The sequence below is a fragment of the Arachis stenosperma genome, chromosome 10, assembly GCF_014773155.1.
Source record: "Arachis stenosperma cultivar V10309 chromosome 10, arast.V10309.gnm1.PFL2, whole genome shotgun sequence".
Lineage (NCBI taxonomy): Eukaryota > Viridiplantae > Streptophyta > Magnoliopsida > Fabales > Fabaceae > Arachis > Arachis stenosperma.
The window spans coordinates 66,817,978-66,890,066 of record NC_080386.1 but is presented as its reverse complement, the minus strand read 5'-3'; the positions used below and the strand labels follow the sequence as shown (position 1 = coordinate 66,890,066).

At 38.0% G+C, this 72,089-nt stretch overlaps 1 protein-coding gene across 1 annotated transcript; it reads right to left on the bottom strand.

Annotated features, from left to right (window-relative positions):
* Positions 1 to 17,333: 17,333 nt before the first annotated feature.
* On the bottom strand, positions 17,334 to 43,032 carry LOC130957190 (uncharacterized). The gene is made up of 3 exons (XM_057884057.1): positions 42,035 to 43,032; positions 41,203 to 41,830; positions 17,334 to 17,360 (listed from the first exon to the last, which is right to left on the bottom strand). Exons 1-3 carry the CDS (start codon positions 43,030 to 43,032, stop codon positions 17,334 to 17,336), a joined length of 1,653 nt encoding a protein of 550 aa, XP_057740040.1.
* Positions 43,033 to 72,089: the final 29,057 nt, after the last annotated feature.

Genomic DNA, 72,089 nt, shown 5'->3' with positions numbered 1-72,089 from the left:
CTAGACTCTCAAAAGTATACTTAACCGACACTACATTCTCCTGCCAACAAAGAGGAAAAGAAGGCTCCCCACTCTCATCTAGAAAGAAAGGTCGGACATCTCCAGCAGCCCGGACCTTGAAATAGTAGTTCTTGAAATCATGAAACGACTCATCATACAAGGTACAAAACTTCTTCCCCTGGTTAGCCCTAAAAGAGACCCAAGACACCTTCCCAGCACCCGACCCCGGCTTCGTCAACGCGAACAGATAGGAAAAAAGAGAAACAGAAGGGGAGACGCCCAAAAACTGACACAAAAGTTGAAACAGCTTTAAAAACGCCCAAGAATTTGGATGGAGTTGCGTAGGGGCAAGGTTACAAGACCAAAGGACCTCGGACTCCAAGTCGGTAAAAGGAAGTCGTACACCCAGCTTAGAGAAAAAACAATCGTAAGCATAAAAGAATAGCTTCTCGGAACTTTCTAAAGGCGGGAAGCACACTCTCTCCTCGGACTCTGGGGCTACTAGCTCATAATCCCGTTCAGACTCCCTGTTCTCACAAATACTACACTCCCTACGGAACCTAACTAGATACTCAGAATCTACAACAGAAGGGACCCTTAGAGGAACAGGATCTACCCAACCAAGACCACTCGGAATCTTGGTCGACATTGCTTGAAACACCTTTCGAGACATAAAAAATCTTGCCTACAAAGAAGAATACAACAGCAAGCCAAAAATCACATAAATAGGCAGACAGCAAAAAACCCATTCAGCAGAAGCAAGAAAACAAAAGTTCTTTTAGAAGAAAAATGCAGTAAACCCGAAAACAAAGTACCAAGAGAAAAGAGCCCCCCCCCCACATACAAACAACCAAAGCAATGGCGGCGCCTCTTTTCGGGGCAACCCCAGCATATGTGCACAGCAAAAGTAAAGACAAGAAACAAACCTGGGAGAAAGGAAGAAGACAACGAGCTCCGATGCAAGAAGAACGAAAACAGCGGCGCAGAAGAAACCCCGAAAAACAACGCACAGAAAGAATCAGAGAAGAAGAACAGAGAGAAAGAAGGAAGATGCTCGAAAGAGAGGCGGCGAAAAACCCAGGAAAAGGGAAAGGGAACAGAATAAACAAAGAAAATGAGGAAAGGGGCAAATAAATAATGCCTTCACAGAGCCCGAACGGAAATCAAGGAGAAACGGTAAAAAGCAATAAAATGCTGAAACGGCCATTTTCAAATTTTGAAAAGAACGACTATGCCCGAGCTCGACCTCTCAAAAGGACGAACTCGGACAGGGGCACTGTTCATACCCTGACCGAGCTCTCCAAACTCGGGAAGTTCGCAGAAGGTCCGACCTCGTCCCAAAGGCCCACGCCTGAGGTCGGACCTCGGACAAATAAAGAAGAAGGCCCATCAAAAGGAACGAAGCCCAAAACCTAAAGGCCGAAAAAGGCCTAGGAAAGGCGGTTCCACAAAAGATAGAGATAAGACTCCCAAAGATAAGATAAGATAAGAATATCTTATCCAGGGAAGATCACGGCCAACTACTATAAATACACTGGAGCACCCAGGTATAACATACATTCTACATTCTACACATATCTGCTTGGACCCATGCTAACTTAAGCATCGGAGTGTCATTGCAGGTACAACCACCCGCCGCTCAGCGCATCAAGCTCGGGTCACGGAACCCTCACCTCGGGTCTCACCAAGACGACCGAGCTCCACGTTTCAGGTAACCCTCGGAACACCCATCATATTACTGTTCATTTGTTCAACGAGTAAATATCATACAATATTAAAAAAATATGTAAATATATTTTTTTTGTTCAGGGAAGGGGAATATTCACCGCCTGGCTTAATTTTATTTGACTTTAGCACAAGTATTGCATCACTTTCTGTCCAACCTCACTAGATGTTATTGATGCTTTGCCACCACAGCGTTATCAACATCCTCCCACATCAATGCCCGCCTTGTCCTTCTCCCCGTTATAAATTTTTCGGGTGCCACTTTCTTCTATAGATTCCAAAATAATGAACTTGTGAATAATATTGTGCTATTCAAGGTGGGTAACTATATATTCGTCAAACTGCAAGTATATCAGCAGCAATCTGTGTCATGGAACAAGAGTTAGAAGTTGGAAATGAGATATTTTAGTCTTTTTTCCTAATGTCACCGGAATCGGAAAGGTGGCTAATCTACGACATTTAGTGAAAGTTAATTTTATTACATACCTAAATTGTTCAATGCTAAAAGTGTGACTAAGTTTCTACACTACCTTATACTCATGGCAATAGTAACAACATATCAAGCTACATTATTGTCTATCATTTATACCCATCATATTATGGTACATTAGTTTAATGAGTAAATATCATACAGTATTGAAAAAAATAAGTGAAAAAAAATTTTTCCTTTAGGGAAGGAGAGTTTTCACTGCCTGGCTTCATTTCATCTAAATTCACCACAGGTATTGCATCACTTTCAGCCAATCTCACCAGATGTTATTGATGCTTTGCTGCCACAGCATTATCAACAGCCTCCCGCATCAATGTCCACTTTGCCTGTCTCCCTGTTGAAACTTTTTCAGGTGCCACTTTCTTATATGGCTGGTAAAAGGAAGAACTTGCGAATAATGTTGTGCTATTCAAGGTGGGTAACTATGTATTCCTCAAACTACAGCCACACCAGTAGCAATCAGTGGCATGGCGTAAGAGTCAGAAGCTGGGGATGAGATATTTTGGTCTTTTTTTCTGCTGTCACTAGAATACGGAAGGTGGCTTGTCTACTGCATTTAGTGTAAACTAATTTGATTACATACCCAAATTGTTCAATGCTTAAAGTGTGATTGAGTTCCATCTCTACCTTACACTCACGGCGCTGTAACAACAAATTAAGCCACATTATTGGGTATCATTTATACCCATCATATTACTGTTCATTAGTTTAATGAGTAAATATCATACAGTATTAAAAAAATATGTAAAAAATATTTTTTTTTGTTCAGGGAAGGGGAATATTCACCGCCTGGCTTAATTTTATTTGACTTTAGCACAAGTATTGCATCACTTTCTGTCCAACCTCACTAGATGTTATTGATGCTTTGCAACCACAGCGTTATCAACATCCTCCCGCATCAATGCCCGCCTTGTCCTTCTCCCCGTTATAAATTTTTCGGGTGCCACTTTCTTCTATAGATTCCAAAATAATGAACTTGTGAATAATATTGTGCTATTCAAGGCGGGTAACTATATATTCGTCAAACTACAAGTATACCAGCAGCAATCTGTGTCATGGCACAAGAGTTAGAAGTTGGAAATGAGATATTTTAGTCTTTTTTCCTAATGTCACCGGAATCGGAAAGGTGGCTAATCTACGACATTTAGTGAAAGTTAATTTTATTACATACCTAAATTGTTCAATGCTAAAAGTGTGACTAAGTTTCTACACTATCTTATACTCATGGCAATAGTAACAACATATCAAGCTACTTTATTGTCTATCATTTATACCCATCATATTATGGTACATTAGTTTAATGAGTAAATATCATACAGTATTGAAAAAAATAAGTGAAAAATATTTTTTCCTTTAGGGAAGGAGAGTTTTCACCGCCTGGCTTCATTTCATCTGAATTCACCACAGGTATTGCATCACTTTCCAGCCAATCTCACCAGATGTTATTGATGCTTTGCTGCCACAGCATTATCAACAGCCTCCCGCATCAATGTCCACTTTTCCTGTCTCCCTGTTGAAACTTTTTCAGGTGCCACTTTCTTATATGGCTGGTAAAAGGAAGAACTTGCGAATAATGTTGTGCTATTCAAGGTGGGTAACTATGTATTCCTCAAACTACAGCCACACCAGTAGCAATCAGTGGCATGGCGCAAGAGTCAGAAGCTGGGGATGAGATATTTTGGTCTTTTTTTCTGTTGTCACTAGAATCCGGAAGGTGGCTTGTCTACTGCATTTAGTGTAAATTAATTTGATTACATACCTAAATTGTTCAATGCTTAAAGTGTGATTGAGTTCCATCTTTACCTTACACTCACGGCGCTGTAACAACAAATTAAGCCACATTATTGTGTATCATTTATACCCATCATATTACTGTTCATTTGTTCAACGAGTAAATATCATTCAATATTAAAAAAATATGTAAATATATTTTTTTTTGTTCAGGGAAGGGGAATATTCACCGCCTGGCTTAATTTTCTTTGACTTTAGCACAAGTATTGCATCACTTTCTGTCCAACCTCACTAGATGTTATTGATGCTTTGCCACCACAGCGTTATCAACATCCTCCCGCATCAATGCCCGCCTTGTCCTTCTCCCCGTTATAAATTTTTCGGGTGCCACTTTCTTCTATAGATTCCAAAATAATGAACTTGTGAATAATATTGTGCTATTCAAGGTGGGTAACTATATATTCGTCAAACTGCAAGTATATCAGCAGCAATCTGTGTCATGGAACAAGAGTTAGAAGTTGGAAATGAGATATTTTAGTCTTTTTTCCTAATGTCACAGGAATCGGAAAGGTGGCTTATCTACTACATTTAGTGAAAGTTAATTTTATTACATACCTAAATTGTTCAATGCTAAAAGTGTGACTAAGTTTCTACACTACCTTATACTCATGGCAATAGTAACAACATATCAAGCTACATTATTGTCTATCATTTATACCCATCATATTATGGTACATTAGTTTAATGAGTAAATATCATACAGTATTGAAAAAAATAAGTGAAAAAAAATTTTTCCTTTAGGGAAGGAGAGTTTTCACTGCCTGGCTTCATTTCATCTGAATTCACCACAGGTATTGCATCACTTTCAGCCAATCTCACCAGATGTTATTGATGCTTTGCTGCCACAGCATTATCAACAGCCTCCCGCATCAATGTCCACTTTGCCTGTCTCCCTGTTGAAACTTTTTCAGGTGCCACTTTCTTATATGGCTGGTAAAAGGAAGAACTTGCGAATAATGTTGTGTTATTCAAGGTGGGTAACTATGTATTCCTCAAACTACAGCCACACCAGTAGCAATCAGTGGCATGGCGCAAGAGTCAGAAGCTGGGGATGAGATATTTTGGTCTTTTTTTCTGCTGTCACTAGAATACGGAAGGTGGCTTGTCTACTGCATTTAGTGTAAACTAATTTGATTACATACCCAAATTGTTCAATGCTTAAAGTGTGATTGAGTTCCATCTCTACCTTACACTCACGGCGCTGTAACAACAAATTAAGCCACATTATTGGGTATCATTTATACCCATCATATTACTGTTCATTAGTTTAATGAGTAAATATCATACAGTATTAAAAAAATATGTAAAAAATATTTTTTTTTGTTCAGGGAAGGGGAATATTCACCGCCTGGCTTAATTTTATTTGACTTTAGCACAAGTATTGCATCACTTTCTGTCCAACCTCACTAGATGTTATTGATGCTTTGCCACCACAGCGTTATCAACATCCTCCCGCATCAATGCCTGCCTTGTCCTTCTCCCCGTTATAAATTTTTCGGGTGCCACTTTCTTCTATAGATTCCAAAATAATGAACTTGTGAATAATATTGTGCTATTCAAGGCGGGTAACTATATATTCGTCAAACTACAAGTATACCAGCAGCAATCTGTGTCATGGCACAAGAGTTAGAAGTTGGAAATGAGATATTTTAGTCTTTTTTCCTAATGTCACCGGAATCGGAAAGGTGGCTTATCTACGACATTTAGTGAAAGTTAATTTTATTACATACCTAAATTGTTCAATGCTAAAAGTGTGACTAAGTTTCTACACTATCTTATACTCATGGCAATAGTAACAACATATCAAGCTACTTTATTGTCTATCATTTATACCCATCATATTATGGTACATTAGTTTAATGAGTAAATATCATACAGTATTGAAAAAAATAAGTGAAAAATATTTTTCCTTTAGGGAAGGAGAGTTTTCACCGCCTGGCTTCATTTCATCTGAATTCACCACAGGTATTGCATCACTTTCCAGCCAATCACACCAGATGTTATTGATGCTTTGCTGCCACAGCATTATCAACAGCCTCCCGCATCAATGTCCACTTTGCCTGTCTCCCTGTTGAAACTTTTTCAGGTGCCACTTTCTTATATGGCTGGTAAAAGGAAGAACTTGCGAATAATGTTGTGCTATTCAAGGTGGGTAACTATGTATTCCTCAAACTACAGCCACACCAGTAGCAATCAGTGGCATGGCGCAAGAGTCAGAAGCTGGGGATGAGATATTTTGGTCTTTTTTTCTGTTGTCACTAGAATCCGGAAGGTGGCTTGTCTACTGCATTTAGTGTAAATTAATTTGATTACATACCTAAATTGTTCAATGCTTAAAGTGTGATTGAGTTCCATCTTTACCTTACACTCACGGCGCTGTAACAACAAATTAAGCCACATTATTGTGTATCATTTATACCCATCATATTACTGTTCATTTGTTCAACGAGTAAATATCATACAATATTAAAAAAATATGTAAATATATTTTTTTTTGTTCAGGGAAGGGGAATATTCACCGCCTGGCTTAATTTTCTTTGACTTTAGCACAAGTATTGCATCACTTTCTGTCCAACCTCACTAGATGTTATTGATGCTTTGCCACCACAGCGTTATCAACATCCTCCCGCATCAATGCCCGACTTGTCCTTCTCCCCGTTATAAATTTTTCGGGTGCCACTTTCTTCTATAGATTCCAAAATAATGAACTTGTGAATAATATTGTGCTATTCAAGGTGGGTAACTATATATTCGTCAAACTGCAAGTATATCAGCAGCAATCTGTGTCATGGAACAAGAGTTAGAAGTTGGAAATGAGATATTTTAGTCTTTTTTCCTAATGTCACCGGAATCGGAAAGGTGGCTTATCTACTACATTTAGTGAAAGTTAATTTTATTACATACCTAAATTGTTCAATGCTAAAAGTGTGACTAAGTTTCTACACTACCTTATACTCATGGCAATAGTAACAACATATCAAGCTACATTATTGTCTATCATTTATACCCATCATATTATGGTACATTAGTTTAATGAGTAAATATCATACAGTATTGAAAAAAATAAGTGAAAAAAAATTTTTCCTTTAAGGAAGGAGAGTTTTCACTGCCTGGCTTCATTTCATCTGAATTCACCACAGGTATTGCATCACTTTCAGCCAATCTCACCAGATGTTATTGATGCTTTGCTGCCACAGCATTATCAACAGCCTCCCGCATCAATGTCCACTTTGCCTGTCTCCCTGTTGAAACTTTTTCAGGTGCCACTTTCTTATATGGCTGGTAAAAGGAAGAACTTGCGAATAATGTTGTGTTATTCAAGGTGGGTAACTATGTATTCCTCAAACTACAGCCACACCAGTAGCAATCAGTGGCATGGCGCAAGAGTCAGAAGCTGGGGATGAGATATTTTGGTCTTTTTTTCTGCTGTCACTAGAATACGGAAGGTGGCTTGTCTACTGCATTTAGTGTAAACTAATTTGATTACATACCCAAATTGTTCAATGCTTAAAGTGTGATTGAGTTCCATCTCTACCTTACACTCACGGCGCTGTAACAACAAATTAAGCCACATTATTGGGTATCATTTATACCCATCATATTACTGTTCATTAGTTTAATGAGTAAATATCATACAGTATTAAAAAAATATGTAAAAAATATTTTTTTTGTTCAGGGAAGGGGAATATTCACCGCCTGGCTTAATTTTATTTGACTTTAGCACAAGTATTGCATCACTTTCTGTCCAACCTCACTAGATGTTATTGATGCTTTGCCACCACAGCGTTATCAACATCCTCCCGCATCAATGCCCGCCTTGTCCTTCTCCCCGTTATAAATTTTTCGGGTGCCACTTTCTTCTATAGATTCCAAAATAATGAACTTGTGAATAATATTGTGCTATTCAAGGCGGGTAACTATATATTCGTCAAACTACAAGTATACCAGCAGCAATCTGTGTCATGGCACAAGAGTTAGAAGTTGGAAATGAGATATTTTAGTCTTTTTTCCTAATGTCACCGGAATCGGAAAGGTGGCTTATCTACTACATTTAGTGAAAGTTAATTTTATTACATACCTAAATTGTTCAATGCTAAAAGTGTGACTAAGTTTCTACACTACCTTATACTCATGGCAATAGTAACAACATATCAAGCTACTTTATTGTCTATCATTTATACCCATCATATTATGGTACATTAGTTTAATGAGTAAATATCATACAGTATTGAAAAAAATAAGTGAAAAATATTTTTTCCTTTAGGGAAGGAGAGTTTTCACCGCCTGGCTTCATTTCATCTGAATTCACCACAGGTATTGCATCACTTTCCAACCAATCTCACCAGATGTTATTGATGCTTTGCTGCCACAGCATTATCAACAGCCTCCCGCATCAATGTCCACTTTGCCTGTCTCCCTGTTGAAACTTTTTCAGGTGCCACTTTCTTATATGGCTGGTAAAAGGAAGAACTTGCGAATAATATTGTGTTATTCAAGGTGGGTAACCATGTATTCCTCAAACAACAGCCACACAGTAGCAATCAGTGGCATGGCGCAAGAGTCAGAAGCTGGGGATGAGATATTTTGGTCTTTTTTTCTGCTGTCACTAGAATACGGAAGGTGGCTTGTCTACTGCATTTAGTGTAAATTAATTTGATTACATACCCAAATTGTTCAATGCTTAAAGTGTGATTGTGTTCCATCTCTACCTTACACTCACGCCGTTGTAACAACAAATTAAGCCACATTATTGGGTATCATTTATACCCATCATATTACTGTTCATTAGTTTAATGAGTAAATATCATACAGTATTAAAAAAATATGTAAAAAATATTTTTTTTGTTCAGAGAAGGGGAATATTCACTGCCTGGCTTAATTTTATTTGACTTTAGCACAAGTATTGCATCACTTTCTGTTCAACCTCACTAGATGTTATTGATGCTTTGCCACCACAGCGTTATCAACATCCTCCCGCATCAATGCCCGCCTTGTCCTTCTCCCCGTTATAAATTTTTCGGGTGCCACTTTCTTCTATAGATTCCAAAATAATGAACTTGTGAATAATATTGTGCTATTCAAGGCGGGTAACTATATATTCGTCAAACTACAAGTATACCAGCAGCTATCTGTGTCATGGCACAAGAGTTAGAAGTTGTAAATGAGATATTTTAGTCTTTTTTCCTAATGTCACCGGAATCGGAAAGGTGGCTTATCTACTACATTTAGTGAAAATTAATTTTATTACATACCTAAATTGTTCAATGCTAAAAGTGTGACTAAGTTTCTACACTACCTTATACTCATGGCAATAGTAACAACATATCAAGCTACTTTATTGTCTATCATTTATACCCATCATATTATGGTACATTAGTTCAATGAGTAAATATCATACAGTATTGAAAAAAATAAGTGAAAAATATTTTTTCCTTTAAGGAAGGAGAGTTTTCACCGCCTGGCTTCATTTCATCTGAATTCACCACAGGTATTGCATCACTTTCCAGCCAATCTCACCAGATGTTATTGTTGCTTTGCTGCCACAGCATTATCAACAGCCTCCCGCATCAATGTCCACTTTGCCTGTCTCCCTGTTGAAACTTTTTCAGGTGCCACTTTCTTATATGGCTGGTAAAAGGAAGAACTTGCGAATAATGTTGTGCTATTCAAGGTGGGTAACTATGTATTCCTCAAACTACAGCCACACCAGTAGCAATCAGTGGCATGGCGCAAGAGTCAGAAGCTGGGGATGAGATATTTTGGTCTTTTTTTCTGTTGTCACTAGAATCCGAAAGGTGGCTTGTCTACTGCATTTAGTGTAAATTAATTTGATTACATACCTAAATTGTTCAATGCTTAAAGTGTGATTGAGTTCCATCTTTACCTTACACTCACGGCGCTGTAACAACAAATTAAGCCACATTATTGTGTATCATTTATACCCATCATATTACTGTTCATTTGTTCAACGAGTAAATATCATACAATATTAAAAAAATATGTAAAATGTATTTTTTTTTGTTCAGGGAAGGGGAATATTCACCGCTTGGCTTAATTTTATTTGACTTTAGCACAAGTATTGCATCACTTTCTGTCCAACCTCACTAGATGTTATTGATGCTTTGCCGCCACAGCGTTATCAACATCCTCCCGCATCAATGCCCGCCTTGTCCTTCTCCCCGTTATAAATTTTTCGGGTGCCACTTTCTTCTATAGATTCCAAAATAATGAACTTGTGAATAATATTGTGCTATTCAAGGTGGGTAACTATATATTCGTCAAACTGCAAGTATATCAGCAGCAATCTGTGTCATGGAACAAGAGTTAGAAGTTGGAAATGATATATTTTAGTCTTTTTTCCTAATGTCACCGGAATCGGAAAGGTGGCTTATCTACTACATTTAGTGAAAGTTAATTTTATTACATACCTAAATTGTTCAATGCTAAAAGTGTGACTAAGTTTCTACACTACCTTATACTCATGGCAATAGAAATAACATATCAAGCTACATTATTGTCTATCATTTATACCCATCATATTATGGTACATTAGTTTAATGAGTAAATATCATACAGTATTGAAAAAAATAAGTGAAAAAAAATTTTTCCTTTAGGGAAGGAGAGTTTTCACTGCCTGGCTTCATTTCATCTGAATTCACCACAGGTATTGCATCACTTTCAGCCAATCTCACCAGATGTTATTGATGCTTTGCTGCCACAGCATTATCAACAGCCTCCCGCATCAATGTCCACTTTGCCTGTCTCCCTGTTGAAACTTTTTCAGGTGCCACTTTCTTATATGGCTGGTAAAAGGAAGAACTTGCGAATAATGTTGTGTTATTCAAGGTGGGTAACTATGTATTCCTCAAACTACAGCAACACCAGTAGCAATCAGTGGCATGGCGCAAGAGTCAGAAGCTGGGGATGAGATATTTTGGTCTTTTTTTCTGCTGTCACTAGAATACGGAAGGTGGCTTGTCTACTGCATTTAGTGTAAATTAATTTGATTACATACCCAAATTGTTCAATGCTTAAAGTGTGATTGAGTTCCATCTCTACATTACACTCACGGCACTGTAACAACAAATTAAGCCACATTATTGGGTATCATTTATACCCATCATATTACTGTTCATTAGTTTAATGAGTAAATATCATACAGTATTAAAAAAATATGTAAAAATTATTTTTTTTTGTTCAGGGAAGGGGAATATTCACCGCCTGGCTTAATTTTATTTGACTTTAGCATAAGTATTGCATCACTTTCTGTCCAACCTCACTAGATGTTATTGATGCTTTGCCGCCACAGCGTTATCAACATCCTCCCGCATCAATGCCCGCCTTGTCCTTCTCCCCGTTATAAATTTTTCGGGTGCCACTTTCTTCTATAGATTCCAAAATAATGAACTTGTGAATAATATTGTGCTATTCAAGGCGGGTAACTATATATTCGTCAAACTACAAGTATACCAGCAGCAATCTGTGTCATGGCACAAGAGTTAGATGTTGGAAATGAGATATTTTAGTCTTTTTTCCTAATGTCACCGGAATCGGAAAGGTGGCTTATCTACTACATTTAGTGAAAGTTAATTTTATTACATACCTAAATTGTTCAATGCTAAAAGTGTGACTAAGTTTCTACACTACCTTATACTCATGGCAATAGTAACAACATATCAAGCTACTTTATTGTCTATCATTTATACCCATCATATTATGGTACATTAGTTTAATGAGTAAATATCATACAGTATTGAAAAAAATAAGTGAAAAATATTTTTTCCTTAAGGGAAGGAGAGTTTTCACCGCCTGGCTTCATTTCATCTATATTCACCACAGGTATTGCATCACTTTCCAGCCAATCTCACCAGATGTTATTGATGCTTTGCTGCCACAGCATTATCAACAGCCTCCCGCATCAATGTCCACTTTGCCTGTCTCCCTGTTGAAACTTTTTCATGTGCCACTTTCTTATATGGCTGGTAAAAGGAAGAACTTGCGAATAATGTTGTGTTATTCAAGGTGGGTAGCTATGTATTCCTCAAACTACAGCCACACCAGTAGCAATCAGTGGCATGGCGCAAGAGTCAGAAGCTGGGGATGAGATATTTTGGTCTTTTTCTCTGCTATCACTAGAATACGGAAGGTGGATTTTCTACTGCATTTAGTGTAAATTAATTAGATTACATACCCAAATTGTTCAATGCTTAAAGTGTGATTGTGTTCCATCTCTACCTTACACTCACGGCGCTGTAACAACAAATTAAGCGACATTATTGGGTATCATTTATACCCATCATATTACTGTTCATTAGTTTAATGAGTAAATATCATACAGTATTAAAAAAATATGTAAAAAATATTTTTTTTTGTTCAGAGAAGGGGAATATTCACTGCCTGGCTTAATTTTATTTGACTTTAGCACAAGTATTGCATCACTTTCTGTCCAACCTCACTAGATGTTATTGATGCTTTGCCGCCACAGCGTTATCAACATCCTCCCGCATCAATGCCCGCCTTGTCCTTCTCCCCGTTATAAATTTTTCGGGTGCCACTTTCTTCTATAGATTCCAAAATAATGAACTTGTGAATAATATTGTGCTATTCAAGGTGGGTAACTATATATTCGTCAAACTGCAAGTATATCAGCAGCAATCTGTGTCATGGAACAAGAGTTAGAAGTTGGAAATGATATATTTTAGTCTTTTTTCCTAATGTCACCGGAATCGGAAAGGTGGCTTATCTACTACATTTAGTGAAAGTTAATTTTATTACATACCTAAATTGTTCAATGCTAAAAGTGTGACTAAGTTTCTACACTACCTTATACTCATGGCAATAGAAATAACATATCAAGCTACATTATTGTCTATCATTTATACCCATCATATTATGGTACATTAGTTTAATGAGTAAATATCATACAGTATTGAAAAAAATAAGTGAAAAAAATTTTTCCTTTAGGGAAGGAGAGTTTTCACTGCCTGGCTTCATTTCATCTGAATTCACCACAGGTATTGCATCACTTTCAGCCAATCTCACCAGATGTTATTGATGCTTTGCTGCCACAGCATTATCAACAGCCTCCCGCATCAATGTCCACTTTGCCTGTCTCCCTGTTGAAACTTTTTCAGGTGCCACTTTCTTATATGGCTGGTAAAAGGAAGAACTTGCGAATAATGTTGTGTTATTCAAGGTGGGTAACTATGTATTCCTCAAACTACAGCAACACCAGTAGCAATCAGTGGCATGGCGCAAGAGTCAGAAGCTGGGGATGAGATATTTTGGTCTTTTTTTCTGCTGTCACTAGAATACGGAAGGTGGCTTGTCTACTGCATTTAGTGTAAATTAATTTGATTACATACCCAAATTGTTCAATGCTTAAAGTGTGATTGAGTTCCATCTCTACATTACACTCACGGCACTGTAACAACAAATTAAGCCACATTATTGGGTATCATTTATACCCATCATATTACTGTTCATTAGTTTAATGAGTAAATATCATACAGTATTAAAAAAATATGTAAAAATTATTTTTTTTGTTCAGGGAAGGGGAATATTCACCGCCTGGCTTAATTTTATTTGACTTTAGCATAAGTATTGCATCACTTTCTGTCCAACCTCACTAGATGTTATTGATGCTTTGCCGCCACAGCGTTATCAACATCCTCCCGCATCAATGCCCGCCTTGTCCTTCTCCCCGTTATAAATTTTTCGGGTGCCACTTTCTTCTATAGATTCCAAAATAATGAACTTGTGAATAATATTGTGCTATTCAAGGCGGGTAACTATATATTCGTCAAACTACAAGTATACCAGCAGCAATCTGTGTCATGGCACAAGAGTTAGATGTTGGAAATGAGATATTTTAGTCTTTTTTCCTAATGTCACCGGAATCGGAAAGGTGGCTTATCTACTACATTTAGTGAAAGTTAATTTTATTACATACCTAAATTGTTCAATGCTAAAAGTGTGACTAAGTTTCTACACTACCTTATACTCATGGCAATAGTAACAACATATCAAGCTACTTTATTGTCTATCATTTATACCCATCATATTATGGTACATTAGTTTAATGAGTAAATATCATACAGTATTGAAAAAATAAGTGAAAAATATTTTTTCCTTAAGGGAAGGAGAGTTTTCACCGCCTGGCTTCATTTCATCTATATTCACCACAGGTATTGCATCACTTTCCAGCCAATCTCACCAGATGTTATTGATGCTTTGCTGCCACAGCATTATCAACAGCCTCCCGCATCAATGTCCACTTTGCCTGTCTCCCTGTTGAAACTTTTTCATGTGCCACTTTCTTATATGGCTGGTAAAAGGAAGAACTTGCGAATAATGTTGTGTTATTCAAGGTGGGTAGCTATGTATTCCTCAAACTACAGCCACACCAGTAGCAATCAGTGGCATGGCGCAAGAGTCAGAAGCTGGGGATGAGATATTTTGGTCTTTTTCTCTGCTATCACTAGAATACGGAAGGTGGCTTTTCTACTGCATTTAGTGTAAATTAATTAGATTACATACCCAAATTGTTCAATGCTTAAAGTGTGATTGTGTTCCATCTCTACCTTACACTCACGGCGCTGTAACAACAAATTAAGCGACATTATTGGGTATCATTTATACCCATCATATTACTGTTCATTAGTTTAATGAGTAAATATCATACAGTATTAAAAAAATATGTAAAAAATATTTTTTTTTGTTCAGAGAAGGGGAATATTCACTGCCTGGCTTAATTTTATTTGACTTTAGCACAAGTATTGCATCACTTTCTGTCCAACCTCACTAGATGTTATTGATGCTTTGCCACCACAGCGTTATCAACATCCTCCCGCATCAACGCCCGCCTTGTCCTTCTCCCCGTTATAAATTTTTCGGGTGCCACTTTCTTCTATAGATTCCAAAATAATGAACTTGTGAATAATATTGTGCTATTCAAGGCGGGTAACTATATATTCGTCAAACTACAAGTATACCAGCAGCAATCTATGTCATGGCACAAGAGTTAGAAGTTGGAAATGAGATATTTTAGTCTTTTTTCCTAATGTCACCGGAATCGGAAAGGTGGCTTATCTACTACATTTAGTGAAAGTTAATTTTATTACATACCTAAATTGTTCAATGCTAAAAGTGTGACTAAGTTTCTACACTACCTTATACTCATGGCAATAGTAACAACATATCAATCTACTTTATTGTCTATCATTTATACCCATCATATTATGGTACATTAGTTTAATGAGTAAATATCATACAGTATTGAAAAAAATAAGTGAAAAATATTTTTTCCTTTAGGGAAGGAGAGTTTTCACCGCCTGGCTTCATTTCATCTGAATTCACCACAGGTATTGCATCACTTTCCAGCCAATCTCACCAGATGTTATTGATGCTTTGCTGCCACAGCATTATCAATAGCCTCCCGCATCAATGTCCACTTTGCCTGTCTCCCTGTTGAAACTTTTTTCAGGTGCCACTTTCTTATATGGCTGGTAAAAGGAAGAACTTGCGAATAATGTTGTGCTATTCAAGGTGGGTAACTATGTATTCCTCAAACTACAGCCACACCAGTAGCAATCAGTGGCATGGCGCAAGAGTCAGAAGCTGGGGATGAGATATTTTGGTCTTTTTTTCTGTTGTCACTAGAATCCGGAAGGTGGCTTGTCTACTGCATTTAGTGTAAATTAATTTGATTACATACCTAAATTGTTCAATGCTTAAAGTGTGATTGAGTTCCATCTTTACCTTACACTCACGGCGCTGTAACAACAAATTAAGCCACATTATTGTGTATCATTTATACCCATCATATTACTGTTCATTTGTTCAACGAGTAAATATCATACAATATTAAAAAAATATGTAAAATGTATTTTTTTTTGTTCAGGGAAGGGGAATATTCACCACCTGGCTTAATTTTATTTGACTTTAGCACAAGTATTGCATCACTTTCTGTCCAACCTCACTAGATGTTATTGATGCTTTGCCACCACAGCGTTATCAACATCCTCCCGCATCAATGCCCGCCTTGTCCTTCTCCCCGTTATAAATTTTCCGGGTGCCACTTTCTTCTATAGATTCCAAAATAATGAACTTGTGAATAATATTGTGCTATTCAAGGCGGGTAACTATATATTCGTCAAACTGCAAGTATACCAGCAGCAATCTGTGTCATGGCACAAGAGTTAGAAGTTGGAAATGAGATATTTTAGTCTTTTTTCCTAATGTCACCGGAATCGGAAAGGTGGCTTATCTACTACATTTAGTGAAAGTTAATTTTATTACATACCTAAATTGTTCAATGCTAAAAGTGTGACTAAGTTTCTACACTTCCTTATACTCATGGCAATGGTAACAACATATCAAGCTACTTTAGTGTCTATCATTTATACCCATCATATTATGGTACATTAGTTTAATGAGTAAATATCATACAGTATTGAAAAAAATAAGTGAAAAATATTTTCTCCTTTAGGGAAGGAGAGTTTTCACCGCCTGGCTTCATTTCGTCTGAATTCACCACAGGTATTGCATCACTTTCCAGCAAATTTCACCAGATGTTATTGATGCTTTGCTGCCACAGCATTATCAACAGCCTCCCGCATCAATGTCCACTTTGCCTGTCTCCCTGTTGAAACTTTTTCAGGTGGCACTTTATATGGCTGGTAAAAGGAAGAACTTGCGAATAATGTTGTGCTATTCAAGGTGGGTAACTATGTATTCCTCAAACTACAGCCACACCAGTAGCAATCAGTGGCATGGCGCAAGAGTCAGAAGCTGGGGATGAGATATTTTGGTCTTTTTTTCTGTTGTCACTAGAATCCGGAAGGTGGCTTGTCTACTGCATTTAGTGTAAATTAATTTGATTACATACCTAAATTATTCAATGCTTAAAGTGTGATTGAGTTCCATCTCTACCTTACACTCACGGCGCTGTAACAACAAATTAAGCCATATTATTGTGTATCATTTATACCCATCATATTACTGTTCATTTGTTTAATGAGTAAATATCATACAGTATTAAAAAAATATGTAAAAAATATTTTTTTTTGTTCAGGGAAGGGGAATATTCACCGCCTGGCTTAATTTTATTTGACTTTAGCACAAGTATTGCATCACTTTCTGTCCAACCTCACTAGATGTTATTAATGCTTTGCCACCACAGCGTTATCAACATCCTCCCGCATCAATGCCCGCCTTGTCCTTCTCCCCGTTATAAATTTTTCGGGTGCCACTTTCTTCTATAGATTCCAAAATAATGAACTTGTGAATAATATTGTGCTATTCAAGGTGGGTAACTATATATTCGTCAAACTGCAAGTATACCAGCAGCAATCTGTGTCATGGCACAAGAGTTAGAAGTTGGAAATGAGATATTTTAGTCTTTTTTCCTAATGTCACCGGAATCGGAAAGGTGGCTTATCTACTACATTTAGTGAAAGTTAATTTTATTACATACCTAAATTGTTCAATGCTAAAAGTGTGACTAAGTTTCTACACTACCTTATACTCATGGCAATAGTAACAACATATCAAGCTACATTATTGTCTATCATTTATACCCATCATATTATGGTACATTAGTTTAATGAGTAAATATCATACAGTATTGAAAAAAATAAGTGAAAAATATTTTTTCCTTTAGGGAAGGGGAGTTTTCACCGCCTGGCTTCATTTCATCTGAATTCACCACAGGTATTGCATCACTTTCCAGCCAATCTTACCAGATGTTATTGATGCTTTGCTACCACAGCATTATCAACAGCCTCCCGCATCAATGTCCACTTTGCCTGTCTCCCTGTTGAAATTTTTTCAAGTGCCACTTTCTTATATGGCTGGTAAAAGGTAGAACTTGCGAATAATGTTGTGCTATTCAAGGTGGGTAACTATGTATTCCTCAAACTACAGCCACACCAGTAGCAATCAGTGGCATGGCGCAAGAGTCAGAAGCTGGGGATGAGATATTTTGGTCTTTTTTTCTGTTGTCACTAGAATCCGGAAGGTGGCTTGTCTACTGCATTTAGTGTAAATTAATTTGATTACATACCTAAATTGTTCAATGCTTAAAGTGTGATTGAGTTCCATCTTTACCTTACACTCACGGCGCTGTAACAACAAATTAAGCCACATTATTTTGTATCATTTATACCCATCATATTACTGTTCATTTGTTCAACGAGTAAATATCATACAATATTAAAAAAATATGTAAAATGTATTTTTTTTGTTCAGGGAAGGGGAATATTCACCGCCTGGCTTAATTTTATTTGACTTTAGCACAAGTATTGCATCACTTTCTGTCCAACCTCACTAGATGTTATTGATGCTTTGCCACCACAGCGTTATCAACATCCTCCCGCATCAATGCCCGCCTTGTCCTTCTCCCCGTTATAAATTTTTCGGGTTCCACTTTCTTCTATAGATTCCAAAATAATGAACTTGGGAATAATATTGTGCTATTCAAGGCGGGTAACTATATATTCGTCAAACTGCAAGTATACCAGTAGCAATCTGTGTCATGGCACAAGAGTTAGAAGTTGGAAATGAGATATTTTAGTCTTTTTTCCTAATGTCACCGGAATCGGAAAGGTGGCTTATCTACTACATTTAGTGAAAGTTAATTTTATTACATACCTAAATTGTTCAATGCTAAAAGTGTGACTAAGTTTCTACACTACCTTATACTCATGGCAATAGTAACAACATATCAAGCTACATTATTGTCTATCATTTATACCCATCATATTATGGTACATTAGTTTAATGAGTAAATATCATACAGTATTGAAAAAAATAAGTGAAAAATATTTTTTCCTTTAGGGAAGGAGAGTTTTCACCGCCTGGCTTCATTTCATCTGAATTCACCACAGGTATTGCATCACTTTCCAGCCAATCTCACCAGATGTTATTGATGCTTTGCTGCCACAGCATTATCAACAGCCTCCCGCATCAATGTCCACTTTGCCTGTCTCCCTGTTGAAACTTTTTCAGGTGCCACTTTCTTATATGGCTGGTAAAAGGAAGAACTTGCGAATAATGTTGTGCTATTCAAGGTGGGTAACTATGTATTCCTCAAACTACAGCCACACCAGTAGCAATCAGTGGCATGGCGCAAGAGTCAGAAGCTGGGGATGAGATATTTTGGTCTTTTTTCTGTTGTCACTAGAATCCGGAAGGTGGCTTGTCTACTGCATTTAGTGTAAATTAATTTGATTACATACCTAAATTGTTCAATGCTTAAAGTGTGATTGAGTTCCATCTTTACCTTACACTCACGGCGCTGTAACAACAAATTAAGCCACATTATTTTGTATCATTTATACCCATCATATTACTGTTCATTTGTTCAACGAGTAAATATCATGCAATATTAAAAAAATATGTAAAATGTATTTTTTTTTTGTTCAGGGAAGGGGAATATTCACCGCCTGGCTTAATTTTATTTGACTTTAGCACAAGTATTGCATCACTTTCTGTCCAACCTCATTAGATCTTATTGATGCTTTGCCACCACAGCGTTATCAACATCCTCCCGCATCAATGCCCGCCTTGTCCTTCTCCCCGTTATAAATTTTTCGGGTGCCACTTTCTTCTATAGATTCCAAAATAATGAACTTGTGAATAATATTGTGCTATTCAAGGCGGGTAACTATATATTCATCAAACTGCAAGTATACCAGCAGCAATCTGTGTCATGGCACAAGAGTTAGAAGTTGGAAATGAGATATTTTAGTCTTTTTTCCTAATGTCACCGGAATCGGAAAGGTGGCTTATCTACTACATTTAGTGAAAGTTAATTTTATTACATACCTAAATTGTTCAATGCTAAAAGTGTGACTAAGTTTCTACACTACCTTATACTCATGGCAATAGTAACAACATATCAAGCTACATTATTGTCTATCATTTATACCCATCATATTATGGTACATTAGTTTAATGAGTAAATATCATACAGTATTGAAAAAAATAAGTGAAAAATATTTTTTCCTTTAGGGAAGGAGAGTTTTCACCGCCTGGCTTCATTTCATCTGAATTCACCACAGGTATTGCATCACTTTCCAGCCAATCTCACCAGATGTTATTGATGCTTTGCTACCACAGCATTATCAACAGCCTCCCGCATCAATGTCCACTTTGCCTGTCTCCCTGTTGAAATTTTTTCAAGTGCCACTTTCTTATATGGCTGGTAAAAGGTAGAACTTGGGAATAATGTTGTGCTATTCAAGGTGGGTAACTATGTATTCCTCAAACTACAGCCACACCAGTAGCAATCAGTGGCATGGCGCAAGAGTCAGAAGCTGGGGATGAGATATTTTGGTCTTTTTTTCTGTTGTCACTAGAATCTGGAAGGTGGCTTGTCTACTGCATTTAGTGTAAATTAATTTGATTACATACCTAAATTGTTCAATGCTTAAAGTGTGATTGAGTTCCATCTTTACCTTACACTCACGGCGCTGTAACAACAAATTAAGCCACATTATTTTGTATCATTTATACCCATCATATTACTGTTCATTTGTTCAACGAGTAAATATCATACAATATTAAAAAAATATGTAAAATGTATTTTTTTTTGTTCAAGGAAGGGGAATATTCACCGCCTGGCTTAATTTTATTTGACTTTAGCACAAGTATTGCATCACTTTCTGTCCAACCTCACTAGATGTTATTGATGCTTTGCCACCACAGCGTTATCAACATCCTCCCGCATCAATGCCCGCCTTGTCCTTCTCCCCGTTATAAATTTTTCGGGTTCCACTTTCTTCTATAGATTCCAAAATAATGAACTTGGGAATAATATTGTGCTATTCAAGGCGGGTAACTATATATTCGTCAAACTGCAAGTATACTAGTAGCAATCTGTGTCATGGCACAAGAGTTAGAAGTTGAAAATGAGATATTTTAGTCTTTTTTCCTAATGTCACCGGAATCGGAAAGGTGGCTTATCTACTACATTTAGTGAAAGTTAATTTTATTACATACCTAAATTGTTCAATGCTAAAAGTGTGACTAAGTTTCTACACTACCTTATACTCATGGCAATAGTAACAACATATCAAGCTACATTATTGTCTATCATTTATACCCATCATATTATGGTACATTAGTTTAATGAGTAAATATCATACAGTATTGAAAAAAATAAGTGAAAAATATTTTTTCCTTTAGGGAAGGAGAGTTTTCACCGCCTGGCTTCATTTCATCTGAATTCACCACAGGTATTGCATCACTTTCCAGCCAATCTCACCAGATGTTATTGATGCTTTGCTGCCACAGCATTATCAACAGCCTCCCGCATCAATGTCCACTTTGCCTGTCTCCCTGTTGAAACTTTTTCAGGTGCCACTTTCTTATATGGCTGGTAAAAGGAAGAACTTGCGAATAATGGTGTGCTATTCAAGGTGGGTAACTATGTATTCCTCAAACTACAGCCACACCAGTAGCAATCAGTGGCATGGCGCAAGAGTCAGAAGCTGGGGATGAGATATTTTGGTCTTTTTTTCTGTTGTCACTAGAATCCGGAAGGTGGCTTGTCTACTGCATTTAGTGTAAATTAATTTGATTACATACCTAAATTGTTCAATGCTTAAAGTGTGATTGAGTTCCATCTTTACCTTACACTCACGGCGCTGTAACAACAAATTAAGCCACATTATTTTGTATCATTTATACCCATCATATTACTGTTCATTTGTTCAACGAGTAAATATCATACAATATTAAAAAAATATGTAAAATGTATTTTTTTTTGTTCAGGGAAGGGGAATATTCACCGCCTGGCTTAATTTTATTTGACTTTAGCACAAGTATTGCATCACTTTCTGTCCAACCTCACTAGATCTTATTGATGCTTTGCCACCACAGCGTTATCAACATCCTCCCGCATCAATGCCCGCCTTGTCCTTCTCCCCGTTATAAATTTTTCGGGTGCCACTTTCTTCTATAGATTCCAAAATAATGAACTTGTGAATAATATTGTGCTATTCAAGGCGGGTAACTATATATTCGTCAAACTGCAAGTATACCAGCAGCAATCTGTGTCATGGCACAAGAGTTAGAAGTTGGAAATGAGATATTTTAGTCTTTTTTCCTAATGTCACCGGAATCGGAAAGGTGGCTTATCTACTACATTTAGTGAAAGTTAATTTTATTACATACCTAAATTGTTCAATGCTAAAAGTGTGACTAAGTTTCTACACTTCCTTATACTCATGGCAATAGTAACAACATATCAAGCTACTTTAGTGTCTATCATTTATACCCATCATATTATGGTACATTAGTTTAATGAGTAAATATCATACAGTATTGAAAAAAATAAGTGAAAAATATTTTCTCCTTTAGGGAAGGAGAGTTTTCACCGCCTGGCTTCATTTCGTTTGAATTCACCACAGGTATTGCATCACTTTCCAGCAAATTTCACCAGATGTTATTGATGCTTTGCTGCCACAGCATTATCAACAGCCTCCCTCATCAATGTCCACTTTGCCTGTCTCCCTGTTGAAACTTTTTCAGGTGCCACTTTCTTATATGGCTGGTAAAAGGAAGAACTTGCGAATAATGTTGTGCTATTCAAGGTGGGTAACTATGTATTCCTCAAACTACAGCCACACCAGTAGCAATCAGTGGCATGGCGCAAGAGTCAGAAGCTGGGGATGAGATATTTTGGTCTTTTTTTCTGTTGTCACTAGAATCCGGAAGGTGGCTTGTCTACTGCATTTAGTGTAAATTAATTTGATTACATACCTAAATTATTCAATGCTTAAAGTGTGATTGAGTTCCATCTCTACCTTACACTCACGGCGCTGTAACAACAAATTAAGCCATATTATTGTGTATCATTTATACCCATCATATTACTGTTCATTTGTTTAATGAGTAAATATCATACAGTATTAAAAAAATATGTAAAAAATATTTTTTTTTGTTCAGGGAAGGGGAATATTCACCGCCTGGCTTAATTTTATTTGACTTTAGCACAAGTATTGCATCACTTTCTGTCCAACCTCACTAGATGTTATTAATGCTTTGCCACCACAGCGTTATCAACATCCTCCCGCATCAATGCCCGCCTTGTCCTTCTCCCCGTTATAAATTTTTCGGGTGCCACTTTCTTCTATAGATTCCAAAATAATGAACTTGTGAATAATATTGTGCTATTCAAGGTGGGTAACTATATATTCGTCAAACTGCAAGTATACCAGCAGCAATCTGTGTCATGGCACAAGAGTTAGAAGTTGGAAATGAGATATTTTAGTCTTTTTTCCTAATGTCACCGGAATCGGAAAGGTGGCTTATCTAGTACATCTAGTGAAAGTTAATTTTATTACATACCTAAATTGTTCAATGCTAAAAGTGTGACTAAGTTTCTATGACGATCGGAATTCCTGCGTGGTCTTGAATTTTCACAAAATAAATCCTCGTTGCAAGTATAGCTTCTAAACCGGCAAGGAATCCCTTTCGTGCAAAATTTTTGTTTGTCACTTAAGCAAACCCAATAAAATTGATAACTGAAGTATTTAAACCTCGGGTCATCTTCTCAAGGAATTGCAGGGACGTGGTGCACGAAAATTACACTCACACTATGTAATTCCGCACAACTAACCAGCAAGTGCACTGGGTCGTCCAAGTAATACCTTACGTGAGTAAGGGTTGATCCCACGGAGATTGTTGGCTTGAAGCAAGCTATGGTTATCTTATTATTCTTAGTCAGGATACCAATAGGGTTCTTTAGTTTAATTGTAAAAAGTAAAAGTGCATGAAATTAGTAATTGTTACGCAGTAATGGAGAATGTGTTGGAGTTTTGAAGATGCTTTGTCTTCTGAATCTCTGCTTTCCTACTGTCATCTTCTTCACGCACGCAAGGTTCCTTCTATGGCAAGCTGTATGTTGGTGGATCACCGTTGTCAATGGCTACCATTTGTCCTCTCAATGAAAATGGTCCAGGTGCGCTGTCACCGCACGGCTAATCATCTGTTGGTTCTCACTCATGCTGGAATAGGATCCATTGATCCTTTTGCGTCTGTCACTACGCCCAACACTCGCGAGTTTGAAGCTCGTGACAGTCATCAAATCCCTGAATCCTACTCGAAATACCACAGACAAGGTTTAGACTTTTCGGATTCTCAAGGATGCTGCCAATGGATTCTAGCTTATACCACGAAAAATCTGATTAAGGAATCCAAGAGATACTTTTTCAATCTAATGTAGAACGGAGGTGGTTGTCAGGAACGCGTTCATAGGTTGAGAATGGTGATGAGTGTCACGGATCATCACCTTCTTCATATTGAAGTGAAAATGAATATCTTGGATAGAAACAAGCGTGTTTGAATAGAAAACAGAAATAATTGCTGTAATTCATCGAGACGCTGCAAAGATCCTCACCCCAAGAATGGAGTTTAGAGACTCATGCCGTCAAAGAGTACAAAGTTCAGATCTAAAAATGTCATGAGATACTAAATAAGTCTCTAAATACTAAACTAGTAACCTAGGTTTACAGAAAATGTGTAAACTAAGATAGATAATGCAGAAATCCACTTCTGGGGCCCACTTGGTGTGTGCTGGGGCTGAGACTTGAGCTTCTCACGTGTCTGGGCTGTTTCTGGAGTTGAACGTCAGGTTGTAACCTGTTTATGGAGTTTAACTCCAACTTGCAACCTGTTTCTAGCGTTTAACTCCAACTTGCAACCAACGCCAGAATGCAACATGGAACTGCCGTTAAACGCCAATTTACGTCGTTTATCTTCGAGCAAAGTATGGACTATTATATATTGCTGGAAAGCCCTAGATGTCTACTTTCCAAGCCAATTGAGAACGTACCAATTGGACTCATGTAGCTCTAAAAACGTCATTCCGAGTGCAGGGAGGTCAGAATCCAACAGCATCAGTAGTCCTTCTTCAGCCTGAATCAGATTTTTGCTCAGCTCCCACAATTTCATCTAGAAAATATCTGAAATCACGGAAAAATACACAAACTCATAGTAAAGTCCAAAAATATGAATTTTGCCTAAAAACTAATAAAAATATACTAAAAACAACATGAAATTACCCCCAAAAAGCGTATAAAACATCCGCTCATCACAACATCAACCTTAAACTGTTGCTTGTCCCTGATGTGTGAGCATATTTTCTATATTTTCCTAGTAAATTTGCATCTAATTTGTTGAGTTTAGTTAAGAATTAATTATATTTTAGCCACTATGGATGCTATTTTGAGTATCGTGCAATTTTATTTATTTTAGGTAGCATTCGACTGGATTTGATGGAGTTTCTGCAACACAAGAATCAAAGGAGATGGCTGCGAGGAGCGACGCGCACGCGTGCCTGACACGTGTGCGTGAATTGGAGGTATCCATGGCGACGCGTGCGCGTCACCGATGGGTACGCGTGAATTGAAGATTTGCTCAGCAACGCGTCCGCGTGACCGACACGTCCGCGTGACTCGTAGAAAAGACAATCGACGCGTACGCGTGACTAACGCGTATGCGTGACATGCGCTACGTGCAGAAAACACAGAAAATGCTGAGGGGTGATTTTTGTGCCCCATTTTAGCACCCAAGTTAGGCGCGGATCCAGTGAAGCCAAGTAGTCCCCACGTTATAAGACGCGGAGTAGTTAGTTAATTCTGATTTAAATTCAAACTTGATTTTAAAATAGGAAAAGATATTATCTTAATTTTAAGTATTAGATTTTAAATTAATTAGGATTAGTTACAAAAAGGGGAGACTTCTCTTCTATTAGGTACATTCCATTAGGGGGATTCCATTAGGGAATTCTATACAAATTTACATCTAACATTCCATGAGCAACTAATCCTCTATTGTTAAGGTTAGGAGCTCTGTCTATTTTCATGGATTGATTCGTTTGATCTTTTTAATTTAATTCAAGTCTTGATTTTTATTTTCAATAATTTTTTTCATTCTTTATTTTATGAATATGGGTGGAACAGAAGTATGACCCATGTTCTAATTGAGTTCTTGTAAAACTTGGAAAAGCTCTTTACTTGAACAACATCTTGAAAACATATTATACTGAATTTCTAATTGTTTGTATTTAATGGGATACGTGACATATAATCCCCTTATTTCTGGATAATTAGGATTCTTTAGGCATATAAACTAGAAATTGATCACCACCCTCTAATTGGAATTAATTGACCAAGGAATTGGTAGTTAATGAATTTTAGAGGAACTATGAAGGTCTAATGAATTAGGGTCTAGTCACATATAGTTTTCCATGAAATTAAATCTTGCATGATTAAATTAATTAGTAATAAAAGTTAATCCGAAAAATAGATAACTTTGAAACCTTAACTGTTTTCTCCATATTTTATTCCCGACTTATTTATTTGTCTACCCTTTTTATATTCTGAGTCTAAATTTAAACTTTTTGAATATCTCAACCATTTTCTGCTTGCCTAACTAATCCTATCAAACGCTATTACTGCTTAATCCATAAATCCTAGTGGGATCGACCCTTACTCACATAAGGTATTACTTGGTACGACCCGGTACACTTGCCGGTTAGTTTGTGGGTAAAAAAAACCGCATCAAGTTTTTGGCAAGGTATCCATGGCGACGCGTCCGGGTGACCGACGCGTATGCGTGAATTGAAGATTTGCTCAGCGACGCGTCCGTGTGACCGACACATCTGCGTGACTCGCAGAAAAGACCATCGACGTGTACGCGTAACTGACGAGTACGTGTGACATGCGCTACGTGCAGAAAATGCAGAAAATGCTGAGGGGTGATTTCTGGGCCTCATTTTAGTACCCAAGTTAGGTGCGGATCCAGCGAAGCCAAGTGGTCCCCACGTTACAACACGCGGAGTAGTTAGTTAATTCTGATTTAAATTCAAATTTGATTTTAAAAAAGGAAAAGATATTATCTTAATTTTAAATATTAGATTTTAAATTAATTAGGATTAGTTATAAAAAGGGGAGACTTCTCTTCTATTAGGTATATTCCATTAGGGAATTCTATACAAATTTACATCTAACATTCCATGAGCAACTAATCCTCCATTGTTAAGGTTAGGAGCTCTGTCTATTTTCATGGATTGATTTGTTTGATCTTTTTAATTTAATTCATGTCTTGATTTATATTTTCAATAATTGTTTTCGTTCTTTATTTTATGAATATGGGTGGAACGGAAGTATGACCCATGTTCTAATTGAGTTCTTGTAAAACTTGGAAAAGCTCTTTACTTGAACAACATCCTGAAAACATATTATGCTGAATTTCTAATTGTTTGTATTTAATGGGATACGTGACATATAATCCCCTTATTTCTGGATAATTAGGATTCTTTAGGCATATAAACTAGAAATTGATCACCACCCTCTAATTGGAATTAATTGACCAAGGAATTGGTAGTTAATGACTTTTAGAGGAACTATGAAGGTCTAATGAATTAGGGTCTAGTCACATATAGTTTTCCATGAAATTAAATCTTGCATGATTAAATTAATTAGTAATAAAAGTTAATCCGAAAAATAGATAACTTTGAAACCTTAACTGTTTTCTCCATATTTTATTCCCGACTTATTTATTTGTCTACCCTTTTTATATTCTGAGTCTAAATTTAAACTTTTTGAATATCTCAACCATTTTCTGCTTGCCTAACTAATCCTATCAAACGCTATTACTGCTTAATCCATAAATCCTAGTGGGATCGACCCTTACTCACATAAGGTATTACTTGGTACGACCCGGTACACTTGCCGGTTAGTTTGTGGGTAAAAAAACCGCATCAAGTTTTTGGCAAGGTATCCATGGCGACGCGTCCGGGTGACCGACGCGTATGCGTGAATTGAAGATTTGCTCAGCGACGCGTCCGTGTGACCGACACATCTGCGTGACTCGCAGAAAAGACCATCGACGTGTACGCGTAACTGACGAGTACGTGTGACATGCGCTACGTGCAGAAAATGCAGAAAATGCTGAGGGGTGATTTCTGGGCCTCATTTTAGTACCCAAGTTAGGTGCGGATCCAGCGAAGCCAAGTGGTCCCCACGTTACAACACGCGGAGTAGTTAGTTAATTCTGATTTAAATTCAAATTTGATTTTAAAAAAGGAAAAGATATTATCTTAATTTTAAATATTAGATTTTAAATTAATTAGGATTAGTTATAAAAAGGGGAGACTTCTCTTCTATTAGGTATATTCCATTAGGGAATTCTATACAAATTTACATCTAACATTCCATGAGCAACTAATCCTCCATTGTTAAGGTTAGGAGCTCTGTCTATTTTCATGGATTGATTTGTTTGATCTTTTTAATTTAATTCATGTCTTGATTTATATTTTCAATAATTGTTTTCGTTCTTTATTTTATGAATATGGGTGGAACGGAAGTATGACCCATGTTCTAATTGAGTTCTTGTAAAACTTGGAAAAGCTCTTTACTTGAACAACATCCTGAAAACATATTATGCTGAATTTCTAATTGTTTGTATTTAATGGGATACGTGACATATAATCCCCTTATTTCTGGATAATTAGGATTCTTTTGGCATATAAACTAGAAATTGATCATCACCCTCTAATTGGAATTAATTGACCAAGAAATTGGCAGTTAATGAATTTTAGAGGAGACTAGGAAGGTCTAAGGAATTAGGGTCTAGTCACATATAGTTTGCCATGAAATTAAATTTTGCATGATTAAATTAATTAGTAATAAAAGTTAATCCGAAAAATAGATAACTCTGAAACCTTAACTGTTTTCTCCATATTTTATTGCCAACTTATTTATTTGTTTACCCTTTTTATATTCTGAGTTCAAATTTAAACTTTTTGAATATCTCAAAACCATTTTCTGCTTGCCTACTAATCCTATCAAACGCTATTGTTGCTTAATCCATCAATCCTCGTGGGATCGACCCTTACTCACGTAAGGTATTACTTGGTACGACCCGGTACACTTGCCGGTTAGTTTGTGGGTAAAAAAAACCGCATCAAGTTTTTGGCGCCGTTGCTGGGGATTGATCGTGATTAACAACTATTAGTTGTTTGATTGCTTAGATTATGCGCGTTATTTTTAATTTTATTAAAATCTATTTTTTTAAAAAAATATTTTTTCTCTTATTCTACGTGAACCCCCTCCCCCTGTTTCGTTTTAATTTTTTCTTTTATTACTTGATTTTCAAAAAAAAATATATTTTAATTAAATTTTAAATTTCAAAAAAAAATTTCGAAAAAAAATAAATTTTTAAATAAATAAATAGCACTAATAACTTTCTTAATTTTTGAAATTAAGTTTGGTGTTACCTGGTTATTTGTTCTATTTATTTATTTATTTATTTAGTATTATTTTTATTTCTTTACACAGGTTACCTCACTGGGAATTCTATGCACTCTGACGTAGAGATTCCCATTCTTTCTTGTTTTCTGTTTGTTTATGCACAGGAACAGAGACAACGAACATCTCTTAGGCTTTGATCCTGAACCTGAAAGGACTTTCAGGCGGCGTTTACAACAAGCAAGACTTTATAAGGCTGCAGAATACACTATGGATCCGAATAATACTGATAATGCCAATGCGACAAACCCGAATGGGAATGAACAAAGGAGAGTACTTGGCTCTTTCTCTGCTCCTACTGCAGATCTGTATGGAAAGAGCATTGTGGTGCCTCCTATTGCTACGAACAATTTTGAGTTGAGGCCTCAACTGGTCACTCTAGTACAACAAAACTGCCAGTATCACGGTCTTCCCCACAAAGACCGAAATTAATTTATCTCTAGTTTTCTGCAAATTTGTGATACTGTGAAGATAAATGGAGTAAATCCTGATGTGTACAAACTCATGCTTTTCCCGTTTGCTCTTAGGGATGGAGCAAAGCTATGGCTAGATTCCCAACCCAAGGAGAGTTTAGACACTTGGAACAAGGTGGTTACTGAGTTTCTCACTAAATTTTTCCCACCAAAGAAGCTGACTAAGCTTAGGATGGAGGTTCAGACCTTCAGGCAGAAGGATGGTGAGACTCTGTATGAAGTTTGGGAGAGATACAAGCTACTAACTAGGCAATGCCCTCCGGACATGTTCCCCAAATGGACCCAATTGGATAACTTTTAAGAAGGCTTGGGTGAAATATCCAAAATATGGTTAGACAATTCTGCAGGAGGTTCATTGCACAAGAAGAAGACATCGGAGGAGACCATTGAGCTGATTGAATTGGTTGCAAGCAACCAATATTTATACTCCTCTAACAGGAATCCTGTGAATTCTGAACCCCTCAGAAGAGAGGCGTGTTGGAAGTAGAAGCTATTAATGCTCTTCTCGCTCAGAATAAGCTGATGTCTCAGCAAATAAATCTACTTACTCACTAGATGGGTGGCATGCAAATATCAGCTATCAACACACAAAATCCACCACAGGAAGTCTCATATGACATGGCAGGTAACTCTATGTAAAATGATAATTACGATTATGCTCAACCTTCTTTTGAACAGGTGAATTACATGGGGAGTGGTCCTAGGAATCCCAACAATGACCCATATTCTAAGACATACAACCAGGGATGGAGAAATCACCCAAATTTTTTATAGAGGGATCAACCTCAGAGACCTCAAAACTTCAACAATAATTCTCAGGGTGGTTTCCAACAGAACAATGATTTGGAAGCAATATTGACAGGTTTTAGACAGGAAACCAGAGCATCCATCAAGAACCTGGAGATTCAAATGGGTCAAATAGCCACCAGAATTAATGAAATTAATCAGAGGACCACTAATAGCCTTCCTAGTAACACAATTCCAAATCCAAGAGAGGAATGCAAGGCTATCTCCGTGATAAGTGGACAAGTGGCAAGTACGGAAGCACAAGTTATGTAGGAAACCAAAGCCTCCATTAAAAAGTTAGAAGTGCTAGTAGACCAACTGAGCAAGCAAATACTTGAGAGGTCTGCAAGTACATTTCAAGGTGATACAGTGGTGAACCCAGGAGAAGATAGTAAGGTGAGAAGTGGTAAAGTAGCTGGCTCTGAGACCAAGGTCAATGAAGAGTTAGTTGAAAAAGAAGCTCCAGAAGAGAAGAAGGAAGAAGTAGAGCACGCCCCTCCAAAGCATGCAGACAACCCATTCCCAAACTCTCTTGACACTTATCCTACACTACCAAAGGCTCCTGAGTATAAGCCTAAGATGTCGTATCCTCAGAGACTTCAAAAGGAGACCAAGCACAAGCAGTTCTCAAAGTTCTTAGAAATCTTTAGAAAGTTACAAATCGATATTCCTTTTGCTGAGGTTTTGGAGCAAATGCCTATCTATGTCAAATTCATGAAGGAGCTGTTGTCAAAGAAAAAGCGTTTAAAGGGAGATGAGACAGTAGTCCTGACTAAGGAATGTAGTGCTGTCATTCAGAATAACTTGCCATGGAAGATGCCAGATCCAGGGAGCTTTCAAATTCCATGCACCATTGGGAGCACAACCTTTGAGAAAGCCGTATGTGATTTGGGGGCAAGCATAAATCTAATGCCCTTATATGTGATGAAGAAGCTGTAAATCCAAGAGGCACAACCCACAAAGATAGCATTACAGATGGCAGACAAATCTATGAAGCCTGCATACGGATTAGTGGAGAATATCCTGGTCAAAGTGGGTAAGTTCTTCCTCCTAGCAGACTTTGTGATTCTGGACACAGGGAAGGATGAGAATGCCTCTATAATTCTAGGAAGACCATTTCTAGCCACTGGAAGAGCTCTGATTGATGTAGAAGTAGGTGAATTAGTGCTTAGAGTGTATAATGAGCAACTGGTCTTTCATGTCTTCAAAGATATATGATAAACCACTATTTTATGGTTTATCTTGTGCTTAATTGAGTGGATTTTATCAACTCTTTACCCACTTATTCATACTATTTGCATGGTTTTACGTTCTCCTTCCTGATTTTGTGCAATGATTGAAAACATGTTTCTTTGGACTTATATTTGCTAATATTAATCCTCTCTTATTACCATTCGATGCCTTGATATGTGTGTTAAGTGATTTCAGAGATTACAAGGCAGGAATGACTTGGAGAATGGAAAAGGAGCATGCAAAAGTGGAAGAAATACAAGAAGTTGAAGAAATTGCTAAGTTGTCCAACCTGACTTCTTCGCACTCAAACGATCATAACTTGAGCTACAGAGGTCCAAATGATGTAGTTTCAGTTGGATTGGAAAGCTAACATCCGGGGCTTCACAACTATATATAATTTGCCATAGCTGCCCCAAAGTTAGGTGACGCGAGCGCGTGAATGACGCGCCCGCGTCTCATCTGTGAATTGCATCCCGCGCGAACGCGTGGACGACGCCTCCGCGTCACTTTCCCACGACCTGAACGTAACAGAAATCGCTGGGAGCATTTTTTGGGGCTATTTTTGACCCAGTTGTCAGCCCAGAACACACAGATTAGAGGCTATAAAGTGGGAGAATGCATCCATTCATAATCATGCTCTCATAATTCATAATTCTTAGGATTGATTTAGATGTAGGTTGTAGAGAGAGAGGTTCTCTCCTCTCTCTTAGGATTTAGGATTTTAGGATTTCTATTAGTTTAGTTTAATTCATCTTCATTCCAGGTTCTATGTTCCTTCAATATTTATTTTCTACTTTTATTTACTCTAATACTTTTATTTGTATTTGAATTATGTTGCCCAATTGGCTTATGAACCTTTCCATGTTATGACTTGAATTTATGTTTAGACGTAATTTGATATATGTCAGATTTATGATTGCTTTATTTACATGAATGCTTTTAATTTAATTTAGAATTTTCTCTTTTGGCTTGGGTTAAATAATTAGTGACGCTTGAGTTATCAAACTCGAGGTGTTGACTGAAAATTGGAATTCTTCAAGAATTAATTCGAGATCCAATAACTCTAACTTTTCCCAAGGAAAGACTAGAATTTGAGGATTCGAATTAATTCATCCACTTAACTTACTTTCATAGTTAGAGGTTAACATAGTGGGAGAAAAATCCAATTCTCATCACAATTGATAAGGATAACTGGGATAGGACTTCCAATTTCTCATACCTTGCCAAGAGATTTTATAATTATTAATTTATTTTCCTTTATATTTGTGCCCATTGCCCAAATTCCAAAACTCCCAATTTACAAAACTCATAACCAATAATAAGAACACCTCCCTACAATTCCTTGAGAAGACGACCCGAGGTTTAAATACTTCGGTTATCAATTTATGTAGGGATTTGTTACTTGTGACAACCAAAACGTTTGTAAGAAAGGTTGATTGCTTGGTTTAGTAACTATATTTATAACGAGATTTTACTATAACTTCTAAACCATCAATCTTCAGTTCCTCAATATGGCGCCGTTGCTAGGGAATTGCAAACGTGTGCCTTATTATTGGTTATTGTAAATATTTTTCAAAAAAAAAAATTTTTTTGGATTTTTATTTTAAAATTTTTATCTTATCTTATCTTAGTTTCAAATTTCAAAATTCAAATCTTTTTAAAAAAAAATCATATCTTTTTCAAAATCTTATCTTATCTTTTTTCAAAAATCATATCTTTTTCAAAATATTTTCTTTTTGTTAGTTTTTGTTTTTATTGTTTTTTTCTACTACTATGAACTCTCACCCCTTTGGCTATGAGTCTGGTTACAATTATGTTGCAGAAAGAGGAGATTATAATGAGAACAGGCATCAAGGTTGGAAAAATCAAAGATGGGAGGAGCCACAAGGATTTGATCAACCCTCATGGCAACAACCCCCTCCAATGGACTATCAACAACCGTTCTATGATGCATATCAAGACAATAGCTATGGTGAGCGCTCTTTTGATTATCAACAATCACCACCATATGCCTATGAACCCTTTCCTCAACATGACTTTGGATCACCATACTCACAAGCCCCTTTCCACCACTCACCTCCATATAACCCTAACCCTCAACCACCATACCAACCTCTTTATGAGCCATATGAACCATATATAGAACCACCCCAATTCCAACCCAATTACTCCCAAGAACCACTACCTCAATATTTGCCATCTCCATATCCATCAATCCAAGAGCACTATGATCCTACTTATGATAGCCAAGCGCAGCAAGATTCAACGGATCGTCTCAAGGAAATAGTGGATCAATTTCAGGCAACCTTTCATCAATTGAATCAAGCAATAAATCAATTAGCTTCCCGACATTCAGACACTCAAGGAACCCCCATGGCTTCATGTGGACAATCTAATGAAGAACGTAGCATGAAGGAGACATTAGAAACTCCGGTGGACAGTAAAGAGCATGAATTTGTACTGGAACAAGTGGAGGAAGCCGGAATTATTGAAGAAGAAAAAGTGGTTGAAGACTTAGGAGATGCTGAACCCCCATTGGAAAGTCCATTCATAAAGCCTCCTTCCAAGATGCTTGAAATTAATGTTGAGGAGGGTGTACAACTGGTGCACGAAATTGTGATCATCAATGGCGCCATCAACATGGTACGCTCAATTGCAATCTCAACTCTTTATCACAACTTCGCACAACTAACCAGCAAGTGCACTGGGTCGTCCAAGTAATAAACCTTACGCGAGTAAGGGTCGATCCCACGGAGATTGTTGGTATGAAGCAAGCTATGGTCATCTTGTAAATCTCAGTCAGGCAGATTCAAATGGTTATGGATGATATATGAATAAAACATAAAATGAGGATAGAGATACTTATGTAATTCATTGGTGAGAATTTCAGATAAGCGTATGGAGATGCTTTGTCCCTTCCGTCTCTCTGCTTTTCTACTGTCTTCATCCAATCCTTCTTACTCCTTTCCATGGCAAGCTGTATGTTGGGCATCACCGTTGTCAGTGGCTACAGTCCCGTCCTCTCAGTGAAAATGTTCAACGCGCTCTGTCACAGCACGGCTAATCATCTGTCGGTTCTCAATCAGGTTGGAATAGAATCCAGTGATTCTTTTGCGTCTGTCACTAACGCCCAGCCTTCAGGAGTTTGAAGCACGTCACAGTCATTCAATCCTTGAATCCTACTCAGAATACCATAGACAAGGTTTAGACCTTCCGGATTCTCTTGAATGCCGCCATCAATTCTAGCTTATACCATGAAGATTCTGATTAAGGAATCCAAGAGATAAACATTCAAGCCTTGTTTGCTTGTAGAACGGAAGTGGTTGTCAGGCACGCGTTCATAAGTGAGAATGATGATGAGCATCACATAATCATCACATTCATCATGTTCTTGAGTACGAATGAATATCTTAGAACAAGAATAAGCTGAATTGAATAGAAGAACAATAGTAATTGCATTAATACTCGAGGTACAGCAGAGCTCCACACCTTAATCTATGGTGTGTAGAAACTCCACCGTTGAAAATACATAAGAACAAGGTCTAGGCATGGCCGTGAGGCCAGCCCCCATAATCTAAGAACTAGACATCCAAAGATGATCAAAAGATCTAAAATGATCAAAAGATGATCAAAGATCCAAAAATGAAAATACAATAGCAAAAGGTCCTATTTGTTGAGAACTAGTAGCTTAGAGTTTACAAAGATGAGTAAATAACATAAAAATCCACTTCCGGGTCCACTTGGTGTGTGCTTGGGCTGAGCATTGAAGCTTCTATGTGTAGAGACTTTTCTTGGAGTTAAACGCCAGCTTTTGTGCCAGTTTGGGCGTTTAACTCCCATTCTTGTGCCAGTTCCGGCGTTTTACGCCAGAATTCTTGAGCTGACTTGGAACGCCTGTTTGGGCCATTAAATCTCGAGCAAAGTATAGACTATTAAACATTGCTAGATAGCCCAGGATGTCTACCTTCCAACGCAATTGAGAGCGCGCCAATTGGGTTTCTGTAGCTCTAGAAAATCCACTTCGAGTGCAGGGAGGTCAGAATCCAACAGCATCTGCAGTCCTTTTCAGCCTCTGAATCAGATTTTTGCTCAGGTCCCTCAATTTCAGCCAGAAAATACCTGAAATCACATAAAAATACACAAACTCATAGTAAAGTCCAAAAAAGTGAATTTTAACTAAAAACTAATAAAAATATAAAAAAAACTAACTAAAACATACTAAAAACATACTAAAAACAATGCCAAAAAACGTATAAATTATCCGCTCATCACAACACCAAACTTAAATTGTTGCTTGTCCCCAAGCAACTGAAAATCAAATAAGATAAAAAGAAGAGAATATGCAATGAATTCCAAAAACATCTATGAAGATCAGTATTAATTAGATGAGCGGGGTTTTTAGCTTTTTGCCTCTGAACAGTTTTGGCATCTCACTTTATCCTTTGAAATTCAGAATTATTGGCTTCTATAGGAACTCAGAATCCAGATAGTGTTATTGACTTTCCTAGTTAAGTATGATGATTCTTGAACACAGCTACTTTATGAGTCTTGGCCGTGGCCCAAAGCACTCTGTCTTCCAGTATTACCACCGGATACATACATGCCACAGACACATAACTGGGTGAACCTTTTCAGATTATGACTCAGCTTTGCTAGAGTCCCCAATTAGAGGTGTCCAGGGTTCTTAAGCACACTCTTTTTTGCCTTGGATCACGACTTTATTATATATATATATAATATATTTTTTTTGAATTCACTGCTTTTTTTTGCTTCAAGAATCATTTTTATGATTTTTCAGATCGTCAGTAACATGTCTCCTTTTCATCATTCTTTCAAGAGCCAACATTCATTGAACAACAAATTCAAAAGACATATGCACTGTTCAAGCATACATTCAAAAACCAAAAGTATTGCCACCACATCAAAATAATTAATCTGTTATAAAATTCAAAATTCATGCAATTCTTCTCTTTTTCAATTAAAAACATTTTTCATTTAAGAAAGGTGATGGATTCATAGGACATTCATAACTTTAAGGCATAGACACTAAGACACTAATGATCATAAGACACAAACATAGATAAACATAAGCATGATTTTTCGAAAAACAGAAAAATAAAGAGCAAGGAGATCAAAGAATGGGTCCACCTTAGTGATGGCGGCTTATTCTTCCTCTTGAAGATCTTATGGAGTACTTGAGCTCCTCAATGTCTCTTCCTTGCCTTTGTTGCTCATCTCTCATGATTCTTTGATCTTCTCTAATTTCATGGAGGAGGATGGAATGTTCTTGGTGCTCCACCCTTAGTTGTCCCATGTTGGAACTTAATTCTCCTAGGGAGGTATTGATTTGCTCCCAATAATTTTGTGGAGGAAAGTGCATCCCTTGAGGCATCTCAGGGATTTCATGATGAGTGGGATCTCTTGTTTGCTCCATCCTTTTCTTAGTGATGGGCTTGTCCTCATCAATGAGGATGTCTCCCTCTATGTCAATTCCAACTGAATAACAGAGGTGACAAATGAGATGAGGAAAGGCTAACCTTGCCAAGGTAGAGGACTTGTCCGCCACCTTATAAAGTTCTTGGGCTATAACCTCATGAACTTCTACTTCCTCTCCAATCATGATGCTATGAATCATGATAGATGATGTGCGAAAAATGATCCGACACAAAACTACCCGGCAAGTGCACCGGGTCGCATCAAGTAATAAAAACTCACGGGAGTGAGGTCGATCCCACAGGGATTGAAGGATTGAGCAATTTTAGTTTAGTGGTTGATTTAGTCAAGCGAATCAAGATTTGGTTGAGTGATTTGTAATTTGCAGAATTTAAATTGCATGAAAAGTAGAGGAAATGGGTAAATTGCATGAATTTAAAGAGGAGAATTGAAATTTAAAGTACTGAATCTTAAAGAGCAAGAAATTAAATGGCAGAAACTTAGAACACAAGAAATGTAAATTGCAGAATCTTAAATTGCAAGAAATGTAAATGGCTTGAATTGTAAAGGGAAATGGGAATTTGATTTGCAGAAATTAAACAAGGCAAAGTAAATTTGCATCAAACAGAAGAGTAAAAGGGGCTTGGGATTGGATCTGAAACAGAAGAGTAAATGAACATGAAAAGCAATGAACAGAGAATTGGAAATTGGAAATTCAGATCTCAGGACCCAAGAGACTAGATAACCGAGTCTAGATCTCAATGCCTTCCTAGATCCAACAAGAACACTTGCAAAGAAATTGTAAATTGCAAAGAAAGTAGATGAAGAGCAATTAACAGAAATTTAAATTCAATTATGCAGTAGAGAAACAGAGAGATCCAAGGATGAGATTGATACAAAATTTCTTCAATTCTCCAACCCAAGATCCAAGACAAAGTAATTGAAATTGAAAGCAATAAAACTAAGAGAAAGAGAATGGAATTCTCCTTCCCCGAAACTAAGAAACTAAAATTCACTCAATACCAAAAGCTCTCCGAAAACTACTAAGCAAAACTAAAGGGAAAACTAAAAAGAAGAGCTCCACGACTAACTTGAATTCTATCCTATTTATACACTTTCTTCAAATGATCTTCAAGCCTTGAGTTGGGCCTTTGCTCTTGGTGGAATTGGGTTGAGAGAGGCCTTGGTTGATTGCTCATGAAGTTTGGAGAGGAACCAAAGTGAACCAATTGAACCGGGTTGGAGTTTTGCAAAAGTTGGAGTAAAAGTTTGAGCAAAAGTTAAACTTTTCATATCAGCTACATTAATCTGCTGATACCAACGTTGGTGCCAAAGTTAGGGGTCTAACTTTTGCTCCAACGTTGGCTTTACCTTGTGCACTTATGGCGCCAACGTTAGCCCAAAAGTTAGGGGTCTAACGTTGGCGCAAACTTTTGCTCCCCCTTTGTATTTCCCATGTGCCAACGTTAGCCCAAAAGTTAGGGGTCTAACGTTGGCGCAAACTTTTGGTGGTCAGGGGTATTTTCATGTGCCAACGTTAGCCCCAAAGTTAGGGGTCTAACGTTGGCGCAAACTTTTGGTGCCCAGGGGTGATTTTCATGTGCCAACGTTAGCCCCAAAGTTAGGGGGCTAACGTTGGCGCAAACTTTTGGTGCCCAGGGAGTGATTTTCAAGTTCCAACGTTAGCCCAAAAGTTAGGGGCTAACGTTGGGGCTAACTTTTCACCCAAAAGTTTGTGCAAAAGTTTGAGGCTAACTTTAGGTCCAGCTTTTTGCTTCCTGGTTCAATTTCACTTATTCCATTGTCCTCTCTTTACTCCTAGCCATTCCTTCTTGCTTCAACCTTTCTCCAAGCTTTCTTCACCTATCATTAATCAACCAAACACATCAAAGCTATGCTCAAAATCATGAGATATTCATTCTTTCATAATATGTGACAATTATAGCATAAAACCTCATGAAATAGCATGAATTCATACATGGTTGATTAAATCAAAGGAAACATGAAAATCTACCCAATTGGCTTGCTTGTGGCTCAAGAAAGTGCATAATTCAATTGAAAACAAAAGAAAAAGGCTAGTGAAACTAGGCTAAGATGACTTGTCATCACAACACCAAACTTAAAGCTTGCTTGTCCCCAAGCAAGGAATGATTTATTGAGAAGAAAGAATGAAATGGAAGAGGATGTTCATGCTAGTAGAGTGTTATTGGTAGTTCATGGGGCTTTATGTGGATATGTAAAGACTCACCTCTTATTGACTCTTAAGCCTAGAAAGTCTCCTTCAAGCTTCAAGTAACATACTGCTATGACCTCTCATTATTTCTTTATCCTTGGCTATTAGTTTGTTCATAAGCTTTATTTGAGTGTCATGTATAGCAAGTTCATTTCCTTTTCTTTATACTTGACACATTATTCACTATAGACACTTGGCTCACATTCCTTCTTAGAACATTGATGCCCAGCACCTCTTTGGGCTACTAAATGCCTTGTAGTTAGGTTGCTCTTGATAGTGGACTTTCAGCTGATGATCCCGGGTTAGTTAACCCAAGTCACCGAGTGTTGATGCACTCCAAAGAGCTTAATAATCCAAGCAGATCCTAATACAAAGACACCACAGGCATATATTCTAAGGTTCAAGCTATTGGTGTCCAGCTTTGTTTCTTTTTGTTTTCTTTTGTTCTACTGCCACTCTTTGGCTATTTCTTTTTCTCCCTTTTTTTCCTTTCTTTTTGTTTTTCTTTCCAACCAAGGACTTTTATTTGATTGAGATTCATAGACAGTAGGCCACTTTCTACTTAGAAGTAGACATCCTAGTTCTCTTATTCACTAAAAGTGAGCTATCATACAATCACACATACATACCACCACTTACTTTTATTGTACTTCTGTCTAACAGAGGACTATCTCACTTCACATTCAAACATTTCTTTTATTGAATTGAAAATGCAGCGGACAAAGCATGCTTTTTGTTAAGTGAAAGTAATCACACAAGAACATACTTAAACTAGCATACTTATTTCAACTAGAACACTCAAGATGCAAAATGACTGAACTAACAGTTACTGTTGCAATGGTAACACTCAAACTTCCAAATTAGAACAGTTAAATGCTGATAGAATTAAGTGACAATACAACCTCTTGGTGGCTTCTTCTTCTTACTCTCAGCTGATGGTATGTAACCCTTCCAAGAGAGTGATTGAATTCCTATAAAGTTCATGGAAGTTGCTTCTTTCTCAAGCCCTTAGGTAACTTGTTAGTGTGCAGAATTTTCTTGTAGGCTTTTGAACTTACTTTGGTGTGTGAACACCAAACTTAGTTCCTTGCCACCTTTCTCATGCATCAAAATAACTATATGTGAAATCCTCCTATCTTTGTTAAAGACAATAAAAACTAGAAAAACTAAAAAGTAAACAATTGGTTAATTAGTTTATCTGATTACTCGGAGCTAGCATCCATGTATGCAGAAGGTGAGAATGTGCTTTTAAATGAGAATTTGGTGAAACACCAAACTTAGAATCTTTCGTTCTCTCTTAATTTATTTTGGTGTGCAACACCAAACTTAGCTCCTTGCAATATAGATAAGTCTAATTAACCCTTTTATTGAAATAGCTATGAAAAGTGAACTACCTCAGGTTGGGTTGCCTCCCAACAAGCGCTTCTTTATTGTCATTAGCTTGACATCAATCCACTTAGATCATGGGGGTTGAAGATCATAGTGCCTCAGCTTTTCTCCTCTTACTGTGAACTTCCTTCCGGTCTCCTTTTTGATGATCTCTAGGTGTTCAATTGAAAGGACCCGGTTTACAGTGTAGTATTCGGATGATTGTGGGGACACCTTCATTGGTTGGGTGTTTAACACTACTTTATCCCCTGGTGAAAAGCCTTCAGTAGGGATCTTCTTGTTTCTCCACCCTCTTGGCCTCTTCTTCTTTTCTTTCTCAAAAGATACTCCCTGCCTTGGTGGTTCCTTATCTGAGATGTTGAATTTCTCATCTGGAGGTTTTGGATCTAGTTCCTCCTTGATTTCTTTGGTCTGTTGCACCATCTCTACTTCTTTCAAGCATGGATTTGGAAGTCTTGGAGCTAACTCATTGACTACCTCCTTCAAACTTTGATCTCTGGCCGTATCCTCCGTACACTCTTCTTCTTGAGTGGGCTCATGTGGGGTTTTAAACACATGGAATGCTAGGTGCTCATCATGCACTCTCAGCAATAATTCCCCTTTTTCAACATCTATCAGTGCTCTGCCCGTAGCAAGAAAAGGCCTCCCTAGGATGATGGGAGTGTTAGGGTCCTCCTCCATATCCAGAATGACAAAATCAGCTGGGAGAAGAAATTTTCCCACTTTTACCAGCACATTCTCTACAACTCCAACTGCTTGCTGGATGGATTTATCAGCCATTTGAAGGAGTATTCGTGTGGATTTCAGCTCACAAATTCGAAGTTTCCTCATTAGAGACAAAGGCATCAAGTTTATGCTTGCACCAAGGTCACAGAATGACTTTTCAATTGTTATGTCTCCTATAGTGCAAGGTATATAAAAACTCCCAGGATCATCTTTCTTCTCTGGTAACTCTCTTTGGAGAATAGCACTACATTCCTTTGTCATCTCAACAATTTGTCCTTCTTTTAGGGACTTTTTCTTTGTTAGCACTTCCTTCATAAATTTGGCATACACTGGCATCTGTTCAAGTGCTTCTAAGAAAGGAATATTGATGCTGAGGGTCTTGAATATGTCCAGGAACTTTGAGTATTGCTTATCCTCATTCTCTTTTTTGAACCTCTGAGGGTATGGAAGTTTGGGGATATGTGGCTTCACCCTTTCCTTCTTCTCTTGTAGTTGTGTTTCAAGAATGTCCTTATCTCTCTTTGAGCTTTTTGCATTCTTGATTTTCTGATCCTCTTCACTTCTCTCTTCTGTCTCTTCTTGTGGAACTTCTCTGTTGTGTTCTTCCTGATTGATGGCTTTCTTCTCACTTTCCACTATGATTGCTTTACACTCCTCCCACTTTGTAGCTTTTCCTTTGTCCTTTGGGTGGTCTTGAGTGGCACTTGGGGATGCATCTGTAATTCGTTTAGCCATTTGTTCCATATGCCTCTCGAGATTTTTGATTGAAGCTTCTTGGTTTTTGCTTGTTGTGGCTTGATCTTTTCTTGCTGCTTCTTGATCTTGTCTTGCCATCTCTTGATTTTTCATGAGTTTCTCCATCATTGTCTCTTGGTGCTTCATCATCTTTTCTATCAATGTCTCCAAGTTGGAGATCCTTTGAGTGTCTTGTGATGTTTGTGGCTGGTTATGTGGTGTTGAAGGTTGATGGTGGGTATTTTGGTTAGTGGTTTGGTTATTGGGTGGACAGTAGCTAGAATTTGAGTGGTTGTTTTGGGGTTTTCTATATGGATTGGGGTTAGTGTTTTGCTGGTTGTGATTTTGGTTGTTTCTTGAGTTGTTTTGGTTTGAATTTCGTTGCCATGGTTGCTGATTTTGAGTGTAGTTATCTCCCCATCTTATGTTTGGATGGTTCTTCCAGGATGGATTGTAGATGTCACCATAGACTTCATTTTGGCCGGAGCTTTGGTTATGCACATATTGAGGTTGTTCCTGCTGCTGATCTTCTTGGTTTTCTTCATTTTGCCCCCATTTGGTTGATGGTTGGCTTGTATTCACTGCTGTAACTTGTAGGCTATCAATCTTTTTAGCCATCTGCTCAAATTGTTGTTGAATCTGCTCCTGCATTATCTTGTTTTGAGCTAGGAGGGTGTCAACTCCTTCTAGCTCCATTACTCCTCTCCTTTGTGATGGTTGGCGGTTTCTTTGATGAGCGAAGAAGTATTGGTTGTTGGCCACCATATCGATGAGATTTTGAGCTTCCTCTGCAGTTTTCATGAGTTGTAAAGAACCTCCAGCTGAATGATCCAAAGCTTCCTGGGATTTCAATGTTAAGCCTTCATAGAAATTCTGCAGCTTATCCCACTCAGTGAACATTTCAGGAGGACATTTCCTGATTAGAGCCTTGTATCTCTCCCAAGCCTCAAGGATGGGTTCAGACTCCATTTGTGTAAATGTTTGTACCTCAGTCTTCAACCTTATGATCCTTTGAGGTGGGTAAAATTTGGCAAGGAACTTGGTTACCAAATCATCCCAATTGTTGATGCTGTCTCTTGGAAATGATTCCAACCATTGAGTGGCCTTGTCTCTGAGAGAAAATGGGAATAGCAATAGCTTGTAGCTGTCAGGAGGCACACCATTGGTTTTGACAGTGTTACAAATCCTCAGGAAGGTGGATAGGTGCTGGTTTGGATCTTCCAAGGGGCCTCCTCCATAAGAACAGTTGTTCTGCACCAAGGTGATGAGTTGGGGCTTCAATTCAAAGTTATTTGCATCGACATTTGGGGTAAGGATGCTACTCCCACAATGCCTTGGATTAGCAAATGTATATGAAGCCAAGACTCTCCTCTGGGGTTGACCATTGTTGTTGGCCATTCTCACTGGTGGATTTGTTGGATTTGTTGAGTGTTCCTCCAATTCATGATATTCTTCATCTAATTCTTCCTCTCCAGCAATATTTTTTTCTCTTGCTTCTCTTCTTAGCCTTTGGAGGATTCTTTTGTCAGTTTCATGAAAGGTAGGGATCTCTCTTCTTGTATCTGACATACAAGCAAAACACAAGAATCACATAATACCAGAAAAGCAATAACACTTCAATCCATGGCTGAAGTGAAATATTAGTTAGCTTAGGCAAAAATTCAAACAGTTAGCGTGTTAGTCAAAAGTTAAAGAAACAGAAAAGAAAAAATGCTTGATCTAGATCTCCACTTCACTTAATCATTGTCAATCTATTTCAATCCCCGGCAACGGCGCCAAAAACTTGATGTGCGGAAAACGATCCAACACAAAACTCACCGGCAAGTGCACCGGGTCGCATCAAGTAATAAAAACTCACGGGAGTGAGGTCGATCCCACAGGGATTAAAGGATTGAGCAATTTTAGTTTAGTGGTTGATTTAGTCAAGCGAATCAAGATTTGGTTGAGTGATTTGTAATTTGCAGAATTTAAATTGCATGGAAAGTAGAGGAAATGGGTAAATTGCATGAATTTAAAGAGGAGAATTGAAATTTAAAGTACTGAATCTTAAAGAGCAAGAAATTAAATGGCAGAAACTTAGAACACAAGAAATGTAAATTGCAGAATCTTAAATTGCAAGAAATGTAAATGGCTTGAATTGTAAAGGGAAATGGGAATTTGATTTGCAGAAATTAAACAAGGCAAAGTAAATTTGCATCAAACAGAAGAGTAAAAGGGGCTTGGGATTGGATCTGAAACAGAAGAGTAAATGAACATGAAAAGCAATGAACAGAGAATTGGAAATTGGAAATTCAGATCTCAGGACCCAAGAGACTAGATAACCGAGTCTAGATCTCAATGCCTTCCTAGATCCAACAAGAACACTTGCAAAGAAATTGTAAATTGCAAAGAAAGTAGATGAAGAGCAATTAACAGAAATTTAAATTCAATTATGCAGTAGAGAAACAGAGAGATCCAAGGATGAGATTGAAACAGAATTTCTTCAATTCTCCAACCCAAGATCCAAGACAAAGTAATTGAAATTGAAAGCAATAAAACTAAGAGAAAGAGAATGGAATTCTCCTTCCCCGAAACTAAGAAACTAAAATTCACTCAATACCAAAAGGTCTCCGAAAACTACTAAGCAAAACTAAAGGGAAAACTAAAAAGAAGAGCTCCACGACTAACTTGAGTTCTATCCTATTTATACACTTTCTTCAAATGATCTTCAAGCCTTGAGTTAGGCCTTTGCTCTTGGTGGAATTGGGTTGAGAGAGGCCTTGGTTGATTGCTCTTGAAGTTTGGAGAGGAACTAAAGTGAACCAATTGAACCGGGTTGGAGTTTTGCAAAAGTTGGAGTAAAAGTTTGAGCAAAAGTTAGTGGTCTAACTTTTGCTCCAACTTTTCATATCAGCTACCATAATCTGCTGATACCAACGTTGGTGCCAAAGTTAGGGGTCTAACTTTTGCTCCAACGTTGGCTTTACCTTGTGCATTTATGGCGCCAACGTTAGCCCAAAAGTTAGGGGTCTAACGTTGGCGCAAACTTTTGCTCCCCCTTTGTATTTCCCATGTGCCAATGTTAGCCCAAAAGTTATGGGTCTAACGTTGGCGCAAACTTTTGGTGGTCAGGGGTATTTTCATGTGCCAACGTTAGCCCAAAAGTTAGGGGTCTAACGTTGGCGCAAACTTTTGGTGCCCAGGGGTGATTTTCATGTGCCAACGTTAGCCCAAAAGTTAGGGGTCTAACGTTGGCGCAAACTTTTGGTGCCCAGGGAGTGATTTTCAAGTTCCAACGTTAGCCCAAAAGTTAGGGGTCTAACGTTGGAGCTAACTTTTCACCCAAAAGTTTGTGCAAAAGTTTGAGGCTAACTTTAGGTCCAGCTTTTTGCTTCCTGGTTCAATTTTACTTATTCCACTGTCCTCTTTTTACTCCTAGCCATTCCTTCTTGCTTCAACCTTTCTCCAAGCTTTCTTCACCTATCATTAATCAACCAAACACATCAAAGCTATGCTCAAAATCATGAGATATTCATTCTTTCATAATATGTGACAATTATAACATAAAACCTCATGAAATAGCATGAATTCATACATGGTTGATTAAATCAAAGGAAACATGAAAATCTACCCAACTGGCTTGCTTTTGGCTCAAGAAAGTGCATAATTCAATTGAAAACAAAAGAAAAAGGCTAATGAAACTAGGCTAACATGACTTGTCATCAATAGCCCAGTCTATAGTAACTTCGGACCGGTTGCTAGTGGGAATGATTGAGCGTTGGATAAACTCCAACCATCCCCTAGCCACGGGCTTGAGGTCATGCCTTCTCAGTTGAACCAGCTTCCCTCTTGAATCTCTCTTCCATTGAGCGCCCTCTTCACAAATGTCTATGAGGACTTGGTCCAACCTTTGATCAAAGTTGACCCTTCTAGTGTAAGGGTGTTCATCTCCTTGCATCATGGGCAAGTTGAATGCCAACCTTACATTTTCCAGACTAAAATCTAAGTATTTCCCCCGAACCATTGTAAGCCAATTCTTTGGGTTCTTGGTGATCCATGCATTGGCATAGAACTCTTGAACCATTAAGATTCCGACTTGTTGAATGGGATTGGTAAGAACTTCCCAACTTCTTCTTTGAATCTCATGTCGGATCTCCGGATATTCACTCTTTCTGAGTTTGAAAGGAACCTCGGGGATCACCTTCTTCATGGCCACAACTTCATAGAAGTGGTCTTGATGCACCCTTGAGATGAATCTCTCCATCTCTCATGACTCGGAGGTGGAAGCTTTTGCCTTTCCTTTTCTCTTTCTAGAGGTTTCTCCGGCCTTAGATGCCATAAATGGTTATGGAAAAACAAAAAGCAATGCTTTTACCACACCAAACTTAGAAGGTTTGCTCGTCCTCGAGCAAAAGAAGAAAGAAGAGAGTAGAAGAAGAAGAAATAGAGGAGATGGAGGGGGCTTTGTGGTTCGGCCCAGGGGGAGAAGTAGTGTTTAGGTTGGTAAAAATGAGGGGGTGAAGATGGGTTTATATAGGGGTGGAGAGGGGGTGTATGGTTTGGCCATTATGGGTGGGTTTGGGAGGGAAAGTGGTTTGAATTTGAATGGTAGGGTAGGTAGGGTTTTATGAAGGATGGATGTGAGTGGTGAAGAGAATGGTGGGATTTGATAGGTGAGGGGTTTTTGGGGAAGAGGTGTTGAGGTGATTGGTGAATGGAGAAGAAGAAGAGAGAGAGTGGTGGGATAGGTGGGGATCCTGTGGGGTCCACAGATCCTGAGGTGTCAAGGATAATTCATCCCTGCACCAAGTGGCGAGCAAAAATGCTCTTTTTGCCAATCCTGGCGTTGAACGCCGGGCTGGTGCCCATTTCTGGCGTTTAACGCCAGCTTGATGCCCATTCCTAGCGTTAAACGCCAGTCTGGTGCCCCTTTCTGGCGTTAAACGCCCAGAATGGTGCCAGACTAGGCGTTAAACGCCCATTTGCTGCCCTTATTGGCGTTTAAACGCCAGTAAGGTTTTCCTCCAGGGTGTGCTATTTTTCTTTCTGCTTTTCATTCTGTTTTTGCTTTTTCAATTGATTTTGTGACTTCCCATGATCATCAACCTATAGAAATCATAAAATAACAAAGGAAATTAGATAAATATAACATTGGGTTGCCTCCCAACAAGCGCTTCTTTAATGTCAATAGCTTGACAGTGGGCTCTCATGGAGCCTCACAGATGCTCAGAGCAATGTTGGAACCTCCCAACACCAAACTTAGAGTTTGAATGTGGGGTTTCAACACCAAACTTAGAAGTTGGTTGTGGCCTCCCAACACCAAACTTAGAGTTTGACTGTGGGGGCTCTGTTTGACTCTGTTTTGAGAGAAGCTCTTCATGCTTCCTCTCCATGGTGACAGAAGGATATCCTTGAGCCTTAAACACAAAGGATTCTTCATTCACTTGAATGATCAATTTTCCTCTGTCCACATCAATCACAGCCTTTGTTGTGGCTAGGAAGGGTCTGCCAAGGATGATGGATTCATCCATGCACTTCCCAATCTCTAGGACTATGAAATCAGCAAGGATGTAATGGTCTCCAATCTTTACCAGAACATCCTCTACAAGTCCATAAGCTTGTTTTCTTGAGTTGTCTGCCATCTCTATTGAGATTCTTGCAGCTCGTACCTCAAAGACCCTAACTTCTCCATTACAGAGAGAGGCATGAGGTTTATACTTGACCCTAAGTCACACAGAGCCTTCTCAAAGGTCATGGTGCCTATGGTACAAGGTATTGAGAACTTCCCAGGGTCCTGTCTCTTTTGAGGTAATCTCTGCCTAGTCAAGTCATCCAGTTCTTTGGTGAGCAAAGGGGGTTCATCCTCCCAAGTCTCATTACCAAATAACTTGTCATTTAGCTTCATGATTGCTCCAAGGTATTTAGCAACTTGCTCTTCAGTGACATCTTCATCCTCTTCAGAGGAAGAATACTCATCAGAACTCATGAATGGCAGAAGTAAATCCAATAGAATCTCTATGGTCTCATTATGAGCCTCAGATTCCCCTAGTTCCTCATTAGGGAACTCATTGGAGGCCAGTGGACGTCCATTGAGGTCTTTCTCAATGGCGATCACTGCCTATTCCTCCTCTCCAAGTTCGGCCATGTGGGTCATGTTAATGGCCTTGCATTCTCCTTTTGGATTCTCTTCTGTATTGCTTGGAAGAGTACTAGGAGGGAGTTCAGTAACTTTCTTGCTCAGCTGTCCCACTTGTGCCTCCAAATTCCTAATAGAGGACCTTGTTTCATTCATGAAACTTTGAGTGGTTTTAATTAGATCAGAGACCATGGTTGCTAAGTCAGAGTGGCTCTGCTTAGAATTCTCTGTCTGTTGCTGAGAAGATGATGGAAAAGGCTTGCCATTGCTAAACCTGTTTCTTCCACCATTATTGTTGTTGAAACCTTATTGAGGTCTCTGTTGATCCTTCCATGAGAGATTTGGATGATTTCTCCATGAAGGATTATAGGTGTTTCCATAGGGTTCTCCCATGTAATTCACCTCTTCCATTGAAGGGTTCTTAGGATCATAAGCTTCTTCTTCAGATGAAGCGTCCTTAGTACTGCCTGGTACAGCTTGTATTCCAGACAGACTTTGAGAAATCAAATTGACTTGCTGAGTCAATATTTTGTTCTAAGCCAATATGGCATTCAGAGTATCAATCTCAAGAACTCCTTTCTTCTGATTCGTCCCATTGTTCACAGGATTCCTTTCAGAAGTGTACATGAATTGGTTATTTGCAACCATCTTAATGAGTTCTTGAGCTTCTGCAGGCGTCTTCTTCAGATGAAGAGATCCTCCAGCAGAGCTGTCCAATGACATTTTGGACAGTTCAGACAGACCATTATAGAAGATACCTATGATGCTCCATTCAGAAAGCATGTCAGAGGGACACTTTCTGATCAATTGTTTGTATCTTTCCCAAGCTTCATAGAGGGATTCACCTTCCTTCTGTCTGAAGGTTTGGACTTCCACTCTAAGCTTACTCAATTTTTGAGGTGGAAAGAACTTTGCCAAGAAGGCATTGACTAGCTTTTCCCAAGAGTTCAGGCTTTCTTTAGGTTGTGAGTCCAGCCATATCCTAGCTCTGTCTCTTACAGCAAAAGGGAATAGCATAAGTCTGTAGACCTCAGGGTCAACCCCATTAGTCTTGACAGTGTCACAGATTTGCAAGAACTCAGCTAAAAACTGATGAGGATCTTCCAATGGAAGTCCACGGAACTTGCAATTCTGTTGCATTAGAGAAACTAATTGAGGCTTAAGCTCAAAGTTGTTTGCTCCAATGGCAGGGATAGAGATGCTTCTCCCATAGAAGTCGGGAGTAGGTGCAGTAAAGTCACCCAGCACCTTCCTTGCATTGTTGTCATTATTGTTGTTTTCGGTTGCCATGGGTTCTTCTTCTTTGAAGATTTCTGTTAGGTCCTCTACAGAGAGTTGTGCTTTAGCTTCTCTTAGCTTTCGCTTCAAGGTCCTTTCAGGTTCAGGGTCAGCCTCAACAAGAATGCTTTTGTCTTTGTTCCTGCTCATATGAAAGAGAAGAGAACAAGAAAATATGGAATCCTCTATGTCACAGTATAGAAATTCCTTGAGGTGTCAGAGGAAGAGAAAAATAGAAGGAAGAGGTAGAAGAATTCGAACTTATCAAGAAAGATAGAGTTCGAATTGTGCATTGAGGAGGAATGTTAGTCCTTAAATAGAAGGATGTGAGAAGAGGGGAAGAAATTTTTGAAAATAAATTAAAAAGATTTTAAAAACATTTTGAAAAATTGAAGAATGATTTTCGAAAAATATGATTGGGAAAGAAATAAAGTGATTTTTGAAAAAGACTTTGAAAGTAGAAATAAAAAAGATATGATTGAAAACTATTTTGAAAAAGATGTGATTAAAAGATATGATTGAAAAGATATAGTTTTAAAAAGATATGATTGAGAAGATATGATTTGAAAAACAATTTAAAAAGATTTGATTTTGAAAATTAATGACTTGGCTAACAAGAAATTTAAAAGATATGATTCAGACATTAAACCTTTCTCAACAGAAAAGGCAACATAATTGAAATGTTGAATCAAATCATTAATTGTTAGCAAGTATTTTTTGAAAAATGGAAAGAAATTGATTTTGAAAATATATGATTAAAAAGATATGATTTGAAAAAGATTTGATTTTGAAAAATTTTGAAAACTTGAAAAATAATTTGAATTAAAAATAGAATCTTCCCTCTTGTGCCATCCTAGCGTTAAACACCCAGAATGGTATCCATTCTGGCGTTTAACGCCCAAAACTCACCCCTTTTGGGCGTTAAACGCCCAGCCAGGCACCCTGGCTGGCGTTTAAACGCCAGTTTTCCTTCCTCACTGGGCGTTTTGAACGCCTAGCTTTTTCTGTGTAATTCCTCTGCTGAATGTTCTGAATCTTCAATTCTCTGTATTATTGACTTGAAAAGACACACATAAAAATTTTTTTGGATTTTTAATAATGAGAAATAATTAAAATGAAACTAGGATCAAATAAACAATGCATGCAAGACACCAAACTTAGAAGTTTGTATACTATTAACACTAACAAAATGAGAATGCATATGAGAAACAACAAAACATTCAAGACAAGAGAATTTGAAGATCATAACAAGGAAATCATCAAGAACAACTTGAAGATCAGTTAAGACACATGAATGAATTCGAAAAATGCAAGAAGAATAGAAACATGCAATTGACACCAAACTTAAAATGAGACACTAGACTCAACAAAAAGCATAAAATATTTTTGGTTTTTATGATTTTGTAATTTTTTTGGATTTTTTTTCGAAAATTGAAAGAAAATAAGGATATCAAAATTCTTAATGAGAATTCCAGGAATCATGCAATGTTAGTCTAAAGCTTTAGTCTAAAAAAATTAGACATGGCTAGCCAAGCTTCAGCAGGACATTACATTCAAGAGCTAAATTGATGAGAATCAATCAGCTTTGGTGATGATAAGAACATCACCTTGAAACACTAGAATTCATTCTTAAGAACTCTGAAGAAAAATACCTAATCTAAGCAACAAGATGAACCGTCAGTTGTCCAAACTCAAACAATCCCCGGCAACGGCGCCAAAAACTTGGTGCACGAAATTGTGATCATCAATGGCGCCATCAACATGGTACGCTCAATTGCAATCTCAACTCTTTATCACAACTTCGCACAACTAACCAGCAAGTGCACTGGGTCGTCCAAGTAATAAACCTTACGCGAGTAAGGGTCGATCCCACGGAGATTGTTGGTATGAAGCAAGCTATGGTCATCTTGTAAATCTCAGTCAGGCAGATTCAAATGGTTATGGATGATATATGAATAAAACATAAAATGAGGATAGAGATACTTTTGTAATTCATTGGTGAGAATTTCAGATAAGCATATGGAGATGCTTTGTCCCTTCCGTCTCTCTGCTTTCCTACTGTCTTCATCCAATCCTTCTTACTCCTTTCCATGGCAAGCTGTATGTTGGGCATTACCGTTGTCAGTGGCTACAGTCCCGTCCTCTCAGTGAAAATGTTCAACGCATTCTGTCACAGCACGGCTAATCATCTGTCGGTTCTCAATCAGGTTGGAATAGAATCCAGTGATTCTTTTACGTCTGTCACTAACGCCCAGCCTTCAGGAGTTTGAAGCTCATCACAGTCATTCAATCCTTGAATCCTACTCAGAATACCATAGACAAGGTTTAGACCTTCCGGATTCTCTTGAATGCCGCCATCAATTCTAGCTTATACCATGAAGATTCTGATTAAGGAATCCAAGAGATAAACATTCAAGCCTTGTTTGCTTGTAGAACGGAAGTGGTTGTCAGGCACGCGTTCATAAGTGAGAATGATGATGAGCGTCACATAATCATCACATTCATCATGTTCTTGAGTACGAATGAATATCTTAGAACAAGAATAAGCTGAATTGAATAGAAGAACAATAGTAATTGCATTAATACTCGAGGCACAGCAGAGCTCCACACCTTAATCTATGGTGTGTAGAAACTCCACCGTTAAAAATACATAAGAACAAGGTCTAGGCATGACCGTGAGGCCAGTGATACTTAAAAATTAAGATTCACGTAATTACCGGCAAGTATACCGGGTCGTATCAAGTAATAAAACTCACTAAGAGTGAGGTCGATCCCACGGAGATTGGTAGATTAAGCAACTTTAGTTAAATGGTAAATTTAGTCAAGCAGACATGGTTTTGATTTCATGAGAATTGTGATTTTTGAACATAAGTGCAAGAAATTTAAATGACATGGAAAATAAATTGCAAGAAAGTAAAGATTGCAGAAATTTAAAGTGCAGAAATTAAATAACAGAATGATAAATTGCAAGGATGTAGAAGGGAGTTGGGTGATGGGTGACAAACCCCATTTTGACGGTTTGTCTTGCATTGATTCTAAGAGATTTTAATACCTTTTACCCTCATTTATCCATTGAAATAGCATAGTTTTGTGATTGTCTCCTTATTTGTGTTTAGATGTGAAAACACGCTTTTCAACCCTTAATTTGATGGTTTTAATCTCCCTTTGATTCCACTAGATGCCTTGATGTGTTTGTTAGTAATTTCAGATTGAAAAGGGCTAGGAATGGATCAAAGGAGTGAAGAGGGAAAGCATGCAAAGTGGAGAAATCATGAAAAGTCAAAGAAGTTGAACTCGCCCATGGACGCGCGCGCACACCTGGCGCTTGCGCGCACCTGCGAAGTACCCCATGGACGCGTACGCGTGATGTGCGCGTACGCGTCGGTGTTGGTTTATGATTTTTTAATGAAAACGTGGCCAACGAATTCTGGAGGGTTGTGGGGCCCAATCCTAACCAACTTTGGCGCCAAAGATGCTATTTAAAGCCAAGGATTGAAGAGAAAAGGGGATTCCAACTCATTAGTTCATACACACTCATTAGGATTAGTTTAGAGTTAGTTTCTAGAGAGAGAAGCTCTCTCTTCTCTCTAGAATTAGGATTAGGATTAGGTTTAGTTCTTAGATCTAGGTTTTAATCTTTGCTTTCTCCTACTTCTACATTTCAATTCTATGTTGCTACATTCAATCTTCTTCTATTCTTTTGTTGTAATTTCCTTTATGTTGTTCTTACATTTTGTTGTAGATCTAGTATTGTTCCTTCTACATTCTTTCAATTCAATAAGAGGTAATTCATAATAATTGTTCTTCTTTGCTTTTCCATTGTTGATCTCTTGTCTTTGTAGTTAGATCTCTCTTTAATTCTTGCAATTTATGTTGTTTACTTCTATTGCACTTTATGTGTTTGTTAAAATGTCTCTTTTAGTTTTAGTGTAGATTTTGTTCCTCTTGGCCTAGGTAGAGTAATTAGTGACACTTGAGTTATCTAATTCCTTTGTTGATTGGTAATTGGAGAGATTGCTAATTGGTTTGGAGTGCACTAAAGCTAGTCTTTCCTTGGGAGTTGGCTAGGATTTGTGGCTCAAGTCAATTCATCCACTTGACTTTCCTTTCTTTAGTAAGGGTTAACTAAGTGGTAATAATGAACAATTCTCATCACAATTGAGAAGGATAACTAGGATAGGACTTCTAATTCTCATATCTTGCCAAGAGCTTTGTTAGTTGTTAGTTTATTTTCTTTGCCATTTATGTTTCTTGTCCAAAAATCTTAAAAACCTCAATTATAACTCACAACCAATAACAAGACACTCTATTGTAATTCCTAGGGAGAACGACCCGAGGTTTGAATACTTCGGTTTATAAATTTAGGGGTTTGTTTTAGTGACAAACAACTTTTTGTATGAAAGGATTAGCGATTGGTTTAGAGACTATACTTGCAACGAGAATTCATTTGTGAAATTCTAAACCATCAAAAATCCAATCGTCAATGGGTAATCAAAATAACTAAAGAACAAAAGAGATGAGAATTAATGATGGAGAGATCATTAGGGATCAGAGATGTAAATTGTCATGAATTGACTTTGCTCATCAACTTCTCAATCATGGGTATAGATCCATGGCGGATTGTGAATAATTGAATCCCAATCTCTTGGCAATTCAATTTCTCTCAACACAATCAATTGCCACTCTCGTGATCTAATTGGTCATGAGAAGATGTGAAGTTCAATTTCTAATCCAAAGCCACACAACTTCCAGGATCTCAACTAAGGGAGGTTACATCTCACATACCAACCCAAAGTGTATTGATCAAAGAAATCATGAAAGGATAACTCTAAACTGAATTCTATGGATTCTTTCTCAAGTTCACCATACAATTCATATAGATTCAATCCTTCTCTCGAATGTAATTGAATCTGTGAAGAATAAGAGTTTCCTCTTGGATGAACCACTTGAATTGAGAAAGAGAAGAGTTGTTGTCAACCCATTCAAATAAACAGAGCTCCTCCCCCTAATGAAGATGGGGTTTAGTGAATCATAGCTCTAAATTCAACAACAATTGCAAGAGTAATCATTAAATTGAGTAGAGAAGAAATTGAAGAGTGAAGAAGAAGAAGTTCTTAGAAAACTCTAATTCAAAAAAATTGCTTCCGAAAAGTAACTTCTACAAAAACTACCTAAAAGTTCCTAAAAAAAAAAATAAAAAGTGTAAAAATAAAAATCTAAGTGTGAAAAGTTTCAGAGCCTCCAAGCCCCCCCATCCCCCTTTTCAAGTACAAACTCTACTCTATTTATACTACTCCTAAAACTCATTTGGAGGTCTTCAATTGGATTAGCAATGTGGGCTTTTTCCTTGTTGAATTCTTGGTCCAATGGAGGAAGTATTCCCCTTTGAAGAGAGTATAGAGCAGAGCAAGTTTCCATCAATTCTGGCCCAACTGGGTGTTACTTGCAAACACGCCAGTTCACAGCACGTTGGCAACGTGCTATTTAATTTCCTGGGCACCAGGCTTGGGCTTTGACTCAGTTTTGATGCCCAAAGTTGCCTCTGGTTTGAGCTTCAATTTTGTGCTTCACTATAGACTATTATACATGGTTGGAAAGCTCTGAGTGTCAGCTTTCCAACGCAACTGGAAGCACCTAAATTGGATCTCTATAGCTCAAGTTATACTCCTTTGAAGAAGGTATGGTCAGGCAGCCTTGGTTGGGCGTTGGCAACTTGGTTGGGCGTTGGCAACTTGGTGAACACGCCAGTGACAACGCTTTCAATGTCTGAGGCTCTAAATGAAGCTGGCTTTTGAACCTTCAAATGAACTCCAATCCCATACTATGATATATGGTTGAAAAGCTCTTGATGTCTACTTTTCAATGCCGTTGAGAGTGCACCATTTGAAGCTCTAAAGCTCAAGATATACTCCATGGAAGGTGAAGAGGTCAGCTGGCCTTACTACAGGTTGATACCATGTTCATCTATGTACTTTCGGGGCAAGTTTCCTCCATCAAATTTAGTGTCCACCATGTAGTGCCATATATGCTTGGAAAGCTCTTGATTTCTACTTTCCAATGCCACTAGAATCATCTCATTTGGAGTTCTCTAGCTCAAGATACAAGCCATTGAAGAGGGTAATGTTGAGCTGCCTGGGCGTTGTTGCCCAAGTTGTTGGCAAACACGCCAGCAACAACGCCAGGGCAAAGTATAGACTATTATACATTGCTAGAAAGCCCAGCATGTATACTTTCCAACACAATTGAGAGCACGCCAATTGAGCTTCTGTAGCTCCAGAAAATCCACTTCGAGTGAAGGGAGGTCAGAATCCAATAGCATCTGTAGTCCTTTTCAGCCTCTGAATCAGATTTTTGCTTAGGTCCCTCAATTTCAGCCAGAAAATACCTGAAATCACAGGAAAACACACAAACTCGTAGTAAAGTCCAGAAAAGTGAATTTTAACTAAAAACTAATAAAAATATAATAAAAACTAACTAAAACATACTAAAAACATACTAAAAACAATGCCAAAAAGCGTATAAATTATCCGCTTATCAACAACCTCCAAGGCATGTCATGGTTGAAGACATGGAAGAGGTTGATCAAGAGATGGAGATTAAAGAAGAAGAAGCACAGCCTCCCATGCCCTTGCTGAGCAATGAAGAAAAGATTGAATCGGAAGAAAGCTACCAGGAGGAAGAGGTTGGTACTAAAGAAGTTTGCAAAGAGGTGGACGTTGTCAAAGAGCACAAGGGAGTGGCGCTTGAAATCAGCTTGCCAAAGTTATTGGAGACCCCTCCCCCTAAGTTGCCATCATCCTTTACAACATTCAAGTGGGTAAAATTCATATCCCTTAGCTTTCTAATTCCACTTGAATATGGGCTACTGGAGATGGATGGTCAACTTAGAGCTCTTTGTGGCATAAAGAGTAAGAGGAAGATGGACAGTGGTATGAATTGTCCTGCAAGGTTCATTATGGTTGGAAGCTTTAAGTTTAAACGCAAAGGTTGGTGTAGAGCTCAATTGAATAGGTCTAGGAAGCTATTTGGTGGCTGCAGTGAGAATTCAAATTACTTATCACCCAGCTGGAAAAATACAGATCCCAACAAAAATGGGTGTAAATACAAGATTTGGGATCCTGGAATCTGCTCTGACTTTTGTCACCCCAGGAGCCTAAGAATCTGTTTGAAGCTTCTTAAGGGTTTTACATGCTTAGTTTGGGACCCTGGAGGTTACTGGATATACAAACATTGGTGGAGATTCCTGGATGAGTTCAAGCACAAGCCACCATAACAGGGAGCTCACCAAATGTCCAACTTAAGGACTTTAACTAAAAGTGCTAGGTGGGAGACAACCCACCATGGTATGATCGTTCCTTTTTCATTTTTATTTAGTTTTATTTGTTTTCAAGTTTTATTTTATTTTATTGTATTGAACCTGGAGTTTTGCATCACATTCATATTAGCATTGCATTCTGCATTCTGCATATATATAAAAAAAGGGCGGAGCCGCGACGCGACAGCGTCGCCAACGCGACCGCGTCGTAGATGGCTCAGAGAGAATGATAAATCGAACAGAGAGTCACGCAAGAGCGTGGCTGGAGGCATGCTCGTGGCACAAATCACCCCACACAACTGCGTCACTGACGCGTCCGCGTCACATGGGAAACATGCCTCCCACGCGTCCGCGTCACCCACGCAGCCGCGTGACCTGGTAATCGACGTGAAAAGGGTGCATAGCCAAAAGTTATGCTGGAGTGGTGCTGGATTAGTGCTAGACGCACAATCCCTACCACGCGAACGCGTGCCCCACGCGTCCGCGTCATATCCCAATATTGGCCACTCACGCGATCGCATGACCCACGCGATTGCGTCACCCATATTTTGGCAAAATAAGATTTTTGAACAGAGAGTTGTGCGAGCGCGAGGCTGCCCTTGCGCCAGTCGCATAAAACGAGTCACGCGTCCGCGTGACCGATGCGACCGTGTTGATTAACTTAATGCGCAAGTCGCACGAACGCGTCCCTCACGCGTCCGCGTCGCTTGCGCCGCACAGCTTATCCAGATCAACGCCAAAAATTTTATCTTTTCTCCCCCAATCCTAATTTTTCCTTCCCTCTTTCTTACTTACCTCTTCTTCCTTTCTTTCACTTCTCATTCTTCTTATCTTTCATTTTATTTAATTTATTTGCATACTTTCATTCATTGCATTATTTTCATTGGTGTTAGAAATTTATTTGGGTCATTATTTTCTATATTTTTGTGAATTGTTTGACAATTATATATTACTTTTTAAAGGGTTGCTTGCATGTTCAATTTAATGCATTCAATAACTTATTTACCATGCATGCTAAGAGTTTGTGAAAATGCCCGTATGGCATTAGACACTATTTTTCAGTATCTTTTATCCTACTACTCTGGATGCTTGCTTTTCACGAAACCCTTTTTCATATCATATTCATTCAATATAATTATCATTACAAACATGTTGCTAGTTTGAAAGACTTAGTACTTTAACTTGGACATTGAATGCTTGATCTATGCTAATCATGCCGTTACCAGCACGCCAATAAACATCTTGCATTTAATTGTTATTACATGCACTTGCTATATTTCCATTGATGAACTTTTCACATGTAGTCATGACCATATGTTAACGTCATTCTTCTTTATTGTGCATTGATTACCACCTTTCCCGCTCTCTTCCTTGCTCTAACCCTTAGCTTTCAAAGTTACTTTCTTTTTCCCTTATCAGGATGGCCACCAAGAAGGATAAAAAGAAAGCTACTCCCAAACTACTGGCAAGGAAAGGAACAAAAAGAGCCCCAGCTGAGAAACCACAACCCCCATCCACTTGCACATCTTAGCATGCACCGAGGACAGTGCAATCTTTAAGTGTGGGGAGGTCAGTACCGATCTCCATGGGTTAGTTACCCTTTTATCTCAACACCGATGGTTTATCTTCCTTGTTAGTTATTGCATTTGCATGTTTATTTGATTTTGTGCATATTTTACCACTTGGTTGAAGTAATATTTTCTTTTTCAAGAAAACCTTTTATAGTATTTCACTAATTTAAAATACAAAAAAAAACTTTTTGAAAAACTTGTATGAAGAAATATTATTTTGAAACATGGTTTAGAGCTCGAACACACAAAACCAGTGAGATTTTGAGCCTATTTGATTGGTTGTATTTTATCAACCAATATTTTATTTTTGGTGTGTGTTATTCTCTCTAAGATTGTGATCCTTGTCTTGCTTGATTCTATATTTCCATTGTTTAATGTATGCATACACTTATATGATTGAGACCTTATTTCATTGAGCTTACATACCCATATGACCTTACCCTTTCATTATCCTTTGCAAACCAATATTGAGCCTATTTTACCCCTTATTCTTTACTTTAGCTCATCACTAACTCTAAGCGGAAAATAATAATGTCCTTAATTTGAATCCTTGATTAGCTTAGACTAGTGAGAGTGCTCATGAATTAAGTATGGGGAAAGTAGGTTTGGAAACGTTTGGTTTGGGAATTGAGTATGTTAGACTTTGTGTGAAATTGTGAAAAAATGTTAAGAACATGTTTATGCATTCAATACCTTAATCATAATGCATTGAAAAAAAAATATTATTAAGAAAAGAAAAAAAAAAGAAAGAGCAGAAAAATAAAAAGGGGACAAAATGCCCCAAAGTAAATGGTGATAGCAATGCATATGTACTGTACTCAAAACTTGGAATGCATAAATATGTAGTAAACGCAGTTAATGGGTAGTTATTGATTTTATATTATGATTACATGGATTGTCCTAAGTTAGGTGGAAAGTTTAAGTTAATTAAGGATTCAGATTTTAGTCCACTTGGCCAAATACAATCCTACCTTGACCCTAACCCCATTACAACCCTTAAAAGACCTCTTGATTTGTGTATTGGTGCATTAAATTTTTGTTGATTGTTAGATAAAGAGCAAGCTATAGAAAGCAAGATTAGTAGAGAATTGAGAGAATTGAGCCTAGACACTTGAGAGTTAGAATGATATACACTACCAGTAAGGGTTCAATGCTTGATTCTATGTTCCCTGCTATCATAAGCTATCTTCTTACAAGTTTACTTGTACTCTATTTTGTAGTTTGAATTAGTGAAATCCAATTCATATATGTTCTTGGAAGATTTATTTACTTTTAACCAAGTAGGTAGAAACATTTTGCATGTAGTTGCATTCATATAAGATAGGTTGCATTTCATACTCTCTTACTTTCCTCATTCACTTTTATAGCTTCTCTTGAGCTTAGCATGAGGACATGCTATTCTTTAAGTGTGGGGAGGTAGATAAATCACTATTTTATGGGTTATCTTGTGCTTAATTGAGTGAATTTTATCAACTCTTTACCCACTTATTCATACTATTTGCATGGTTTTACGTTCTCCTTCCTGATTTTGTTCTATGATTGAAAACATGTTTCTTTGGACTTATATTTGCTAATATTAATCCTCTCTTTTACCATTCGATGCCTTGATATGTGTGTTAAGTGATTTCAGAGATTACAGGGCAGGAATGACTTGGAGGATGGAAAGGGAGCATGAAAAAGTGGAAGGAATACAAGAAGTTGAAGAAATTGCTAAGTTGTCTAGCCTGACCTCTTCGCACTCAAATGGTCATAACTTGAGCTACAGAAGTCCAAATTATGTGGTTCTAGTTGCATTGGAAAGCTAACATCCGGGGCTTTGCAACGATATGTAATTTGCCATAGCTGCCCCGAAGATAGGTGACGCAAACGCGTGAATGACGCGCCCACGTCGCATCTGCGAATTGCATCCCGCGCGAACGCGTGGACGACGCCTCCGTGTCACTTTTCCGCGACCTGAACGTAACAGAAATCGCTGTCTGGGCTATTTTTGACCCATTTTTCAGCCCAGAACACACAGATTAGAGGCTATAAAGTGGGAGAATGCATCCATTCATAATCATGCTGTCATAATTCGTAATTCTTAGGATTTAGATGTAGGTTCTAGAGAGAGGTTCTCTCCTCTCTCTTAGGATTTAAGATTTTAGGATTTCTATTAGTTTAGTTCAATTCATCTTCATTCCAGGTTCTATGTTCTTTCAATATTTATTTTCTACTTTTATTTACTCTAATACTTTTATTTGTATTTGAATTATGTTGCCCAATTGGCTTATGAACCTTTCCATGTTATGACATGAATTTATGTTTAGACGTAATTTGATATGTGTCAGATTTATGATTGCTTTATTTACATGAATGCTTTTAATTTAATTTAGAATTTTCCCTTTTGGCTTGGGTTAAATAATTGGTGACGCTTGAGTTATCAAACTCGAGGTGTTGACTGAAAATTGGAATTCTTCAAGAATTAATTCGAGATCCAATAACTCTAACTTTTCCCAAGGAAAGACTGGAATTTGAGGATTCGAATTAATTCATCCACTTAACTTACCTTCATAGTTAGAGGTTAACATAGTGGGAGAAAAATCCAATTATCATCACAATTGATAAGAATAACTGGGATAGGACTTCCAATTTCTCATACCTTGCCAAGAGATTTATAATTATTAATTTATTTTCCTTTATATCTGTGCCCATTGCCCAAATTCCAAAACCCCCAATTTACAAAACTCATAACCAATAATAAGAACACCTCCCTGCAATTCCTTGATAAGACGACCCGAGGTTTAAATACTTCGGTTATTAATTTATGTAGGGGTTTGTTACTTGGGACAACCAAAACGTTTGTAAGAAAGGTTGATTGCTTGGTTTAGTAACTATATTTACAACGAGAGTTTACTATAACTTCTAAACGATCAATCTTCAGTTCTTCAATATACATCCAACAGGTGAAGAAGAGAGGTGCATGCAGGCTGAGCTTATTGATCTAAACCTTCAAAAACTGCCTGATGATACACAGTAGAATCTGCAGCTCAAACCTCCGTTGGTAACAGTCAATAAAATTCCTCCTGACATCAAAGCTAAGTTTGGGGTTGGGAATGCATCATCTACCAAGGAAGAGGTTCCCAAACAAAAGAAAGTACCTAGAGGATGGAGAAACAAAATGATCCCCACTGAAGATTTCTCCCTAGGAATGAAGGTGGTGTTGACCAGCAATCCAGCATGGGTTTATACAGTAATCAAAATTCTTTCTCTAGAACATATTGAGCTACGTTATGGAGACACAGGAAAGAAGTTCAAAGTAAGGGGTGAAGAGCTGAGCCCCTATGATCCTCCTCCTTAGAGGAGCTGACCGTCAAGCTAGTGACGATAAAGAAGCGCTTGTCGGGAGGCAACCCGATAATTTCGTATCCTTAGCTATTTTTATTTTTCGTAGTAGTAGTTCTCTTATTTATTTTTTATTTGAGTTCTTACTAATTTTCTGATCATGCAGCTATGTTACTCCAGGAACCGAACACCTCAAAAAAAAGGAGAAAAGAGCACATGACGCGTACGCGTCAGATGGATGTGTGTGAAAAATAAATTTGACAGAGAGTTGCGCAGGAGTGGCGCCAGAATGGAGCCTTTCGCACAAACGATCCCACGCGTTCGCGTACCCCACGCATTTGCGTCGTTTGTGATTTTTTCCATTCATGCGGGCACGTCACTGACGCGTACGTGTGACCTGCAAAATCGACGTAAAGGAGTGTTTGACAGAGAGTTGCGCTGGCTTGGGGCAGGAAGTGTGCTAAAAGCACAAATTTGGCCACACGGACGCGTGACTAACGCGTCCGCATCAGTTGTACATATGGCCATCCACGCGAGTGCATGCATGACGCGAATGCGTCGTTTGAAAAATTTGACTCCCAAGCCATGCGAACAGAGAGTCACGCGGGTGCTCGGCTGGCTTCGTGCGAATCGCACAAAATTCAGGGCACGCGGATGCGTGCCTGACGCTAACGCGTCATTATGAAGAATGCGCGACCCACGCATACGGGTGCCATACGCGTACGCGTCGCTTGCGCCGCCTAGTTCTCTTTTTCTCTCTCTCCCAATCCTAATTCTCTCTCATTCTTTTATCCTTTTATTTTTCTTTCTTCATAATATTCATCTCTTCAATTTTCAGTTCTTCATTGCTTGAGGACAAGCAAACCTTTAAGTTTGGTGTTGTTGGACGCTGCGCTTATTGGTTTTCTGGCACAAAAGGGAAGCGAATCATCTTCATTAAGGAGCACAACCTGAAGAATAAAGCGACCGCTAGGATAACTAAGGTGGTTGAGTTCCTTTCATTTTTTATTCCTCCCCTCTTTTTTCTATGTTATGTTCTGGCTTTATGCTATTTTTCTTTGTTTGTTGCATGATCTTTTATTAGTTAGAATCCTAGGACTAGTTAGTTTTTTTTTTTAATTGCTTTAATGCTGAAAAGATGTTTCATGTACCACTCAATGAACTTGAATCTAAAGAGAAAAGAAAAGAAGTGATGTATTGCATGAGAAATTGAGTTAATTTTAAGAATAATCTGATTTACTTAAAGGTGGTGGTATCTTCTGTGATTTTTGAATGCATGATATGAACACTGCATATTTGAATTTGAATCAAGGGATGTTGATGTATAAGAAACAGAAATTTAGAGAATTATTATGACTTCTCTGAAAATTAGAAAAATTTAATCCTTGAAGGAAAAGAAACAGCAAAAGAAAAAATATATATATAAATAAAAAAATATAATAATAATAAAAGCAAGGTCCAAAGCTCTGAGCATCAATGACTAGGGAGGTCAGACATGATTAAAAGCTCAAAGAGTTGTTTCCCTAGTCATATGCTTGTGGTGAAATTGTGTCAAGTAATCCTTGAGACAAAACACTTAGAGTCGAGACGAAGTGCGTTTTACAGAGTATGCCAAAGGCTTCGAGCACCACTGTCTGGGAGTAACTGAAAGAAAAACCAGAACTCAAAGAGAGTTCCCCAGTTAAGTGCTTGTGGTGTTTCTGTATCAAATAATCCTTGAGACAAAACATTTAAAGTCACGGCTAGGCTCAAGGTGCAAAGCACCAAAGAAAAATAAATGAAACTAAATTTTGCTGTGTTCAAGGATTAAACTGAAATATAAAGATCAGAGAATTCACAATATTATCCGGATTCTAATTCTGAATGACAATGACATCCTCCTGATTCAAAGAGACATGAGCTTAATCGAACTCTCATTCTCATGCAAATTCACATCCTAAGCTTATATTAGTTTTGGTTGCTTGAGGACAAGCAACAGTTTAAGTTTGGTGTTGTGATGTGTGAGCATCTTTTCTATCTTTTCCTAGTGAATTTACATCTAATTTGTTGAGTTTAATTAAGAATTAATTATACTTTAGCCACTATGGATGCTATTTTGAGTTTTGTGCAATTTTATTTATTTTAGGTAGCATTCGGCTGGATTTGTTAGAGTTTCTGCAACATAAGAATCAAAGGAGATGGCTGCGAGGAGCGACGCGCACGCGTGCCTGACGCGTGCTCGTGAATTGGAGGTATCCATGGTGACGCGTGCGCGTGACCGACGCGTACGCGTGAATTGAAGATTTGCTTAGCGACGCGTCCGCGTGACCGACACGTCCGCGTGACTCGCAGAAAAGACCATTGATGCGTACGCGTGACTAACCCGTACGCGTGACATGCGCTACGTGCAAAAAATGCAGAAAATGCTGAGGGGTGATTTCTGCGCCCATTTTAGCACCCAAGTTAGGCGCGGATCCAATGAAGCCAAGTGGTCCCCACGTTACAAGACGCAGAGTAGTTAGTTAATTCTGATTTAAATTCAAATTTGATTTTAAAAAAGGAAAAGATATTATCTTAATTTTAAATATTAGATTTTAAATTAATTAGGATTAGTTATAAAAAGGGGAGACTTCTCTTCTATTAGGTACATTCCATTAGGGGGATTCCATTAGGGAATTCTATACAAATTTACATCTAACATTCCATGAGCAACTAATCCTCCATTGTTAAGGTTAGGAGCTCTGTCTATTTTCATGGATTAATTCGTTTGATCTTTTTAATTTAATTTATATCTTGATTTATATTTTCAATAATTGTTTTCGTACTTTATTTTATGAATATGGGTGGAACGGAAGTATGACCCATGTTCTAATTGAGTTCTTGTAAAACTTGGAAAAGCTCTTTACTTGAACAACAGCTTGAAAACATATTATACTGAATTTCTAATTGTTTGTATTTAATGGGATACGTGACATATAATCCCTTTATTTTTGGATAATTAGGATTCTTTTGGCATATAAACTAGAAATTGATTATCACCCTCTAATTGGAATTAATTGACCAAGGAATTGGCAGTTAATGAATTTTAGAGGAGACTAGGAAGGTTTAAGGAATTAGGGTCTAGTCACATATAGTTTGCCATGAAATTAAATCTTGCATGATTAAATTAATTAGTAATAAAAGTTAATCCGAAAAATAGATAACTCTGAAACCTTAACTGTTTTCTCCATATTTTATTCCCAACTTATTCATTTGTCTACCCTTTTTATATTATGAGTTTGAATTTAAACTTTTTGAATATCTCAAAACCATTTTCTGCTTGCCTAACTAATCCTATCAAACGCTATTGTTTCTTAATCCATCAATCCTCGTGGGATCGACCCTTACTCACATAAGGTATTACTTAGTACGACCCGGTACACTTGCCGGTTAGTTTGTGGGTAAAAAAAAAACCGCGTCAGTCCCCAAGCAACTAGATAAATAAAATAGGATAAAAAGAAATTAAGAAGCAATAGTATCTCAGAGTTTTAAGTGATGCTCAAATTCTAATTAGATGAGTGGGGCTAGTAGCTTTTTGCTTCCGAACAGTTTTGGCATCTCACTTTATCCTTTGAAATTCAGAATGATTGGCATCCATAGGAACTTAGAATTCAGACAGTATTATTGATTCTCCTAGTTTAGTATGTTGATTCTTGAACACAGCTACTTTATGAGTCTTGGCCGTGGCCCTAAGCACTTTGTTTTCCAGTATTACCACCAGATACATAAATGCCACAGAGACATAACTGGGTGAACCTTTTCAGATTGTGATTTAGCTTTGCTAAAGTCCCCAATTAGAGGTGTCCAGAGTTCTTAAGCACACTCTTTTGCTTTGGATCACGACTTTAACCATTCAGTCTCAAGCTTTTCACTTGGACCTGCATGCCACAAGCACATGGTTAGGAACAGCTTGATTTAGCCGTTTAGGCCTGGATTTATTTCCTTGGGCCCTCCTATCCATTGATGCTCAAAGCCTTGGATCCTTTTTACCCTTGCCTTTTGGTTTAAAGGGCTATTGGCTTTTTCTACTGCTCATTCTCTTCTTCTTTTTTTTTCACTGCTTTTCCTTGCTTCAAGAATCAATTTCATGATTTTTCAGATCATCAATAACATTTCTCTTGTTCATCATTCTTTCAAGAGCCAACAATTTTAACATTCATAAAATTCAATATAAAAAATATGCACTGTTCAGACATTCATTCAGAAGACAAAAAGTATTGCCACCACATATAAATAATTAGAATTTTCCTTATTAAAAACTCGAAAAAATATTGCCTCGTTATTCTAAAAATCTGCTATTTTATTTATGTTTGATGATGATGAGAAAAATAAATTATAGCTTAATTGGAGATAAAATCAAAATAGATATACTAATTACTACTACTCATATATAACTTCTAAGGTAAATTCCTAATAAGAACAACTATCACAGAGTTAAGGCTAAGATTAGGATTCAACAACCTTTATTTTGGAAGGTGGATGCTCCTTTAATCTATGGGGTGCTTGGCCCTTCAAGAGACAGCTTCTGACGTTTCAGTTGCTTCAGTTCACGCCCTTGCTCTTCTTGTTCCCTAAGCAGTTTGCAAAGCATGCTATTTTGATTTTTCTGTTCTTCCTTTAGTTGCTCCATAGCTTCTTGCAACTTGGTGATAGATGCTTCAAGACGCTCCCAGTATTCAATTTGAGGGATTTTCGGGAGGAACTCCTGTGCTTTCCTCTTGATGGGGTCGTCCTGCACTTGTTGTCCTTCCATTGACTTTTTGGTGATTGGTCGCTCAACTGAGATATACTCAGTTACTCCCATCTTCACCCCAGCATCTTTACATAGCATAGAGATTAAGCTTGGATAAGCCAATTTGGCATCTTTGGAGTTCTTATTTGTAATTGTGTAAAGTTCACAAGAAATTAGCTGATGAACTTCCACTTCTTTTCCCAACATAATGCAATGGATCATTACTGCTCTTTTGATGGTGACTTCAGAGCGGTTGCTAGTGGGCAGTATAGAATGCTCAATTAAGTCCAGCCAGCCTCTGGCGACTGGTTTGAGATCTTCTCTCTTGAGTTGATTTGGGACACCCTTTGTGCTGGTTGTCCACTTGGTTCCAGGGAGGTATATGTCCTCTAGAATTTCGTCCAAGCCCTTATTTGTTCTCATCATTTTCCTATTAAAGGAATCTGGGTCATCTTTCAGCTGAGGTAGCTTAAAGATCTCCCTGATTTTGTCAGGGTGGAAGTGAACAATCTTCCTTCTGACCAAAGTCCAATAGTCATAGAAGGTGGTTCCAGCTATTCTCTGCCCGTCTGTTTGCCACGGATTAGAGTTGAATTCCTGAACCATGTTTCTTCCCACCTTTGTTTCAGGATTAGCTAGGATTTCCCAGCTCCTGTTTCGAATTTGCTCTTGGATCTCTGGATATTCGTCTTCTTTCAGATCGAATTTAACTTCCGGGATCACTGACCTTAGACCCATTATTTTGTAGTAATGGTCTGAATGTTCTTTGGTTAAGAACTTCCCTTGATTCTAACCTGGTTTTGGAATATTCTCTTTCTTGCCTCTTGGAGTCGTTTGTTTTCCCTTAGGAGCCATGATCTTAGTGGGTATTGGTTTAGCAATCACAGATAAACACACCAAACTTAGAGGTTTGCTTGTCCTCAAGCAAAAGAAAGGAAAGGAGAGGAATAGAAGGAGAGCCAATTTTGAATTGTGGATGAGAGGAGGGAGGCCTAATGTGGATTTAAAGGGGAGGGGTGGATTTTCGAAAATTTTGAAAAAAGATAAGATAGAAGATATGATTTGTAAAAGATAAGTATGAGAAAAAAGATGTAATTTAAAATTTAAAAGTTATGAAAGATATTTGAAAAAGATAAATCTGAATTTTGAAAAGAAGATATGATGAGTTTAAAAAAGATTTGAGAAGAATTTAAAAAGATTTGAAAGGAATTCAAAAAGATAATTGAGTTTTGAAAACGGTTTTTAAAAGATTTTGAAGAAAAATTAAGAAACATGTTTAGGATTAAAAATTTTTGGAATTGAAGTTGAAAGATGAGAGTTTGTAACATGTTTATGCAAGAAATCATGAATTGAAACATGAAAAATGGAAAAAATTTGAAGTGAAAAACGAATTTACCTCATCCCCACAATCCTGGCGTTAAACGCCCAAACGCTGCATGTTTTGGGCGTTTAACGCCCATTTGTAGCTTCTCCTGGGTGTTTAACGCCCAGCTGTAGCATCTGGCTGGCGTTAAACGCCAGAAAATCCTTTATCACTGGGCGTTTTTCTAAACGTCCAGGATGCTGCAAATCTGGCGTTAAACGCCCAGAAGTTGTTTCTTTCTGGTATTTAACGCCCAGATGGCTATCTCTACTGGCGTTAAACACCCAGTAGATGCTCCTTTTGGGCGTTTAACGCCCAAAACAGCTCTTATTGGCTTTTTCGCACCAGTGAGCTTCTTTTTGCTGTTTTATCCTCTGAATCCTTCTGTAACTCTGTGAACTCATGCAATTGCTATTTTACCTTGAAGATAATTAGCATGAACCTGTAAACTTCAATTAATTAACAAAATGGCTGGGTAGCCTCCCAGGAAGCGCTTCTTTATTGTCTTTAGCTAGACTATTACTGAGCTTTAATCAAGTCTCAGTTTTGAGCATTCTTGCTCAAAATTGCTTTCAGGATAATGTTTGACTCTCTGTCCATTAACAATGAACTTTTTGTTAGAATCATTATTCTGAAGCTCTATGTATCCATATGGTGACACACCTGTAATCACATATGGTCCTCTCCATCAGGATTTCAATTTCCCGGGGAATAATCTGAGCCTAGAATTAAACAGCAGAACTTTCTGCCCTGGCTCAAAGACTCTGGTTGACAGCTTCTTATCATGCCATCTTTTTGCTTTCTCTTTGTAAATTTTTGCATTTTCGAAAGCATTGAGTCTGAATTCCTCTAGCTCATTTAACTGGAGCAATCGTTTTTCTCCAGCTAACTTGGCATCAAGGTTTAGGAATCTGGTTGCCCAGTAGGCCTTATGTTCCAGTTCCACTGGCAAGTGACAGGCTTTTCCATACACAAGCTTGTATGGAGAGGTCCCTATAGGAGTCTTGAATGCTGTTCTGTATGCCCACAGAGCGTCATCCAAGCTTCTTGCCCAATCCCTTCTACGGTTAATCAAAGTCCATTCCATGATTCTTTTAAGTTCTCTACTAGAGACTTCAGCTTGCCCATTTGTCTGTGGATGATATGGAGTTGCCACCCTGTGGCTAACTCCATATCGAACCATAGCAGAGTAAAGCTGTTTATTACAGAAATGAGCGCCCCCCATCACTGATTAATACTCTAGGGACACCAAATCTGCTGAAGATATATTTCTGGAGGAATTTCAGCACTGTCTTAGTATCATTAGTGGGTGTTGCAATAGCTTCCACCCATTTGGATACATAATCCACTGCCACCAGAATATAAGTGTTTGAGTTTGATGGTGGGAAAGGCCCCATGAAGTCAATACCCCATACATCAAACAACTCAATCTCTAAGATCCCTTGTTGAGGCATGGCATAACTGTGAGGCAAATTGCCAGATCTTTGGCAACTATCACAATTAAGTACAAACTCTCGGGAGTCTTTATGGAGAATAGGCCAATAGAAGCCACATTGGAGGACTCTTATGGCTGTTCGCTCACTTCCAAAATGTCCTCCATATTGTGATCCATGGCAATGCCATAGGATCTTCTGTGCTTCTTCTTTAGGCACACATCTACAGATTACTCCGTCCGTACATCTCTTGAAGAGATATAGTTCATCCCAAAGATAGTACTTTGCATCTGTGATCAATTTCTTTGATTGCTGCCTACTATACTCTTTGGGTCTGAATCTCACAACCTTGTAGTTTACAATGTCTGTAAACCATGGTACTTCCTGGATAGCAAAAAGTTGCTCATCCGAAAAGTTTTCAGAGATCTCAGTAAGAGAGAGGGACGCTCCTTCTAATGGTTCTATTCGGGACAGGTGATCTGCTACTTGGTTCTCTGTCCCTTTTCTGTCTCTTATTTCTATATCAAACTCTTGCAGAAGCAACACCCATCTTATGAGTCTGGGTTTTGAATCCTGCTTTGTGAGTAGATATTTAAGAGTAGCATGGTTAGTGTACACAATCACTTTTGATCCTACTAAATAAGATCTGAACTTGTCAATGGCGTAAACCACTGCAAGTAAATCTTTTTCTGTGGTTGTGTAGTTTTTCTGTGCGTCATTTAAAACATGACTGGCATAATAAATGACGTGCAGAAGCTTATCATGCCTTTGTCCCAACACTGCACCAATGGCATGGTCACTGGCATCACACATTAGTTCAAATGGTAATGTCCAGTCTGGTGCAGAAATGACTGGTGCTGTGACCAGCTTAGCTTTCAGAGTCTCAAACGCCTGCAGACACTCCTTATCAAAGATAAATGGCGTGTCAGCAGCTAGCAGATTACTCAGAAGTTTTGTAATTTTTAAAAAATCTTTTATAAACCTCCTATAGAATCCTGCATGTCCCAGAAAGCTTCTGATTGCCTTAACATTGGTAGGTGGTGGTAATTTTTAATTACCTCTACCTTAGCTTGATCCACCTCTATTCCCTTGTTCGAAATTTTGTGCCCAAGGACAATTCCTTCAGTCACCATAAAGTGACATTTCCCCCAGTTTAAAATCAGGTTAGTCTCTTGCCACCTGTTTAGAACAAGTGCTAGATGGTCAAGATCGGAGCTGAATGAGTCTCCAAATACTGAAAAGTCATCCATGAAGACTTCCAGAAATTTTTCCACCATATCAGAGAAAATAGAGAGCATGCACCTTTGAAAAGTTGCAGGTGCATTGCACAGACCAAATGACATCCTTCTGTATGCAAATACTCTGGATGGACATGTGAATGCTATTTTTTCTTGATCCTGGGGATCTACTGCAATTTGATTATAACCTGAATATCCATCCAGGAAGCAATAATATTCATGACCTGCTAATCTTTCTAGCATCTGGTCTATGAATGGTAAAGGAAAATGATACTTTCTGGTAGCTGTATTGAGCCTTCTGTAATCAATATACATACACCACCCTGTAACTGTTCTTGTAGGAACCAGTTCATTTTTTTCATTATGAACCACTGTCATGCCACCCCTTTTAGGGATGACTTGGACAGGGCTTAGCCAGGGGCTATCAAAAATAGGATAAATAATCCCAGCCTCTAGTAATTTAGTGACCTCCTTCTGCACCACCTCCTTCATGGCTGGATTCAGCCGCCTCTATGGTTGAACCACTGGCTTAGCGTCATCCTCCAATAGGATCATGTGCATGCATCTGGCTGGGCTAATGCCCTTAAGATCACTGATGGACCACCCAAGAGCTGTCTTGTGTGTCCTTAGCACTTGAATTAGTGCTTCTTCTTCCTGTGGCTCTAAGGTAGAGCTTATTATTACAGGAAAAGTGTCACCTTCTCCCAGAAATGCATATTTCAGGGAAGGAGAGTTTTTCATACAGTATTGAAAAAAATAAGTGAAAAATATTTTTTTCTTTAGGGAAGGAGAGTTTTCACCGCCTGGCTTCATTTCATCTGAATTCACCACAGGTATTGCATCACTTTCCAGCCAATCTCACCAGATGTTATTGATGCTTTGCTGCCACAACATTATCAACAGCCTCCCGCATCAATGTCCACTTTGCCTGTCTCCCTGTTGAAACTTTTTCAGGTGCCACTTTCTTATATGGCTGGTAAAAGAAAGAACTTGCGAATAATGTTGTGCTATTCAAGGTGGGTAACTATGTATTCCTCAAACTACAGCCACACCAGTAGCAATCAGTGGCATGGCGCAAGAGTCAGAAGCTGGGAATGAGATATTTTGGTCTTTTTTTTGTTGTCACTAGAATTCGGAACGTGGCTTGTCTACTGCATTTAGTGTAAATTAATTTCATTACATACCTAAATTGTTCAATTCTTAAAGTGTGATTGAGTTCCATCTCTACCTTACACTCACGGCGCTGTAACAACAAATTAAGCCACATTATTGTGTATCATTTATACCCATCATATTATTGTTCATTTGTTCAATGAGTAAATATCATACAGTATTAAAAAAAATATTTTTTTATTGTTCATTTGTTCAA

Excerpts from the sequence above, each read along its gene's own strand:
- LOC130957190 (XM_057884057.1), bottom strand. The coding sequence starts at position 43,032 with ATGGAGCTAGAAGGAGTTGACACCCTCCTAGCTCAAAACAAGATAATG. Across the intron at positions 41,831-42,034 it reads AAACTTCCATACCCTCAGAG|AGAGTTACCAGAGAAGAAAG; the intron begins GTTCAAAAAAGA and ends TATTCTCCAAAG. Across the intron at positions 17,361-41,202 it reads AGGAACCACCAAGGCAGGGA|ATTGCTGCTGGTATACTTGC; the intron begins GTATCTTTTGAG and ends GCCATGACACAG.